We start from the raw sequence: 60,948 nt of genomic DNA, 5'->3' as shown, positions 1-60,948 counted from the left end.
ATGGATTAAATGGAGCTAAGGGTGGAAACACGAGGCTGTTGGAATAATGTATCAAAAAATAAGGAGAGCCTGGATGAATGAGGGAGGTGGCAGACAAAAGAAAATAGATTTGCGGGCTCTTCCGGAGTCGAGTCCACTTGGCTTGACTTGGTTTTGGATCGGATTAAGGGGATGAAGGAGGGTGAGGATGGCACCCAATGTTTCTGACTTGGGCAATTCGTCGGACAATGAAAGTCATTCACCGAGGAGACTTCGGAGAGGTCTGATTTTGGACACGGTGAACTTGTGGTGCAGAAACTCGGCCAGGACGAAGAGCAGCGCCCAACACTGAGGTCCTCCTGGCAGGGCGCGCGCAAGCCCGCGGGCGGGAGCTCGGCGCGGCACCGCGAGCCTCCGAAAGCCGCGAGCGCAGGCGCAGTGTGGCGGCGGGCGCCCCCTGGCGGGCGGCGGCGCGCAAGGACCGCCCCCAGCTTGGCCCCGCCACCGCCCGCCTCGGCACAACATGGCGATGCACAACAAGGCGGCGCCGCCGCAGATCCCGGACACCCGGCGGGAGCTGGCGGAGCTCGTGAAGCGGAAGCAGGAGCTGGCGGTGAGGGCTGGCACCGGGGGCGCCCGGGTTGGGGCCCCGTGCCTGCCTCCGCCTCCAGGATCCGTCCCCGCCGCGCCGCTCGTTACTCCGCCGGCGCAGCGCGGCGGCTGGGAGTCCGGCGGCCTGAGGACGGCTGCGCATTGCGCGGCCCGCCGGCGCCTCGGCCTCCCGGCCGTGCGCATCCGGAGCAGGGAGCCGGGGCCGGGGGCGGGGCGCGGAGCCGGGGAGGGGGAGGGGGACTAGGCAGGTGGGGGCGTGGAGGAAGGATGGCGCCAGCGGGTGGGGGCTTCCGTGCGGGAGCCCTGGAGAGGAGAGTGTCCCTGAGCTCTGCGGGGTGGGCGAGGGCGGGCGGGTCCACGATCTTTGAGGGATGGGGACCGGGCTTGTCGGCAGGCTGTAGGAGATTGGTTCGGGCTTGCCAGTGGGCTTTGGGGGGTGGGGTAGGAAACAGGTGTGGGAGGGGGACCCACACATCCGGGCAGGCCTTTGGAAGATGGAGGGGCGCATGTCCTTTTGGGGACTAGGAGTAGATTAGTTGGATGCGGTTTTTGATGGGCAGGGTTGTGATGTATTTGGGAACATCTTAGAAGGTGACAGGCGAGGGGAAGCGGACTCAGTCTAGGGAATTAGGAATTGTGACACGCACCCGGGACCCCTTGCACCCTGGTGGCTAAGCCCTCCCTCCCCTTGCGTTTTGGCTTGGGCATCGGGAGGCCCATCTCACCTGAAGCTGCCCTTCCAGGTTTCCATAGCAACCGCAGCCCAGTGCAGGCGGCGTTTCGGAGCCTGCAGGGAGGGGAGCGAGTTGGCTCTGGAAGGCTGATCACCCTTCCCTCTCCGGGTAGCAGTATCTTTTATGCGTGGGAGTAGAGACTGCTCATGTTCTTCCTCCGCCCAGGTTCTTGACAGCTGGGTTTCCACGAAGCCCCTGAGTACGTGCAAACTTTGGCATGGGTGTACATTTTAATGGGGACAGGCTCTTTCTATTCCATTTTATTCTTAAAGGGATCCAACAAGATGGGTCTAGACTGTCTTAGTCTGAAACAGCCTGCCCCTGCGCATGTCATCCTGCTTTCCGCAAGGCTGGCTCTGTATAGTTGAACTTGAGTTTATAAGTCTGATAGCAAGATTTCAGTTTGGTTAGGCTTAATGCTTGCATGTAGAAGGCATTAACCACTTCCTTGTTTTTCATCTCAGGAAACACTGGCAAACTTGGAGAGACAGATCTATGCTTTTGAAGGAAGCTACCTGGAAGACACTCAGATGTATGGCAACATTATTCGTGGCTGGGATCGGTATCTGACCAACCAAAAGTGAGTGTCAGAAGCCTGTAGTGTTTGTGTGGTGCCCTAGTAATATTTGTGTTTAGGGCTATGTATGTTGTTGGTGGTGACTTGGCAGGGAGACAGTAGTAAAGTGGGGTGGACAGAGGTCTGCACTTGAGCTTGAACTCTGGCTCAGCCACTGCCTCACTGGGTAACCCTGGACAAATCCTCCATCTGTATAGCAGAGGAAATCTGGCCAGTGGCACAGGGTTGTGTGAGGCTTAAATGAAATACAGCATATAATACCTTACACACCAGCACTGCTATCAGTGTTTTCTATATTTTAATCAGTCACGAGTCACACCCTCACAAGGTTTGCCATACCTGTGTGCCAACTGTACCACGGTTTATTTAGTAATATTATTCTTGAAAACTTTCTAAATTTTTTGAAAATTTTCAAATCTAGAGAAAAATTGAAAGAATAGTTCGTGATCTCTTGATACCCTTCACTAGCATTTACCAGTTGTTAACTTGTTACCACATTTGCTTTCCTCTCTTTTTTCCCTTTCTATAATATGTATTAATACACACACCTCTATCTACACTTAAAAATTTTTTTTAATTTGAAATAATTATAGATACATAGGGAGTTGCAAAAACAGTACAGTTTTCCCCAGTGGTTGGGTTTTATGTAACCATATAGTACAATAACAAAACCAGGAAATTGACATTGGTATAATGTGTATAGGTCGTTCTGTCATTTTTTCACGTGGGTAGATTCCTGTAACCACCACTGCAATCAAGATACAGAACTTTTCCATCATCACAAAGATCTCCCTCATGCTACCCCTTTGTAGTTATATCTCCCCTTTCTCCCATACTTATATGTATATATATTTTTTGCTAAACCATTTAAAAGTTGAAAGCAGATATCATGACATTTGCCCCACATTATGTCAGCAGGTACCTCCTAAGAATAAGAACATCTTTCTTACGTAACCAACAATTATCATGCCTGGAAAATGAGCACTACATTAATAGCATTATGTAATATACGGTCTTTATTCATATTTCCCTAAGTGTTCCTAAAATGCATTGCTACCTTGTTTTGAACCAGTGAGTGTTTGTGCATTGCATTTGGCTGTTGTGTCTCCTTTAGTCTCTTAATTTAGGAGCTTCCCACCCTTTTTGGTGGGAAGGTTGTTTATGACATTGTCTTGTAGAGTGTCCCAATTCCAGGTTTTTCTTATAGTGACTTCGTGAGAGATCCTTTAAATATTTTTGGCAAAAATGTTGCATTAGTGATTTGTGTACCTCTTGTTGTTTACCTCTGTTTTATCAGGAGGCACATAATGACAGATTACCCCATTACTGGTGCTGCTAAGTTTGATCATACGATTTCACCATTGTAAAAGTTATTTTCTTCTCTTTGTAATTAACAAGTGATTTCGGAGGTTATACATTTTATTTATTTTTATTTTTTAAGATTTATTTATTATTTATTTATTTATTTTATTTATCTTTGGCTGTGTCGGGTCTTAGTTGTGGCACGCGGGATCTTTCATTGCGGTGCTCGGGCTCTTCGTTGCGGCGTGTGGGCTTCTCTCTAGTTGCAGCGCTCCGGCTTCTCTGTAGTTGTGGTGTGCAGGTTTTTCTCTTTCTAGTTGTGGTGCACGTGGGCTCCAGGGTGCATAAGCGCTCTCTAGTTGAGGTGTGCAAGCTCAGTAGTTTTAGCACTCAGGCTTAGTTGCCCCACGGCATGTGGGATCTTAATTCCCTGACCAGGGATCGAGCCCACGTCCCCTGCGTTGTAAGGTGGATTCTTTACTACTGGACCACTAGGGAAGTCCCTGGAGGTTATACTTTTTAGGCAGTGTGATTATACTGCTCACCCCAATTTTTGTCATTGGTTTTAGTATCCATTGTTGATTATCTGAATTAGTTATTATAATGGAGGTTGCAAAATGATAATTCTAATTTTACTGTTCCTTTTACATTTATTACTGGCATTCTGAAAGAAGAGTCTTCTCTTTTTATCTTCTTTCCCTTTCATTCTCTCTCTCTCTTTAGAATCACTGTAGATGCACGGATTTAAAAAAAAACAGCATATTGGGATCTAGTACTGTCACTTTGTGAAGGTTTATTTTATTTTTTAGTATAAATTTATTGAAATCTATGCAAAGAAGTGCACAGATCATGTGTTTAGCTCACTGACTTTTCACAATGCTAACACACCCATCATTATCCTTTTTGATGCTTAGTTTGTCCCAAACATGGCCAGAGGGAGCCTCCTCAGGCTGATTCCTTTGTCCTTTTTTTTTTTTTAATCCTTTAGTAACTTTATTTTATTTTATTTATTTATTTTTGACTGTGTTGGGTCTTCGTTGCTGCGGACGGGCTTTTCTCTAGTCACTGCGAGCGGGGGCTACTCTTTGTTGTGGTGCGCGGGCTTCTCATTGCGGAGGCACCTCTCCTTGCAGAGCACGGGCTCTAGGTGCTTGGGCTTCGGTAGTTGTGGCGTATGGGCTCAGGAGTTGTGGCTCGTGGGCTCTAGAGAGCAGGCTTAGTAGTTGTGGCGCACGGGCTTAGTTGCCCTGCGGCATGTGGGATCTTCCCGGACCAGGGCTCGAACCCGTGTCCCCTGCATTGGCAGGTGGATTCTTAACAACTACACCACCAAGGAGGTCCCATCCTTGTCCTTTTCTTGTCTCAGACCTGGTATCAGTCATTTCACTAAGGAACTCTGGTTCTTTCTTTAAGTTTTTTATTTATTTAGTTAGTTATTTTTGGCTGTGTTGGGTCTTCGTTGCTGCACGCGGGCTTTCTCTAGTTGTGGTGAGCGGGGGCTACTCTTTGTTGCGGTGCACGGGCCTCTCATTGCAGTGGCTTCTCTTGTTGCAGAGCACGGGCTCTAGGCACGCAGCCTTCAGTAGTTGTGGCACGCGGGCTTCAGTAGTTGTGGCTCGCGGGCTCTAGAGCGCGGGCTCTAGAGCGCAGGCTCAGTAGTTGTGGCGGATGGGCTCAATTGCTCCGTGGCATGTGGGATCTTCCCGGACCAGGGATCGAACCTGTGTCCCCTGCATCGGCAGGCAGATTCTTATCCACTGTGCCACCAGGGAAGCCCTTTAAGTTTTTTAAACTAAGATTATTTAACAGAGTTACTTCATAGCACTAGTCTGTGCTAGATGTTTTTATTAATAGGCATTAAAATAAATACATATTAAATGAAAATGATTGTGAACCTAAAGCTAAAGTAATCTCGTGTGTCACAGTGGACCACATACCATCCATTGGAAAACATTGCTGTCTACATAGGCATTCAGCATGAAGGTCATTTTGGTCAATCCAAGTGGTGTGGAGGCATTTCTGTATGGAACTTGGTAATTTAAAAAACAAAGAGTTCCTTACATTTGTCCTGGTGTGTCCTCAGCTTGAGCCACAGACATAGCTTGGTGCTTATAATGAGTTTCTTGTGTGTGTTTTAGAAACTCCAATAGCAAAAACGATAGAAGGAACCGGAAGTTTAAGGAAGCAGAGCGGCTCTTCAGTAAATCCTCAGTTACTTCAGCAGCTGTAAGTGAGGCGGGGGGATCTTTCTGTGGCCCATTGTTAAGGAAGACCTCCGTTAAGTTTCTGTGAGTTTTCTCTTTCCTGTCCATCTGTGAGTTGGTTGTCTCTTTCCTTTCTGTCTGTGAGTGCTCTCCTGAGATCTGTGGTAATTTTTATAGTAACTGGTGTTTTTTTCTTTTAGGCAGTAAGTGCATTGGCAGGAGTTCAGGACCAGCTCATTGAAAAGAGTAAGTTTATCTTTTTACTTTTTCATCAGTTTATTTTTAAGCTACCATCGCCCCTATATTTAATTCCTATCCAACGGTGTATCTGAAGACTGCATCTCTTGTTCTTGCCTCTTCTTTCTAGAAGTTAGGAACCCTTTTGGGTATCCTTAATCATGTCTTTCTTTGGGGGAAGAAACTACCGTGTCCTTCCTGCCTTTTCAGTCACATGAAGGTTGACTTCACCTGTTCAAAGACACAGAGATATGTCTTCACGCCTGTTGAGTCTTAGGGAATTTTTTAAAGTTAAAAAAACCCTTTTATCATGGAAAATTTCAGACATATCTAATAAATCCTCATGTACCCAATTTAATAATTCTTAGGAAATTCTGATCCTATGAACAGAATGTACCTGTGTGTTCTTAAATTTAAAATGGAGAGCAGGTAGTATTTACTTCGTAGAGAAATTGTATCATTCTCTGTATGTAAGCCATACAGTCTAACTTCTAATTTCTAGTGATGGGACTTAGAACTGCAGGTTTATCTTGCTGTATCAGACTCTATGTAGCTGTATTGGATGCTCTCCCTGTGGGTCGGGTCACTCTGAAACACACCCTGCTTTTTGTATTGGGGCTGGGTATTTTCACATGGCAGATCTTGTCGTGGGATCAAGTTGTCTTGTTTGCATTACCAGGGCAGTGGTTTGAGGAGAAGGGATTTTGGTAGTATGGGAATTAGAACTACTCAGTGACTTCAATTATTATCTCCATGTACAGATTTCTGAATCTTTAGCCCTATCCCTAACTCCTTTCCTGAGCTTTAGTCATGCATTTCTAGAAAATTCTAGAAAATGTCTTCTAGACATTTCCACTCAGATGGTCAGACTCAAACATTTTGTCTAAAACTGAGCTGTTCTCTTTCCTTCAAAATGTGTCTGCCTAGTTGTTTTGTTTCACAGTACTTCTGTTCTCCGTCCTTCAACACTTTGTAGGCAGCTTTGACTCCTTTCTGCCAGCCTAATCAGTTGGACCAAGTCCTTTTGATTTTTTCTTTCATTATGACTGTCAGTTAAATCTTATTTCTTCTCCATTAATACCACTTCTAGAATGTAGAGCCATGTCATCTGCTTTGTGGAGTAACAAGACTGATTAAGAACATTCTGGACCTCACTCCTGTGAGCTGTGATGGAATGATGTCTGACTGCTCAGTTTTCACAAGAGCCTACTATCCTGCCCCAGGCTTAGCGGATAGTTTAGTATATGGCTCTGTATCTAATTACCCACACAGAAGGGGTGTGCCTGGATACTGGTCAGGAAGACTCAATAAGCCACTGCTTGACTTGAGACAAATACTGATGTATTGAAGATTTTCTGGAGCATGTGGAGGCCATCCATTCCCCTAAGATCTTCCCCCTGGATTGAGCCCCATTTCTGGAATATATCATACTGGTATTCCTTGGTCTTCCCTATAAAGTTGCGCTTTGTTGCACTTAGTTGCACTTAGTAACATTTTGGTCCTGTAAAATGTGTCACTCTGTTAGGACGTTGCAAACGTTTATGATCATTACTAATTATTATCTCCTTTAGGAATAGTTGTTTTCCCTGAACGACTAGTTGGTTTTTACTGAAAACCTGGTAATTGACTGTTTCCCTCTTTGTATGGGTGCTAAAATGCTTAAAGCCAAATTTGGGGTTCCTCTCTAGAAAGCAAACAGGAACTTACAGCATGTGTTTGGGGAATGAATCTTAGTACTACATCCGGCTTACTTTCTTCTTCTGTTCCTCTTTGCTTTACTTATCTCATTTTAAATTTATTTTATTGGATTTCATTCTTTTAATTTATGTAGCTTGGGTTTCATTGGACTTCATGAAACTATGGTTTGGTATTTTTTACCAGTTCTGGAAAATTCCCAGCTGTTACCTCTTCAGATACTGTGTTTGCTCCATGCTCTCTCTCTTCTCCTGGTACTCTGGTTAAATGTAAGTTAAACCTTCTCTCTCATTTCATCCTTTATGTCTTTTATTATCTTTTCTATATCTTCTTTTATGTCTCTGTGCTGCATTATGGGTAATTTTTTTTCTGGCCTACCCATTCACTAATTCTCTTTTCAGTTGAGTCTGATTTACTGTTAAACCTTCCCTTGATTTTTAAATCTTTTATTATACTTAAAAAAAATTTTTTTTGGCCATGCTGCATGGCATGTGGGATCTTAGTTCCCTAACTGGGGATCAGCCCACACCCGCTGCATTAGAAGTGTGGAGTCTTAACCACTGAACCAACAGAGAAGTCCTATTACTACATTTTTAATTTCCAGAAATTCTACTTAACTACTTAAAAAATCTGCTATGTGATTTTTATATATATATATATATATATATATATATATATATATATATTTAATTAATTAATTTATTTTTGGCTGCGTTGGGTCCTGGTTGCTGTGCGTGGGCTTTCTCCAGCTGTGGTGAGTGGGGGCCACGCTTCGTTGTGGAGCATGGGCTCTAGGCGCGAGGGCCCCAGCAGTTGTGGCACGTGGGCTTAGTAGTTGTCGCTTGCGGGCTCCAGAGCACAGGCCCAGCAGCCGTGGCTCATGGGCCTAGCTGCTCCACGGCATGTGGAATCTTCCTGGACCAGGGCTCGAACCCGTGTCCCCTGCATTGGCAGGTGGATTCCCAACCACTGCACCACCAGGGAAGCCCCTGCTATGTGGTTTTTTAGTACCTTTCTTTGCAGTTGTTTTCAAACTTGCCTTTTACTTTTTAAAATATAAATAAATTTTTTAATTTATTTTTGGCTGCATTGGGTCTTTGTCGTTGGGTCTTAGTTGCTGCGTGCGGGCTTTCTCTAGTTGCGGCGAGCGGGGGCTACTCTTAGTTGTGGTGCGCGGGCTTCTCATTGCAGTGGCTTCTCTTGTTGCACAGCTTGGGCTCTAGGTGCGTAGCTTCAGTATTTGGCACATGGGCTCAGTAGTTGGGGCTCTCAGGCTCTAGAGCACAGGCTCAGTAGTTATGGCGCATGGACTTAGTTGCCCTGCGGCATGTGGGATCTTCCCAGACCGGGGCTCAAACCCATGTCCCCAGCATTGGCAGGCAGATTCTCAACCACCGTGCCATCCGTGAAGTCCCTACTTCTTTAAGTATAGTAAGCATAGGTTTTCTGTAGTCTGTATTTAATTTCAGTTTCTGAAGTCTTTAAGAACCTCTTTCTGTTTGTTGTTTCTGCTGTTGTATCGCTCATGAAATTAATTTCCCTGTGTGCTTGTTGGTTATCTTTGACTGTGTACTTCTGTTCACTGTAGTTAAAAGTATTTGTAGAATAGTTTGACGGCTGGGATGCTGTCTTCCAGAGAAGACCTATGTTTGCTTCTGCTAGGACTGCTTGGACCAAGTTCAAGGCTTGAGGGTCCCCAAAAGATCCAAACTTTAATTCCAAGAGAGGAATGAGGAATGGTCTGCTTTGCCTTTCACTCTTTCTTCCTTTGTACAGAGTCTTTCCGTTGTCTCAGAACGTTTTGTATAACAGATCTTGTGGAATGACTCCTGTGTTTTTGATCTTTGGTGGCAATGAAGAAAACGACCCTTTCTCTTAGATTTTGTACTTGTATATTCTCAGATCTCAAGGATTCTGGAGTTTTGCACTTTTGGCATTTATTTTTGAACTGTTCTGAAATTTTCCTCAAAAAATGCACTACTTTTGCTTCCTTTGGCTTCTTAGGTACCTACACTAGAATAAGAATAGATTGGCATGGTCCCAAAGGGGAATTTTATGCTAATTAGTGAGGCATTGTATATTTTTCTAAAAAGGATAAAGTGAAAGAAAAACAGAGCAGGCAGATTTTCCCAGGCCAGGGCGCAAACCCATGGCTCCTGTAAAGGATCAACAGTCTCACCTGTTTGTTTTCCTGGGCTTCTCTGAAGCTTTCATCAAAGCAGACCCCTCCAGCATCTACGTCATCGCGCAGGTAGGTGAACAGCTGCATGAGCGTTGTCCTGGGTGTCTTCCTTTCTGCCTTTAAACGTTTCGTGCTGATCAGGAGTCACTGCTGCGGCACTATTCAGTAGCTGGTCCTTTAAGTAGAGCATCTCATTTGTAGATGTATTTAACTTAAAATTTGACGTGATTTGCGCTAAGAATGAGTTGCTCAGTTTTATGTCAGTGAGAGGCAAACTCGTGTGTCTTTTCATGGTGTCAGCAACAATCGATTGACTGACTTGCTGCTGTACCTTGATATGTTGTAACCTAGTCCTCTTGCTATCACTTCTCTTCTGCTTCCGTGAGCCGAGGAAGGAAATGATTATTACTTTGTGCTCTCGCTTTGTACATTAACAGTGTTTAATCTAGTCTCCCCAGCTCCGGTCCCTCTTATAAACCGCTTCTAGCCTAATCTTAAAGCACGTGTTTGCACAGAGAACTCAATACACGTTAGTTGTTTGGTGTTACTTCCCTGTTCCGAAACTCTGGATGCCTTCATCTTGTTATGTCCTGCTAGCAGCTGTTTTACTGCAAATAACCCTGACTGATTGCTTGGAATTTGACTTACGTGTTTGTAGATCTCAAAGATGTTGAGATTTGAACACTTACTGTGTTCCGGACACTAAGCAAACACTTTACATTATCTCATTTAATCCCTAAAGCTACTTCTTGAGGATAGGGAACGTGGCTGTAGCCCCAAGCATCTAGCCCAGTATCTCGTCCATAAGAGATACTCAAGACGTGAGAGAAAGAATTCCTATTTTACAGACGGGGAAACAGGCTCAGAAAGATTAAGCAAAAAGTCAGTTTTCTTAACATCCCCTCGTATTGTCCCCCATGTTAGATCCCCTAGCCGGACAGTTATGACTCCGCTCAACCTGTCATTCCATTTCACCTGTCATTTCTCAAGCTCTCTATTTAAAAGGTGTTGTTTGATTTATTTGTCCCAAATACCTTGTGTTTTCTCACCTCTGCACTGTTTTGCACGTGCTATTTTTTGTACTTATTTTGGCTCTCGTTTTTCAAGGTCCAGTTTAAATTCTGCCCCTTCAGTGAAGCTTTTCCTGAATAATCCGCTCTTTCTTCTCTGACTCCCATAATACTTAGTATCCATGTCAGCCCTTTGGGACGTCGGCTACTGCGTGGACTCTATTCATAGGCCTTTGATTTGACTTCCGCTGCTTTGTTTGTGTTTTGCATGTGTGCGTGTGTACACGTGTACCCACTTTATAGAATATGACCAATTCATCCATCCATTTACTCAGAACTCCCATAGCAGCTGGCCCCAAATGAGTAAATAGTTGGTTTTGCTCCTCAGTGTATGAGAATGGTCTGCTACTGCAACATAGAGAAAATTTGCCGTATCTAACTTGCCTTCCTTACTAGTTTCCCACCTTTTTAGTTAACCCTTCTCTCCCCTGTGCCCAGCCCCTCCTCAGTGAGTCCTGTGTCCCTTCTGCAGTCCTGTCTGTGATGCAAAGCTTTTGTGGCTACATGCCCTGTTGGCCTGCTCCTTCCCCGACCAGTGCCTCCACCATTAGCAGTTTCAGAGATGACATTTTTTATCTGAATAAATAGGATTAAGTACGGCAGAGGAAGGCTGTCCTGACCATACTTCTGTATCTTAGACTCATCTTTTTATATTTCGTTATATTTCTTTTGTAACTTTTTAACCCTTGTGAGGGTTGTATGTATTAATATATCTGAAGTGTGTACAGCGGTGCCTGGCTTAGGGTAAGGACTGTCTGTGTCAGCTGTTGTTAGCATCTTGCAGTCTTATTTATTTATTTTTTATAAATTTATTTATTTTATTTATTTTTATTTTTGGCTGCATTGGGTCTTTGTTGCTGCGCGTGGGCTTTCTCTAGTTGCGGCGAGCGGGGGCTACTCTTGGTTGTGGTGCGCGGGCTGCTCATTGCAGTGGCTTCTCTTGTTGAGGAGCACAGGCTCTAGGCACGCGGGCCTCAGTAGTTGTGGCACATGGGCTCAGTAGTTGTGGTGCACGGGCTTAGTTGCTCTGCAGCATGTGGGATCCTCCCGGACCAGGGCTCGAACCCGTGTCCCCCGCATTGGTAGGCGGATTCTTAACCACTGCGCCACCAGGGAAACCCTATTTCTTTCTTTCTTTATTTGGCTGCGTCGGGTCTTAGTTGCCACACGTGAGATCTTTATTGCGGCATGCAGAATCTTTTTTGTTGCGGCACGCAGACTCTTCATTGTGGCGCGCAGGCTTTCTCTAGTTTCGGTGAGCGGGGGCTACTCTTGGTCGCAGTGTGCAGGCTTCTCACTGCGGTGGCTTCTCTTGTTGCGGAGCACGGGCTCTAGGCATGCGGGCTCAGTAGTTGCGGCTTGCGAGCTCTAGGGCGCAGGCTCAGTAGTTGTGACTCACGGGCTTAGTTGCTTCGCGGCATGTGGGGTCTTCCCAGACCAGGGCTCGAACCCACGTCCCCTGCATTGGCAGGTAGATTCTTAACCACTGCGCCGCATGAAGTCCCGCATTCTTTTTAAAAGCCAGAAAATACCCCCTAGTCTGGTTGTTCCTCCTCTGTTGATGAATATTCCCATCATCTCCCTTTTCCCCCACTATGAACAGTGTCACAGTAAACATCCTTGTACCCATATGCTTTTTTGCACTGGAGTTTTAATTTCTGTATGACAGTATCCCAGAAGTGGCACTACTGTGTCAAAGAATGATTTTCATAAATACAGCCCAGTACTTTCTGTAGTATGAAGGGAAATGTATATTTGGTCTTTGTCCCGTTTCCTGGCACACAGCTCCTAAAACTCTTGGACTCTCCAGAATATTAAGAATGACTAGCATGGGGCTTCCCTGGTGGCACAGTGGTTAAGAATCCGCCTGCCAATGCAGAGGACACGGGTTCGAGGCCTGGTCCAGGAAGATCCCACATGCCGTGGAGCAACTAAGCCTATGCGCCACAGCTACTGAGCCCGCGCTGTAGAGCCTGCGAGCCACAACTACTGAGCCCACGTGCCACAACTACTGAAGCCTACTTGCCTAGAGCCTGTGCTCTGCAACAGGAGAAGCCACTGCAATGAGAAGCCCGCGCACCGCAATGAAGAGTAGACCCCACTCGCTGCAACTAGAGAAAGCCCGTGCACGGCAATGAAGACGCAACACAACCAAAAATAAATAAATAAATACATAAATAAATTTTAAAGAAAAAGAATGGCTAGCATGCAAAAGAGTAGTCTTTTGTATGCTAATGAGATGACTGGTGGCTATGTTCACTGCCCCTCCCTCGCCCACAGACAGCATCAGATGGGGGCTGCTCACCCAAAAGACCAGTCCTTGACTAGAAGTGTGGAACTTTCAGCCTTAACCCTGAAACCTCCAGGGAGAGGAAGGGGACTGGAGATTGAGCTCATCACCAATGGCTAGTGACTTAATTAGTCATGCCTGCATAATGAAACTTCCATAAAAACCCCTAAATGATGGAGTTTCTGTTGGTGAACATGGTGCAGTGCTGGGAAGGTTCCCAGCCCAGAGAAGGCAAGGCAGCTCCACGCTCCTCCCCATACCTTGCCCTGTGTGCCTCTTCCATGTGCCTGTTTCTGAGTTGTATCCTTTGTAATAAAGCATGTTCCTGATCCTAGCAGATTATTGACCCTGAGGAGGGGGTTGTGGTACCCCTGGTTTATGACTCGTCTGTTGGCTGTCTGGGAGGCCCAGGACTGGTGACTGGTGTCTGAAGTAGGGGGCACTCTTGTGGGACTGAGCCCTTAAATTGTGGGTTCTGCCCAGACTCCAGTAGTTAGTGTCAGAATTAAATTCAAGTGTTGGTGTCTGGGCAATCAGGGAATTGGTTGTTGGTGTTGGAAAACACCCTGGACTTTCCAAAAAGAGCCTTGCCATTCCTATTCTTAAAAGCATACCTTGGGAGGGCCTGTTACAGATACATTGGGGTAAAATAAGGGGGAAAAAGATTACGTTTAAACTCTTTCATTAGAGTGAATTTTTAATCTACGCAAATACAGACAAAACAATGAATCCCTGTGTACCCATCACACTGCCCCCAAACCATCACACTGTGGCCAGTCCTGTCCTATCCACACCCTACCTGCCCTCACCTCCACCCCCTGTATTATGTTGAAAAATCTCAGAAATCTACCCCCGTTTCTTGTATACATATTCTAGTATGTTGGGGTTTTTTAAAAAATTTTTTAAATTTATTTTTGGCTGCGTTGGGTCTTTGTTGCTGCACGCAGGCTTTCTCTAGTCGCGGCGAGCAGGGGCTACTCTTCGTTGTGGTGCGCGGGCTTCTCTTGTTGCAGAGCATGGGCTCTAGGCGCGCGGGCCTCAGTAGTTGCAGCACACGGGCTCAGTAGTTGCGGCTCGCGGGCTCTAGTGCACAGACTCAGTAGTTGTGGCGCGTGGGCTCAGTTGTTCCGCAGCATGTGGGATCTTCCCGGACCAGGGATCGAACCCATGTCCCCTGTATTGGCAGGCGGATTCTCAACCACTGTGCCACCAGGGAAGTCCCTTTCAGTATGTATTGCCAAATGATAGTTTTTAAATTGTGGCAAGAACACTAAACATAAGATCTACAGATTTTTTTTTCACTTTTTAATTTATTTTTGGCTGCGTTGGATCTTCGTTGCTGTGTGCAGGCTTCCTCTAGTTGCGGCGAGCGGGGGCTGCTCTTCATTGTGGTGCGTGGGCTTCTCATTGCGGTGGCTTCTCTTGTTGCGGAACATGGGCTCTAGGCACGCAGGCTTCAGTAGTTGCAGCGTGCGGGCTCAGTAGTTGTGGCACACGGGCTTGGTTGCTCCACGGCATGTGGGATCTTCCCAGACCAGGGCTCGAACCCGTGTCCCCTGCATTGGCAGGTGGATTCTTAACCACTGCGCCACCAGGGGAGTCCAGCGCTACAGATATTTAAGTGCACAGTACAATAGTCTTAACTGTACAGAGTTGCACTGCAGATCTCTAGGACTTAATTGTCTTGCATGACTGAAACTTTATACTCATCAAACAGCAACTCCCCCCTCCCCCGCCCAGCCACTGGCAACCACCATTCTACTTTCTGCTTCTGTGAGTTTGACTGTTTTAGATACCTCATAGAAGTGGAATCACGCAGTATTTGTTTTTCTGTGACTGGCTTATTTCACGTAGCATAACGTCCTCCAGGTTCATCCATTGTTGTGGCATATGACAGGGTTTCCTTCTTTTTAAGGCTGAATAATATATTCCATTGTTACGTATATACCACATTTTCTTTTTTTTAAATAAATTTATTTATTTATTTTATTTTTGGCTGTGTTGGGTCCTTGTTGCGCATGGGCTTTCTTTTAGTTGCGGCGAACAGGGGCTACTCTTTGTTGCGGTGCGTTGGCTTCTCATTGCAGTGGCTTCTCTTGTTGCGAGCACGGGCTCTAGGCACATGGGCCTCAGTAGTTGTGGCACTCGGGCTCAGCAGCTGTGGCACACGGGCTTAGTTGCTCCGTAGCATGTGGGATCTTCCCAGACCAGAGCTCGAACCCATGTCCCCTGCATTGGTAGGCAGATTCTTTTTTTTTTTTTTTTTTTTTTGGTAGGCAGATTCTTAACCACTGCGCCACCAGGGAAGCCCTACCACAGTTTCTTTATCCGTTCATCTATTGACAGACATTTAAGTCGTTTCCACATTTGGGCTATTGAATAATGCTGCAGTGAACATAGGAGTGCAGATATCTCTTCAAGATCCTGATTTCAGTTCTTTTGGATAAATACCCATAAGTAGGGTTACTGGATCATATGGTAGTTGTATAAATGATAGGCCCTTTACACTATGATCACATTTAAAAATGCTGAATAATACACGCATACTTTGTTTTATCGCACTTTGCAGATACTGCATTTTTGACAAATTGAATGTTTGTGGCAACCCTGTGCTGTCAGATGATGGTTAGCATTTTTTAGCAATAATATATTTTTAAATTAAGGTATGTACATGTTTTTAGACATAATGCTGTTGCACACTTAATAGACTCAGTATAGTGTAAACATAACTTTTATATGCACTGGGAAACCAAAAAATTTGTGTAACTCACATTATTTTGATACTCGCTTTATTGTGGTGGTCTAGAACCAAATCCACAATGTCTCCGAGCTGTGCCTATATTCCATTGCATGGTTATACCACATTTTATTTATGCATTCATCAGTTGATGGACATTTTGCTCCTGTGAATAATACTTCCGTGAACATTTACGACCAGTTTTGTGTGAACGTGTTATCATTTCTCTTGGATATATACTCAGGAGTGGAATTGCTGGTGATTTGTTAACTCAATGTTTAATCTTTTGTGGAACTGCCAAAGCGTCTTCCAAGTTAGCTGTACAATTTATATTCCCATCAGCAGTGTTTGAAGGTTCCAGTTTCTCCACAGCTTCACCAACACTTGTTACTGTTTGTCTTTCCATTATAGTTACCCCAGTGGGTAGGCAGTGCTGTCTCATTGTAGTTTTGATTTGCATTTCCCTAATGGCTAATGATGTTGTGCATCTTTTCCTGTGCTTATTGGCCATTTGTATATCTTCTTTTGAGAAATGTCTATTCAAATCCATTGCTGATCTTTTTAATTTTTTTTTGTCTTTTTATTATTGAGTTCTAAGAGTTCTTTATGTATTCTGGATACAAGTCTTTATCAGATATATGATGTGCAAATATTTTCTCCCATTCTGTGGGTTGTGATTCTTTTGTCTTTTCTAGTTAGCATTGGTTTATAACATATAAGTTTGATACGTACAACATTATACTTTGACTTCTGTACATACTACAGTGTTCTCACCACCGAAAGTTTAGTTTCCATCTGTCACCATATAGCTGACCCCCTTTGCCCATTTTGCCCTCACCTCACCCCTGTGGGTTGTTTTACTTTTTGGGTGATATTTGCAGTTCAAGAGTTTTACATACATGACATAGTTCACTTTACATATTTTTTCTTTTGTCATGCTTGCTCTTGTGGTCTTATCTAAGAAACCATTGCCTAATCCAATAGATTCTAAGAGTTTTATAGCTCCTACATTTAGGTCTCTGATCCATTTTGAGTTAATTTTTGTATATGGTATGAGATAGGGTTCCAATTTCATTCTTTTGCATGTGGATATCCAGTTATCCAGTTATCTTAGCCATAAAGAGAAACGAAACTGAGTTATCTGTAGTGAGGTGGATGGACCTAGAGTCTGTCATACAGAGTGAAGTGACTCAGAAAGAGAAAAACAAATACCATATGCTAACACATATATATGGAATCTAAAAAAAAAAAAATCGTTCTGAAGAACCTAGGGGCAGGACAGGATTAAAGATGCAGACGTACAGAATGGACTTGAGGACATGGGGAGGGGGAACGGTAAGCTGGGATGAAGTGAGAGAGTGGCATGGACCTATACACACTACCAAATGTAAAATAGATAGCTAGTGGGATATAGCTGCATAGCACATGGAGATCAGCTCGGTGCTTTGTGACCGCCTAGAGGGATGGGATAGGGAGGGTGGGAGGGAGACACAAGAGGGAGGAGATATGGGGATACATGTATATGTATAGCTGATTCACTTTGTTATAAAGCAGAAACTAACACACCATTGTAAAGCAATTATACTCCAATAAAGATGTTAAAAATAAATAAATAAATAAAATTGGGAATATCTGTCAGCTGAAGGGTATCATTACCACTTTTAAAATAATGTTCTTAAGGCTTCTCAGAGTAACTTAGGTAATGGGGCTCTTCTCCTCCTGGGCCCTTTTTCTTGATGGAAAGTCAGGGTTCCCATGTGGTCTGGGGAAGGAACCAAGGCCAGCTGTAGGATGTTTTCCCAAGGTCATCTCTCACCTCCCGAAGACCTATGTAATGTTTTTGATAATGCTTCTTGTGTAATTATTAATCCCATTAGCATATTCTTGTTTAAATAACCTTTATGTAGCGAGGTTATCTTGATTGTATGGTCTAATCTCCCAGCCGTCCTTAGGTCTGTTGCCTCTGGTTACATTGTTTCAGATTACAGGTTTCTCAGGAACTCTGGTAACTTTGTATGTATCTTCCTGTCAGTTAGAACATATGGTCCTTGAGGGTAGGAAACAAGTCTTTTTCTATGTGTTAGTGCTCAGAAAATCTTTCCTGACTGATGGACAAACTGCCTGAGGAGTACTGATGATGCTTTGGGGGACTTGTGTTTATTCCCTCCAGGGGAGCCAGGAAGTGGGACGGAAAGTGATACTTCTCCAGACTTCCACAATCAGGAAAATGAGCCCAACCAGGAGGATCCTGAGGATCTGGATGGATCTGTGCAGGGAGTGAAACCTCAGAAGGCTGCTTCTTCTACTTCCTCAGGGAGTCATCATAGCAGCCATAAAAAACGAAAGAATAAAAACCGGCACAGGTCAGTGGTAGGGACCACCTTTCCCCACCCCCTAGGCCCCCACCCTATCCCCACCCACTTAGAGCTTCCGTGACCATTGCTGTGAAGGGACTTTAATAGAATAAACATTCTTCAGGATTGGTGTGGTCTTTCTGTTGCTGATGGGAAGAAATTCATTTGGTCCAAGTGAAACAGGCTAATTTTTCTCTAAGGGAGGAATTAGTGGGCATTAGAGGAACTGTGAAGGAAGGCATCCTTCTCAGTGTTTCTAGTGTAGAAGAATTTGATTCCATAAAACTTCTGTTTAATACAGTGAATTTGAAATCCTTTCAGAAGAGAAAAAGGGAAATAGAAATGGAATCTGTGTACTAGTGTTTGGAAAATGCCACTAGCACGTGTTGGGAAGCTGAAAAGTGGGATATAAGTCTTCTGCTCCTAACCTTGATCCTGCCTGTTCTTATTCCCTGGAGGATGGACAGAACTGATCTGATAGTGCCTTTATGCTTTTTATTTTTTATTTTTATTTTTATTTTTCGGTACGCGGGCCTCTCACTGCTGCGGCCTCTCCCGCTGCGGAGCACAGGCTCCGGACGCGCAGGCTCAGCGGCCATGGCTCACGGGCCCAGCCGCTCCGTGGCATGTGGGATCTTCCCAGACCAGGGCACGAACCCGTGTCCCCTGCATCGGCAGACGGATTCCCAACCACTGCGCCACCAGGGAAGCCCCCTTTATGCTTTTTAAATACAAGTTTTTTGATTGCTTATGATTTCTCTATTTTTATATATCTTTGTAAAATGCTGATTTCAGTATCAGAGGAACAGTATAAGGGCTATAAGATACGAGAGCACCTTCCTAGATAATGTTTGTTCACTGTGTTTTTTTGCAGTGCCTAATGAGATAGGAATCACATCAGTGGGCAGAGAGGTCAGGTGCCACCCAGAGAGGATTTTAGCATTCACTCTGCTTGGGGTTTATATGATGATGCCGGGGCCTGTTAGCTCAGATAATTGGAAATTATACAGCTGAACTCAGAGAGGGTAATGCAGTAGTTTCTAGAGGAAGGGATGGCTTCAAACCTTCTTCTGGGAGGTTTGAAAACCAGATACCCACCAGGTTGGCTTTTGTCCTACTCCTCTTAGGAGCCTGCATGCTGAGGAGATGAAAGGGGCGTGCAAGGAATGGGTGGGCTTCCCTGTGCCAGTCAGTTTGCTTCTGGGCTGGGTTGTCCCACAGAACATTCCCTCAGGCACCCAGGATATTACAGTTGTTACCTTTGCCAGATGTGGCATACAGGGATAATACAGAGTGAACTCTAACGGGTTTAAGCCTCCTTGGCTTCAACTGATTCTTTAATTCTTTTAAGAGTTTTTCTTGTCAATGGTGGTGGTGGTTTTTAGACCCAGAAATAGTATATCCTCCAGATAGTGACTAAGGACTGCAGCCTAACATTTTTCTGCACACCAGAAATCACCACGCCAATCTCATAGGTGCAGTAAGAGAGAGCAAAAATTGCATCTCTCTCTCTCTTTTTTTTTTTTTTGGTAAGGCTACAGCTTATTTAATCGCTGTGACAGAACTGACGCTAGTTTATCATAAAGAGCAGAGATCCATACTCTTAAAAATATTTTTTTAAATTGTCAAGATAAAAGGGTCATGCTCTGTGTTGCTTTCATTAAGTTTACACCAGTGTCATTTTAAATGGGATAATTATTTTCCTGTTTCAGAGTAGAGGAGGGGTAAATTCCTTGAAAGTTTCTGGGACACTTTCTCCATTCCTGGTACACTAGACTCTATTGATAGCTATTGTTTATTTCAGGTAATACCTTATTTTCCTTAACGATTCGATCAGCTGATAAAAGGGAATTAGACATTGAACTTAATTTTCTTCTTGCAGATTACTGGTAGATTTCCATAGTAACAGCATTTCCTACCGTTTCCTCTCCTGGCCCTAGGAACTAACTCCTTCCAGAAAAATACTAGGATTTAAAAAGATATTTGATGTTAGTTATTTGCCTTCACAATGGGGCTTTCTGTTTGGAAAGCAGGATCCTTTTGTGTTCCCCAGGTTCAGTATCCTGCTGGGTTTCTCCCTTGGCCTTAGGGCCTCACCTGCCCTGAGGGAGGATACTGGAGCTGATTTGCCTTCTTTCTGGAGAAAATAGGTTTATTAGCACACCTTCTCAGATTCCTGCCATCTTTAGTCAGGAATTGTGTCTGGCCCAAACCCCTGGCCCCTGACTAATGTCTTAGTGGGTCTGACTGATTGGGGGATGGGGGCAGGGGAGCACTTTGTCTACACATGTTTGTAACTTTGCTCCCAGTACAGTGTCGTTTCTCCTTCAATGTACCACACCCCATATTGTCAGATAAAAGTCAACAGTAAATTATTTCAACAAAAGTCTGAATACCCACCATGTGTAAGACACTGTTTAGTGATGAGTAAAGCGAAGTGGAAATAAATAAGTACCCTAGCAAAAAGGGAAGAACTTTGAATTTGTTCTCTTTAGGAATATAAAAATCTATCAAATAATTTTTAGCATTCATAAATGATCACAAGATTCTAAAGTCTTATCTTTTACGTGATATCTGAACGATAAGTCCCAGTGTCTTTAAAGAAAAAAGTTGAACTCGGTATAACCTTATAGCTGCTCTTACAGGTTTTTGATACTGTACCGAGCTCTAGCATTCTAGGTAGTTTGTGACGTTTTCATGAAGTAGGTACAGTCTACTTCTTTACTTTCTGAACAAAGTTCAGTTAGGCTGAAAGTTAAATTTCTGACAGTTCCTGGTTTGTACACTTACTGTATAGTTTTCCCAAATGTCCGAAGTGAAACTGTTGCATAAAGGTTGTTGAAGTTAAGCTTTCTTCCAGCTTCACTCTTGCAAACACTGGCTAGGAGGAAATACAGCCGTTTTGCGTATTGTTTTACCTCCTGTCTACAGTCTGAAAGGCTCTGGAGCCAGCCAAGGAACTGGTGTCATGCCCCTGGTTAACATTTGCTTTGGAGGTCTGCCCAGCCCATGGTCTGTCAGCAGTGATGGCCCGAAACGGCCTTCTCCTCTAGGCTGTTCTCCCATCTGGACCCTTACGGCTTGGGTGCTTGTGGATGTCAACTTCCCTTTGTTTCAATAGATGCACTGCAGACTTCGGCGTTCCCTAATTGTAGCCCCGACGTAAACCATTAACTGCTCTCACCCGTTCAGGGGCAGAGTAATATGGCTGTGTGGGTTTTGGAATTAGACTCTGATTCAACCCCTGGCTTCTAGCATGAATGCAGAGAAAAGGAGTACCATGTTTGGACATGCTTAAATATAAAACCCGAGTTAGAAATTGCAAAATGTTTTTTATTTTCAAAACTGTATGATATTTTTATCTTTCATTTTAGTGAAAGTGTATTATGCTGAGTTGTTGGTACGGCCTTCAAAGCACTTTTCATTATGTGACTAAACCCTTTGTTCTCTATTTCTTCTAAATGCCCAGTTTATTTTTCATTATAATTAAATATTTTAAAAGTTCTAACTCTGAATCTGGTAGTTAATAGAAGGCCTGCGGGTGTCTAGTTTTCTAATGAAATAACTTTTCTTTTTATAGTCTGTTCTTCTGATATGAAATCCATTGAGGGAAGGGAATCTCCCAACCACAGAATCTTTGGTGCTTTGATGTCTGAAACTTTGTGGCTTAAGATTCTTAAAAGTGATTTTGTTTCTACAAATCTTGCTAGGGTGGCTAATCAACTAATTTATTCAATTAGGATATTAATTTCTATTGCTTTCTTCCTTTCAAATGCTGCCCCTCAGCCCGTCTGGCATGTTTGATTATGACTTTGAGTAAGTTTGATTTGAATTAGTATTTGTGCTGTGTTGTTTAGTGTGTAGAGACAAATATGCCTTTTTGAGACCTTTCTAACCCATAGTTTATCTGTTTAATTGTAGGTATGTATATTAGGTTAGGCTGGGAAGTTTTTTTTAAAAACAGAAAAACGTGATGGAGGTAACATTTTATTTAATAACTTAAGCAAAATTAAGTAAACTTCACTTTTATGCGTTTTAATTTCTTTAAAAATAGATAACCTTTACTTTGATTAATATTTAAATTGATATCCTGGCTTTGCTTCATAAGGAGATTGATAGTTTAAGACCTTTTGCTCTGGAAAGATTTAAAAATGGAAATTTGTTGAATTTCTTTTGTGTTTCATGTCCAGGAATACAAACTCCTAGTCTCTTTCCTGTTCTTAATCACTCAGTGTCTCAGTGATTATCAGCAGCATAGTTGCAGAGCTAACACATTAACGTAGAGCATGCCCTCTTAACCCAAGCTCTTTAACGTGTAATTTTGGAATAATTTTTAAAAATTGTACGACTTTTATAACTGCTGTAGTGTATTTCTTTTTGAGTCATCTAAGTTTACCTTGTGGCAAGAGTATCTGCTCATGTTTTTAATAAATACTTGCTTAATAATATCTGGGTAAACAACTAAATATGACATAGTCTAATGAAGAATGTGGATTTTACTTAACCAAATAGTCTTTGTTATAGCTTGTGCCCTATGCAGTAGCTGATTCTTGGACCCGTTTTCTGTAAATTAAAATGCAAATATCTTTTATCTTTCCTATCACAGGATTGATCTGAAGTTAAACAAAAAACCACGAGCTGTAAGTATCAGCCAGACCATTTCAGAGAGGCTGGTGATTTTTGTAGACGGTTAGAAAAACGTATTTGTCTTCAGAGCTTGAGTGTTCCTAATCTGGGGTCACAGTTCTTGTTTTACAGTCTGGGGTATCCATCTGGATGCACTTTGACTTTTAGGTTTGTGTACTCTCTTTATATTTTGGAGAGAGAAAGGCTCACACATTTTTTCCTGAAGAAAAATTCCCTTTGATTAAATAATGAACTGTTAATACTACCCCTCCTCACCACCCCCATGCCTCTAACTGGTGAGTTCTCAGGTCTAATAAGGCAGAATTGATGTTTCTGTCCCTCTGTGGACTCAGAAGACAAGCCATTTTCGATGTGAAATATTGTCTGTCATATTTGAAATAGAATCTTTGGCTACAGAGCAATAGCCTAGCAGGGTTGTTGGTGAGAATTTGTCAATGTTCTGCTGAGAATAAGTTGGGACTTCTGTTTTTCTCTCTTCAGGATTATTAGAAGACTCATTAGTGCAGAAGCATCCAGGCTATAGAGCCCTGCTTCCCTCCTCCGACCTCACAAAGATAAACACCCCTCACCTGGCTGCGTGGCCATCCATCTCTGCTTTCCCAGACCTGGTGCCTGTGACTCTGAGTAGTTTGTTCTGAAATGTGGTGACAAGCAAGTCATTTCTGTAAGACCATATTGGAGCATTTATTCTGTGTCATTTTCAGTAACAATTGCAGGACGACCCAAGACATTGTTTTAATCCCAGCAAGTTGCTAACTGTGCATTTCTCCGTTCTTGGAACCAATGTCTCCCCCGTCAAACTGGCTGGCACCAGCTTCATCTGTGATGCGCATGGAGAAATGTCCTCTAGGTTTGTTTTATGCTGAACGTAGAACAAGTCACATTTCAGAGGGAGGCTGTAAATATCTGGCGTTTTCTTATTTTGTTTGTGTTTTATCGTTTTTCTATGATTGTTTTTACCATCTTATTTGCTTTGGGGACTTTTTGTAATGCCATTATACAGCTCATACCTTCCTGCTGACATATCTGATCATCTCTTTCGTGCAGTTGCCAATATTCTTAACTGAAAGTAATTTGGTTTACCATAAATAAAATGGGGACTTGGCTTTTTGTTTCTTTGCAGAGGGAAGGTAAAGAGTGTTTATTTAATAATTACCTATCTTAAATCTTTTTGAGTTGGAAGCAGTTTCATGTTCAAGGAACAGGAAAAACTGAAACACATGAGTTTAAATGAGTCCTTTTAAAATAGGTATTTTTATTCTTTTGTATAAATAAAATTTCACAGGCTTTGACTTCTCATCCTTCACCTTTAAACTTGAGATTGTTTTTTCACTTACTTATTCGTATCATGCCTTACGGAAATTTCTTTCTCCATCTTTTCTCTCTCTTTGATGGTATTTGCCTGATTAAATATTGCTCTAAAAATGACTAAGGCACATGGAAAGGCTCTAAACTGTACCCAAAGCTGCTAACGCCTGGAGTCCTTGAGCAAAGTGAATGACAGGATCACCGAGAGGCCGCGATGCCCAGCAAACGCCCCTTCCTTTCAGGGTGGTTGGGCCGAGGAGTCTGTTGATGGTTGTTACCTGCCTCTGGAGCAGCGGCCCTCCACCTCGGCTGCACATTGGAATCACCTGGGTTGCTTAAAAAAATACCAGTGCCTGGGTCGCGCTCCCCAAGACCCTGACTCGGCTACAGCCTAGTATTGGGGATATTCGTTCCAAGAGTCCCTGGCATGCTGACAGGAAACCAAGTGGAGAACCACTGCATTAGGAGACTGGATTGTTCGATTTCAATCCCATGTCATGAATCAGTCTAAGGGATAAGCTGTGGGGCCTCACCTTTCCTTTGACTCTATTTAGTCATAAATACTTATCTCCATATCTTTGTTAGAAAAAATACGTTCCATTTGTGGCAATGTTGGTAGAGCTGAAATACGGATGGCGTCTATTATCAAAACACGTCGACCTTGTCAGATGTGCAAAAGCTTCCTCTTGTTCTCAAATAAACTTTTTTTTTTTTTTGACTCTGTGGCTATTCAGATGTCTTTGCCTATGTCTTCGGTAGCAGAACTTGAGGGGTTTTTTAAGGAATTCGTTTCTTATATAGATTGTTCCTTAAAAACAAAACAAAACTAAAGACAATGGAAACCAGAAGCTTTCTGTATCCTTTTTCGTCAGTCTCCTTTCCCGGGAGGGAAGGATGGGATCCCGGTGGTTTCCTTAACTCTGAGGACAGCACACAGCAAACCTGAAGATATTTCTGACTCTCACAGTTTGACTTTTGCTAGAGATAGAGTAGGACTACTCTTAAAAAGATATATTATTAAAAGCATATCTATGTGTACGAATACCTCTATGTATGTGTAATCATGGTTAGAGACATGGCTGGCTTTATACATACTTTCTCTGTAAAGTTTAATCATTGATTAGGAGACCTCACAACTTTCCTGTAAGTTGGCCAGACATACTGGAGATACAGGAGTCTTGAGAGATCACTTAGGTTCCCTGTGTTGGGCTGGTTTAGGAAATAATGCCGGGAGATCCCTGCCTACCATACTTGTGATATTTGCAACTTTGGCTATCAGCTAAGCTTAAGTTTGCTTGAGTTTAAAAGAGGATAAGGTATGACCTTGATCAAGTTATTGATTAGAGGAACAACCATCCTAGCGGAGGAACACGTGTATTTAGGTAGCAGTTGCCCTCGCAGTTCCTATCTGTGACACTTGGTGGAGGTGGTCTGCTGGGTGGCCTGTGTCCTCCCATCTTAGCTGCCCCCACCAGTGACCCCTGCCCTGGAACGGCTGCCAGGACCACTGAGAAGGTACCGCCTTCACCAGCTTGGTTGGGTTTGGAATAGTACTTGGCTTCCGGTCTTTAACCTTCTCATCTCTAAGATGGGAATAGGTTGTCCTTTGCTCCTTTTGGTAGTTACAAGATATTAAAAAAAAATCCAGGCACTGTATGTCTTGTCCTGGGAGGATGGTGCCTGTATAGAGCTTCCTAGGGAGTCTCAAGGACCCTCTTCCAGGAGATGAGGAAATAGCTCAAAGTACTCTAAACACCATCAGACCCTAAAAGTTGAACACAGAGAATGGGAACAACCCACAAAGCAGGAGGTGAGAAGCCATTTGGGGCCCAGGGGAGAGACGGAGGGAGGTGTTGTGAATTTGGACAGGGCTACTGAGGGTTGAGAGCATGGCCTGTCGAAGCTGCTGTTGGGGGCCTTCGGAGCGCTGTAGGAAATTGATCCATAATTAGGTTAAACGTTTACCCTACGATGGAGTTTATTCTCTTTGCTTAGAAGAAAATCCCTTGCTGTGAAAGAGGAGGGAGCAGGCGTTAGCGTTATTTCCGACTCCAAGATTGAGCCTTTGGGTGCTGGGGTCATGTAAGTACCCTGTAAGCATATATTCTAAAGAGAGTGTTCTTGGCTTCTTGACCTGTGTGCTAAGTAAGGGAACTGAAACAAGAATTAAATGGCCTAAGCTTGAGAGCAGTAAGTATGCTGTTTTGAAACACTGTGTGACTTAGTTTTTGCTTTTATTCTGACTCCTCTGCCCCTTAGCCTTACTCCAAATTACTGAGGCATCATTACACTTAAAAAACTCACATCGGGGGCTCCCCTGGTGGCGTAGTGGTTGGGAGTCCGCCTGCCGATGCAGGGGACGCAGGTTCGTGCCCTGGTCCGGGAAGATCCCACATGCCGCGGAGCGGCTGGGCCTGTGAGCCATGGCCGTTGAGCCTGTGCGTCCGGAGCCTGTGCTCTGCAACGGGAGAGGCCACAACAGTGAGAGGCCCGTGTACCGCAAAAAAAAAACCAACTCACATCGGAAGCCCGACTGGCGCTGCTGCACTGGGGGAGCAGGACTGTGCTCTGCACACATTTACTTCTCCCAGGCTGGGGTCGTACTGAGTCCCTGCGAGGGCGCTGTGCCTGGAAGGTGCAGAGATAAGAAGAAGGGGCTGAGGTTCTCATTCCTGTGTTAATCCACATTAACATTATCAGGCCTGAATTTTATAAGTGGTAAGCTTCATGATTTGAAACAGTTTTCCTCACTGAGATGGGCTGTGGCGGAGTTGATTCTCATCCCCACTTCAAAGGCTGCTGGTCTCCAAGGGGAGGGGTTGGGGGCTGGGAAGAACACGGCAGGCCTTCGGTTTATATTTACTTTCTGGCTCAGCCTTACTTAGTTCCTCACTTTGTGTTATATAATATGCAGAAATATTCATTCATTAGTACATGTAAGATAATTTGTAAATAAATATTAGGTTGAACCACAAGCAGTCAACCATTTTGATCTTCCAAAATGGCAGTTATCATGTTTTAACAACACACACATGTTGGGGGCAGGTGTGCACCAACTTTTCACCGTTCGTGTACAAGAATAAACATTAGCTGGGAATTCCCTGGCGGTCTCGTGCTTAGGACTCCGCACTTGCACTGCTGTGGGCCAGGGATTGATCCCTGGTTGGGGAACGAAGATGCCATAATCGGTGTGGTGCCAAAAAGAAAAAAAAGAATAAACATTAGAGACCCCTGGCCAAGACAGCCCTCCTCAGATCCCCATCTGCATCCCCATAACTTATTTCTCTACCCAAGGGTGCTTTAAAATATCTAATCTGGGGCTTCCCTGGTGGCGCAGTGGTTGAGAGTCCGCCTGCCGATGCAGGGGACGCGGGTTCGTGCCCCGGTCCGGGAAGATCCCACATGCCGCGGAGCGGCTGGGCCCGTGAGCCGTGGCCGCTGAGCCTGCGCATCTGGAGCCTGTGCTCTGCGACGGGAGAGGCCACAGCAGTGAGAGGCCCGCGTACCGCAAAAAAAAAAAAAAAAAATCTAATCTGAGTAAGTAATACATGCAAGTGGCATATATTCAAGTGGTACTGAAGTGCGGTCAATGAAAAGTCAGTCCACCTGCCCCTCTGCTCCCAGTTGTCCTTCCCGGGGACAGTTTCCTGTGTGTCCTTCCAGAAGAACCTTGTACATTCATGAGCAACATGCACACGTATGTGTGTCTATTACCGAAGTGGGAGCATACTTTTTTCAGCTAGTAATATAGCTTAGAAAATGTTCTATCAATGCAGTGGCCTCGTTTCTGTTGGCTACCTGATACTCCCATTACATTTGTTACCAAAATCTATCTAACCCAGTCCTCTACTGATAGTGTTAATGTTATTTCCCATCTTTTGCTGTTTCAGACAGTGTTGTGGTGCATTACACACATCATTTTGCAAACACAATGCTTAGCGGCGGGGTGGCTGAGCCAAAGGGTTGAAATACGTGGAACTCACTGTGACTTTATCTTACATATCACTTTAAAAATAGGAATACAGGGACTTCCCTGGTGGCGCAGTGGTTAAGAATCTGCCCGCCAATGCAGGAGACACAGGTTCAATCCCTGGTCTGGGAAGATCCCACATGCCGCGGAGCAACTGAGTCTGCGAGCCACAACTACTGAGCCTGCGCGCCCTAGAGGCCGAGCGCCGCAACTACTGAAGCCCGCGTACCTAGAGCCCATGTTCCACAGCAGGAGAGGCCACCGCAGTGAGAAGCCTGCGCACCGCCAAGAAGAGGAGCCCCCGCCCTCCGCAACTAGAGGAAGCCCGCGCTCAGCAACAAGGACCCAGTGCAGCCAAAAAAAAAAAAAAAAAGAATACAAGTATTTCTTTCTCCTTTTCCTTTCCTCCTTATTTGTCCAGTTCCTGAGAATTTTTCTTGGGTAACTTGTTACCCAGAACAGTTGGAATTTTCTGGAACTCTAAACTTTGTAGGGTGGACTGTGACCTCTGGTGTTGCTTTCCAGATGGAGCTGCAAAGACCCCTGAGAATTCCCTGTTTCTGGCTTAGCACTTACTTTCCATACTTTTCTCTTTAGATTTGTGTTTTCCGATCCTGCCGAGCATTCCAGTTTCTAGGCCCTGTGCTCAGGCCCGGGCTGGCAGCCCTGTGGGCTAAGCAGGCCCCCCTGCTCCCCTGGCAGTCCTTACCAGCAGGTGCCAGCAGGTGGCAGGCAGAGCACCACAGCGCCCCTGGCCTTTAGCGAGGCTCTTCTCTGGAGAGCAGCCAGAATCAGAGCCTTTGGACCCTTCCCAGGGACCTGCCTCCTAGCAACAAGCCTAACCCTGTGCGGTGGGTGGGTTGCCCAGTCCATTTCTCCCACCTAGTCCTGCAGCCATTTCTTAAATGGGTGAGCAGTTTAAGATCACCAGTAGCGGCCTTGAGTCGGGCTTTGAGGCCACACCCCAGAATGACAGCCTGGGGCCTCCTCCCCGTCCAGGAACTAGCCGGAAGGATTTACATACCATGGCCTGGGAAGGCTTCATTTTCCTTAATTGTAGGGCCCTACTTCCTGTCCCTTTCAGCCAAATCTCCCACACCTTTCCCATGACCTGGGAGGCCCCCAGAACAGGCTCTTACTCACCACCCTCTACTCACCCTGCTATATGGTCTAGGGGAAAAAAATGAGCCAGAGGTTTGAGGATCCCTGGGGCAAAAGTGCTAGGATCCCGGAACTGCCTTCTTTAGGGGCAGGAACCCCTGGAGACCAGCTGGGCCCAGGGCTTGGGCTGATGGCACTACCCCTCCCCCAACTCTAGATTTGTGTCCCCTTGAATCCCAGTTTCTCTGTGGCTCGCTCAGTCTGTTTCTCACAGAGACCTGCCCAGCGCCTCCTTCAGGGCAGGGGGCTTGCCCTTCTGTGTAGGGGAGACACAGTCTGGCTTTTCCAGGGGAACTGGGAGGAGGAGGGAGGGCACAGATCGTGGGAAGAGGGAGGAAGTGGCAGCTGGATGGTGACTGGTGGCCTCTCCCAGCCACTCCCCCATACCACCCTGCAGGAGACCAGTGCTGTTTGGGGTGTTAGCAGCACTGGGGTGGAGGTTGCCCAGGAGCTGCGCTCCTGGAGCCCCAAAGCTCTCCTGCTCCTAGTTTAGGCCCTCAGATCTTTAGGGACGGTAGGGCTTCGTCAGGCTGGCGTGGTGCGATGGGGACAGAGGGGGCGGGGACCTCCAGGCAGGGAATTGCATCCAGTTCCCTGCCAGGGAGGCCAAGGTTTCCGTAGTCATCCTGCGCCCCAGTGTGGTTAACCCGAGTGCAGGACAGAACTTGCAAGAAGACCCAGGGTCAGGCCCCTGCTGGTGAGAGCCCCAGGGTGGGGTGTAGGGGCCTAGGGGGGTTGGGGGAAGGGCTGGCAGGAGGCCATCCTCTGTGAGCGCCCCAGGGTCATTTCCCAATGCAGGGATTTGCAGACGCTCCCCATTGGCTTCTCATCCCCTGGAACCAGGAAAACAAAAGGAGGAAAGAGCTGGCAGGGCAGTGACTGGAGCTTGATCCCCTCCAGCACCTCAGTGGCTTGAGAGCCTGTCTCAGGGTCACGTTCTGGCCCTGCCACTCTCTCCTTGACCTTTTTTTTTCCCCCAAGTATTTCTATTTTCTTTTATTATTTAAAAATTTTTTTATTGGAGTATCATTGATTTACAATGTTGTGTTAGTTTCAGGTGTACAGCAAAGTGACTCAGTTATACATATATCCATTCTTTTTTAGATTCTTTTCCCCTATAGGTCATTACAGAGTACTGAGTAGAGTTCCCTGTGCTATACAGCAGGTTCTTATTAGTTATCTGTTTTATATACAGTAGTGTGTACACGTCCATCCCAATCTCCCAATTCATCCCTCCCCAACACCTCTTCCCCCTTGGTAACCATAAGTTTGTTTTCTACAGCTGTGACTCTATTTCTGTTCTGTAAATAAGTTCATTTGTACCATGTTTTTAGATTCCACAAATAAGCAATATCACGTGATACTTGTCTTTCTCTCACACTTTACAACCGTATTGTGAGGTAGGCCAGGAAGCCCAGGCCCCGAGAGGGCCACACAGCCAGTGAGCGGGACCCGAACCCAGGGCTGCTCCCTCCTGTGCTGCCACCAGCCACACTGAGGTGTCCTCTTGTCAAATCTAGGGAGAAGCAGGGACCATCATATTCCTTTCACAGGTGGGGACGCTGAGGCCTCGTGAATAAAGGTGCTTCAGTGGGTGGGGCAGGAGGTGGTGAGGAAAACTTCGCAGTTAAAACCCAAGTCCTGGGAAAGAAACATGCTGGGCATTGGGCCTGGCAGCCTCTGAGCTCTGCCCGGAAGCCAGATTGAGAAAGAGGCCTGGAGGCGAGGCTCCGAACCTTGGACGGCCAGCCCAGCTCAGCCAGGCTGAAGCTGCCGGGAAAGCAAAGACGACGGGGCACCGAACTGACTCAGTCCTCCACGAGCCCGGCCCCAGCTCGCACCTGCCGTGTGGGCTCTGCTGCCCTTGTCCGTGCCTGCCGGCGAGCCAGCAAGGCCAGGCGGTACCACAGCAAGCCCGGACCTGCTGCCCGCTGCCGCCTGTCCACTGCCCACCTGCCTGTGGAATCTGCCTCTTCCTCCCCTCCCCACAAAGCAGGAGCCGTGAATGACCAAGAGTTCAGCTCTGGGCAGGAACCAAGTGTGAGCCTTCACGTGTACGGAGAGCAGGCTGGTGGGATGGGCAGAGGGGTGAAGGCGCCCTGCTTCTCCTTCCAGGCCTCCCTTGGGGCCTCACGGCCTCACGACCCTCCCCACCCCATGGTGTGCAGAGTGGGGGCCGTGTGGGTGGGACTGCTGGCGCACCTGCCGTGAGCAGGGCCGTGGGGTGGTCAGGGCAGCCCTCCGGCTGGAGGGTCCCCATGCAGATGTAACTCCACGTGGCTGTGAGGGGCGGGGCTGAGGGCACCCCCTCCACCTCCATCCCCCTCAGGGGCCCGAGAGTCACTGCGATAGCGTCTGGGTCCCTCCCTTCCTCAGGTTTGTGGGGCCAGGGGACCCCAAGCAGAGGCCCTGCCTGAGTCTGTCCTCCGTGGGACCTCGGGCAAGTCACTCAGCTTCGTCAGCGGCTGATAATGAACTGGACAGTCCGGTATTTTAGCTTCCTGTCTATAAACACAAAGGCCCATAAGTAGCCTTTAATCTGGAATACAGTTCTCGACTGGAAAAACTATTTTATAAACGAGGCAGCGACATTTCCTGGTGCAGGTAAAGCGTCCCGAGGCGGCTGGACACGGCAGGCAAGGAGCGCCTGGTAGAGCGCGACATGGGGGCTTGGAAGTAATGTTTGCTGCAGCCACTATCACATCCCGCGTGCAGATTCCCGCCTCAAGTGCAGGCTTCTACAGAGCGTTCTGGGCCAAGAGCAACTGGTGGGGGGCGGGGGGGACCCTAGTGTGCAGGGAGATCACCGGGGTGGCCTTTCCTACAACATGCTGCACAGCCATTCTATGGGAAAGCAGTTTCTAGAAAAAAATAGATACAATAAAAGCTTCACAAATAAAAAGTACAAATTGGGTGAAATGTTCAAAGATGTAATTCTTTTTTCGTTTCTTTTTTTTTTAAAGGAACTCCTTTATTTATTTATTTGTTTATTTTTGGCTGTGTTGGGTCTTTGTTTCTGTGCGAGGGCTTTCTCTAGTTGCGGCGAGTGGGGGCCCCTCTTCATCGCGGTGCGCGGGCCTCACTATCTCGGCCTCTTTTGGTGCGGAGCACAGGCTCCAGACGCGCAGGCTCAGTAGTTGTGGCTCACGGGCCTAGCTGTTCCGCGGCATGTGGGATCTTCCCAGACCAGGGCTCGAACCCGTGTTTCCTGCATCGGCAGGCAGACTCTCAACCACTGTGCCACCAGGGAAGCCCAAAGGTGTAATTCTTAAAACTATTTTTTCCACTGCTGATGGTGTTTGGGGATCATCTGACTGTCCAGCTTTTCACTTAAAATACTTAACATTTATACCTCATTTTTATCTGAAAAAGAAAAAATTGTGTAGGACTTCCCTGGTGTCCCCACCAGGGACACCCCTTCCCAGGAGGTCCCCACCCCTGCCCACCTGCTTGGAGGTTACCCTGGCAGGGCCTCTCCAGGCTGATTCCACCCCAGTGCCCCCCTACTCCACTCCAGGCCTGAAGCAGGGTAAGACCTGGGAGGATGGGACAGAGCTGAGCCCTTAGGCCCACTCTACAAGCTCTCCTGGAACGCTCAGCTCTGCTCACGGGGCAGACGGAGGGGCCAGCCTGATCCATCCCCCTACTCTCCCGCAACAGCACCCCTTCCCCACGCTGCAGCCTCAGGACTCCAAGCTTCACGCTTCTGCTTCCTGACACTCTGCCCGTGTGTCCACAGCCGCCTCCTCTCAAGGCCTGACCCAAGGCCCCAGGAAGGACTCCTCTACCCCAAGGGACAGAGCACTCTCGGTAGAACTCAGAAAACCCTCCTTCCAGAGAAGGGTCAGGGAGCTGGTGTGGAGGAAGATCCGGGGTGCCCACCTGTGACCTTCCATCACCCAGGAGCCGGCTCCACCCGGAAGCAACAAAGACCATCACCTCTTAGAGGGGCTCAGATGATTGTACTTTATTGATGTGTGAAGAGAGGCGAGGGCTTTCCAGTTAAAATATTTAACATTTACACCTGTACACATACACATGTCCCCCCTTGGGGAAGGGCGAGATGGCTCTGAACACAGAGGAAGGGGGGAGGAGGAGAGGGTGGGGCAGAGTGCCCTTGACCCTGCAGGAGCGATGGGATAGGAGCACAGAGTGGGACGGAAGTGGAAGTGGGTTATTAAGAAGCATCTTGCTTACTAACATGAAGCCCCGTGCCCGCTAGAGCACGGACGAGGCCTCATTGGCTTAGAGGAGGGCCCACGGAGGGCGGGCACACGGTGCCCAACGAGCCGGCCAAGGCCGGCATCCCAGGGACGGGGCGGAGGTGGGGGGCCGTGCAGAGGGCCCCCAGCCCAGGCCTCTGCTCCCCGCTGCCTCCCTCCCCGCCCTCTGAGAGGAAGGAGGGTTTGGGCCTCAGCCACGGACTGACAGCCGTTACCGGCAGCGTCTCCTTGAACTACAGACACAATGTGCATCAACAGGGCGATCGCTCCTGACCCCTTGGCGGACGCCTAGAGGTGCCAGAACCAATCCTACAGTATCTTTGGTTTGTGGGTTCTCTTCCCTACTCGAATCCTCCCTCTGCGCAGCCTCCAGGCTGGGGCCGGGGCTGGGCTGCTCGAAGGCTCAAAGCCCAGCCCGGCAGCCCTCGGAGGCCGGAGGTGCTGCCCGGGCGGCTGGCCGGCTTACTCGCTGTGGTGCTGGGACTTGTAGGAGAGGATCTCGGCGGCCAGCTGCTGGGGGTCCAGGAGCTGCGGGAAGCGCCCCATCACAGCCTCCACCAGGTGCGGGGGGAAGACGCCGCACAGCTTGGTGTACACGCTGGCTCGCTCCTTGGCTAGGCTGCCCGCCCCGCCCCAGGGGCCCCTGTCAGCCCCTGGGCCCGGCACTCGGGGCTCCTGCAGGACTGGGGTGGTTGGGGGCAGCTGGTACGGCTCAGACCAGTACTCTCGAGGTGGAAAGGCAGCTGGCGGGGGTGCGTAGTCAGCAGGGACGCTGAAGTGGCCAGCACCCACGGCCCGGCCGAAGGCAGAGAAGGCCGGAGTGGTGGGGAGCTCGGCCCCATAGGGGCGGTAGCCGGCATAAGGGCCCCGAGGTGGGCCCGGCTCAGCAGGGCCGCCTCCTCGAATCCCCCAGAGTTCTGACATCTGGCTCTCCAGGGAGCCAATGCCCGAGTCCAGGCAATCCTGGGAGGTATACGGGAGAGAGTCCAGGGTCTGCGGGAACCAGTCCGAGGGCCCAAAGCTGCTGCCACTGCCCCCACTAGGTGGGAGGCTCCTGCCTGCTGGGTTGAAGGTCTGTGTCAGGCCTTCCCGGGGGGTTCCCGGGGATGCCTGGGCCCCCAGCTTCTTCGCATCCGGGCTGCACTGCTCGTGCTCTGTTGGCAGAGAGCCGGGCTGAGAGGAAGGTGAAGGCCGCCGGCCACTTTTCTCCTTGCTCGGCGGCCTGGGGGGCGAGAGGAGGGCGTTGGCACGGAGCTCGTCAGCCACAGAGCGCTGGGGCCGGCTTGGCCGCTCGGGGTGGAAGAATCGGCACTTGATCCCATAGGTGCATTTCCTCCCTGGGAGAGAATTAAGGAGGGCTCTCAGCCGGGGGGGCTCTAGAACCAGGGGGTGGGAGACGGAAGTGGGTAGCACAGGAAACATGGGGTTGGGGGTCCCCGAGAGAAAGAACGTGGGACGCAGCCCGACTCGGGCAAGAGAGGAAGGGGATGGCGTGAGCAGGGCCCTGGAGGGTGGAGCTGGGGGTCTTACCATAGGGACACGGCTGCTTCCTGTGCTCGGCCATGAGTGGCTTCTTACGCAGGAAGTTGTCCAGGCTCGGCCCGTGACGGCCCAAGGGGTCATCAGGGGGCATGAACCTGTGGAGGAGGTGCGAGACATGAAGGGGGACTTCCCAGTGCCGACGAGGGGGCAGGACAGGAAGCCTCGATAGCACGGAGAGGAGGGCAGCTCCTAAAACTGGTGTCTGCCCAGCAGGACATCCCTGGGCTCTCGGGGGTACTGTCCCAAGGGAGTGGAGGAGGTCCCAGGCCAGAAGGCCGCAGCCATGGGCGCCTTTAGGGCGACTCTCCTCCTGGGAGCTCGCAGAGGCCGAACATCTGAATCTAAGGCTGCATCCGCTGGCCTCTGGTCAGAGCTTCGGTGCTGGCGAGTGGAGAGGCTCTCTTGGAAGCACTGGCCACCCTGTGCCACATGCTCCTTCTCCATCCCCCAGATTAGAAAGCCCCAGTCTGGCCCCAGCCTGACCCTTCCTAGTGGGGCCTGCTGCCTGGGCCCGAGGCCACGGCCCTGCAGCAGAGTTGCCCCAGCTCCACCCCTCCCACAGGCACCTCCCGGCGTTGTCGGGAACGTACTTGTCGTTGACGAAGGAGTACATGAGCAGCCGCTCCTCGATGAAGCGCTTCCACTCCTGCCGCTCGCCCTGGAGGTCCCGGTAAGTGTCATTAGAGACCACGATGCCATCGGACTCGAAGGCCAGCTTCACGATGAAGCGGTCGTCATAGCAGACCACGCGCTTGCCGCCCACACGCCTCGACGGCGTGAACACCAGGATCTTCTTCTTCTCCAGGTCCCGCAGGATATGCTGGTCTGGGAGGCAGCAGGGGCGCAGGTCAGGGCCCAGCCTGGACCCAGAGCCAGCTCGCAGGGCTCCCTGAACCCCCGGTTGCCGGACACAGGGCTCTCAACTCCAGGGTCGCGGGAACAGGAAGAGGCTCTGCAGAGGCCACTGCTGAGGCCCAGCCCCTCGCTGGGCCTGGCGCCTAGTTTGCTGCCCAAAGACCAAGGACCCCGGAGAACAGGCTGGCAGGTCCTGCTCAGGGAAGGCTCCTCAGTAGAGCTGGGCTGCCTCTTTCCCGCTCCTGGACACCAGGCCTGGTCGCGCCCAGCCTGTTCTCGAGGGATCTAGGAATGAGCCGCGGCTTGAGCTGGGGTCAGAGGAGTGTCTCAACCAGGACAGAAGGACCCACCCAGAAGGGGCTGCTTCTCTTGGAACGGGCGGCCCCAGCCAGCCTGCCCCCACATCTCAAGACTTCCAGGGAAATAAACTCAGGCTCTCCTCCCGAAGGCTGGGGCTCATGTAAGAGCAATGGTGGCAGCTGGCGCTTGCTGTGTGTGTGCCAGGTGCTCTTCTGAGCACCTACGTGCATTAACCCGTGTGATCCTCACAACCAACCCTGCGAGTGTATCAGATCCTCACCCCATCCCGCGTCTCAGATGAGGGGCAAGTGGCTCAGAGCCAGAAGGGACTGAGCCAGGATTCCAGAGCCCAGGGGCTTAGCCGCCACACCACGCCGCCCCTGTGCCGTTGGGGACATGGCAAGAGCACGCCACCATTAGGTGAGGGAGGTGCCCAGGACCCGGAGGCAGAGGTTGCCCAAGGTGATCTCCAAGGGCCGCTGTTCAGAGCAGGGATGCTGAGGACAGCAAAAGCCAGGAAAAGAATGCCGGTCCCTGCTTGGGATCTAGAAGCTGTTGCTCACGCCCAAAGGGTCTCTATTGAGAACAGGGGCTCCTGGGGCAGGGAGACCATGCCCCTTCAGAGGTGCCACTCACCTGTGATGGGCACATCGGGCCGAGGCTGCTCCTTCCTCCAAGATGGTACAAACACTGTGATGTCTGTGTGGCCTCGCTCCAGAAACCAGTTCACTGCCAGGAGGATACCCCGACAAGAGAAGACCTCCTTGTTCCCGTGGCTGGGGAGGAGAAGAGGACGGGGTCGGCCTGCTGCTCCCAGATCCGCACAGGAGGGAGGTGGGTTGCACTCCAGCCCCTGCCCTGGTCGGCGGAGCTGCTGGGCTCAGCCCCCTGCCTTCTGGCCGGGGGCCTAGGGCCTGTATTCCCTGCTGGTTCCCACACTGCCAGGGATGGCCAGACCCGGGGCTTTCCCTGAGGTTCCGTCTCCTGACAGTGAGGAAACGCCCAGGAATCTGGCAGCACTCGCTTCCCACATGGGGAAGGGTCAGGCCGTTTACAACACACCTGGGGGTGGGGGAAAGGCACTGGGACCATGGGGACACAGATACACACAGGCTGACTGAGTCACCACCCCTCCCTCGCCGGCTCGGCAGGGCTGGGGGTGGGTGCTGGGAAGGAGAAACCAGATTGCTCCGGATTAAAGTTGGATTACAGTTCAGTCCTGCTCAAACCGCAGGGGCTGGGACTGAGGAGGGCGAGGGACACAGGGCAGGAGGCAGCTGTGAGGCCTTCCGTTCTGAAAGGGAAAGGAATTGCTTTTCCTCTGACTGCCAATTCCCCAAAACGCCTGGACTCCCTGTTCTCTTCTTGCCCTTTTGGAGAAGGCATGACCCGAGGCAAAAAGATCGTCTGGAAGACTCTGGGGACTCTGCCAGCAGGAGAGCTGGGAAATGGGACATCCCAGGGCCGTGGACCAGACCTCACCCCATCCAAATGCGGCTGGGCCCAGACGCAAGCCCTGAGGTTGCTCTGGCTCAGCCTCTCTGTCTGAAAAATGGGCCGGGTGGTCTGCAGCCTCCTTAAGAAGGGCCCATGTCAGTGTGACAACGTTCCTGTTTTCTTGAGGCCAAAGACAGTCCAACAAAGTGGAGGTTCCAGCTGGCTTCCTGGGAATGGAAGGGGGCTCCCAGGTAATACTGGGTGTCATGGCAGGGCTCCAGGACCAGGCTAGGGGCCTGGAAGGGGTCAGCTGGGGCTCTCACCCCGACAGTCCCTGCCCCTCAGCGAACAACTGAGACTCTCATTATTTGGCACATAAAACAGAATAAGCGTTATGCAAAAGAGGCAACTCCATGGCCAACCACATCCTGTGGCTGGCTTGGGGGCGGTAATAGCTGGAGCCCCAAGAGAAGTAGAAAGGGAGGTAGGGTAGCTGGCGGGCACAGAGGCTGTCTGGGAGTGAGGCGGGGGGCTCCCAGGGCTGAAGGTCTCCGTAAACTGTAGGTGAGGCAAAGTCCAGCCGGAAGGTAGGGCTCATTCCCACCAGGTGGGGCCTCCCTGCCATCTGCCGGCCTGCTTATAATAAAAGTTAACATTTACTGAGAGCTGTGAGGCAGGCCCTGATCTCCATGCTCAATACTGAATCACCAGCAAGTCTCTGAGGAGGGTACTATCATTAAAGGCCCACCCCACTTTTTTTTTTGCTGTGCTGCGTGTCATGTGGGATCTTAGTTGACCGACCAGGGATTGAACCCGAGCCCCCTGCATTGGAGGTGCACAGTCTTGACCCCTGGACCACCAGGGAAGTCCCACTTGCCCTTTTATTCAGGTGTGGAAACTGGTCCACAGAGGGCAACCAGTTGCCAGCATCACACAGTAGCAGCGGTCCCACCGAAATGCAGACCCAGAGGCTGTGCTCATAGCCACCACGGGTGTTGATGCTACGACAGTACAGAGACAAGTGCCAACCCTGACAGCAGGCCCAGAGCGGGGATGGGTGGGTACCAAGCACCTGCTGGAGGCCAGGTACGTGGCACACCTCCTTGCTTCATCCTTACAAGGCTCTGAGACTCGTCGAAGGTCCCCTGGCTACTGGTAAGAGGCAGAACTTGAACCCACATCTGGGGGTACTGGATTGCCCCTAACAGAAGAGCTGAGGTTTATTTAGGAAAGAAAAAAGCTCCCGAAGTTGAGTGTGAACAAACTGTTCAGAGGGTGGGGCAGGCTGGGAACAGGGAAAACCATGCACCTGGCAAACTCCTCTCCTCTGTCAGGACCCAGGTGAGGTGTCACTGCCTCTGAGAGGCCTTCCCTGACCTGGCAGGATGGGTCAGGTCCCAGGTCTGTCTTCGCAATGCCCAGTGCTTCCCCCTGCCCTAGGCCTTCTGTCTCCCCAGAAATGTGGGGATGGGATCATCTCTGCCTTGGATCCCCGTCTCAGGTACGCAGTCTGCACATGCATTTACCTGCCTCCTTCTACACACACGTGTGTACCAGCATATGCCCCATCCCAGGCCAGCACCTGCAAGCCCTGGGACTTCATGGGACACCGGGGCTTCCAGGACAGTGTACTGCTTCTGGGCAGCAGAAACCCTGGCTGGGGACAAGTCTGCTCTCAGCCGCCCTAGCCCCCAGAATATCCCTTAAGCAGGTGGTCAGAGCCTTAGTCTTGGGAGAAGTAGAACACATGTTCCAGTCCCTTGAGTCAAGCCCAGATCCTGCCCTCCCAAGCCAGGAGTGCCTCTCTACAGCTAACTTTAGACCCCCTTCGCTGCTGTGGAGGAAGCTGTGCTGGCACGGGAAAACCAGACATCCTCCCATCCCACACCACAGTCCTGTCGGCCCAGAAGGTCAGGGCCCCTCAGCCTGTCTAACGAGACTCCGGTAAGATGTGCGATTCCGTAGGAGACTCCAGCTCAGCAGCTCCCGCCCTAGGGCACAGGGCAGGGCCAAAAGGCAGGCTACCCAGGTGAAAAGATCTGCCTGGGCCGGGCCCAGCTAGTGGAGAAAAATTCCCTTAGAAGGAAACAGAGGTGAATTTCCCCACGATTTGCATATGGCAGGGGCTGGCCCGCCAGCCCTGGGCGGGAGGGGGCAGGAGGGCAGGAACCCTGCAGCAGCTGAGACAGGAAGTTTGAGGCTGGAATTCCCCTCCTGCTACTGCCCCAGCTCAGAAAGCCCCTGCGGCTCGGCCTCTGGCCACCCACTGCATCACCTGCCCCTCCTCCCGCCCAGGCCCCTCCTCCTTCTGCCGGGACACAAACACACACAGCACATGGCTGCCCCCGGGGCTCGGCGCTACTGGCCCAGCCCCTGGAGGAGGGAGCCACTGACTGATCCCAGCCAAACACTGCTGAAAGGGATCCCCTAACTCTCAAAGCACACACCGGGACCAGCGGCCGCTGGCCTGTGGATGCCAGCTTTCCTCAATTTCCACCTAGGCTCCGTCCATTTCAGAGATGGGAAGACTGACTGACCCAAAAGTGGCTGGAAGAGGGCCACCTGCACACCTGCTGAGCTGGGCCAGGACCAGTCAGACAGCTGAGCTGGGCCAGGTGGGCCAGGTGTGGGAGGGGCAGAGGGGGCAAAGGCCTAGAGGCCTTAGGCAGCCCACCTGAGAGACCTCAGGGAAGCCAGGGGAGGAGCCCTTCCCACTCCACACCTGTGTATGGGATCTCCCCATCCACACCCACAGGAACCTTTCCTTGTGAACCATCCACCCAACCCTGACTCACCAGCCTGCCTTGAAAGGACTGGGAGAAAGCAGGGCCAGAGGGCAGGGCCTGGATGGAAGGGAAGTCTGGGCTCCCTGGGGTCCGCGGCAGCCCTCCCGCCACCCCTCCCCTCCCCCCCCAACCCCCCCGAGCCTGCGTAGGGGAGAGGTGGGATGGTTATGGGGCTGAGTCCTGGCTCTGGCCCCTGGGGAGCCCTCAGAGCCCAGGCCAGCACAGGTGGCTCCAGCAGAAGTGACCCAAGTCACTGCTCCCCTGGAGCCAAAGGATCAAGCTACCCACCCACACCCCTGACGTAGAGCCAGATCCTCAAGGTTACTCTTGGTCACAGCTGCAAAGGCCTCAGTAGCTGGGCTCGCTTGCATGGGAGCCCAGGTCTGGGACAAGGCCTCAGCAGTCCCAGACTCTGAATAATAGTAACAATAACAACAACTACTACTGATTAATGAGCCCTTACTTCTCTCCAGGTTCTGTGCATTCACTCCTCACAACCACCACTTGAGGGGGTGGGTTATCCCCATCTCATGGAGGAGGAAAGAAGGCTCCTATGTAGTAAGCTGGAGCCCAGTCTGGTCCCTCTTGAAGAGCATAAGGTAGCTCTGGAGACAGAAGGACCTGAGTTCGAATCTTTGCTCCGGCACTTACCAGTCGTGTGACCCTGAGCAACACTTTGAGCTCCCTCAAACATCCCTAAAACCCACTTCCAAGAAGCCATGAGGATTAAGGGAGCCTCCTGGCACACAGTAGGGCCTCCACAAAGGGCTTTCCCTTCCTCTAGACCAGTCTGGAGAAGAGGTCACACTCCTTTCTGAAATCCTCTCTACCAGAGGTGCAGAGACACACGGCCACAGTCTTGGCCACAGAAGTGACATGTACCTCATGGCCACGTTGCTCCCATCGATGACCACAGGCCTCAGGTCACTGCCCTCCTTGTCCTCCTCGGGGGGAGAGGGCTCCAGGATGGGGGCCTTGGGGTTGCCCCCGCCCCGGGGGACCAGAGGCAGCTGAGGGCAAGGGTCCGGCGATGCCTGGCGCTCCCGCTCGGCCGCTGACCCATGTTTCACCAGCTCGCCCAGCACAGTGTTGGTGTCTGCCTGGACCCCCAGCTTCTGCAGGACACTGTGGATCTCAGCAGATGAGTAGCCCAGCTTCCGGAAGAAGTCAACCTTCATCTGCAGCTCTGCAGTCCTTGCCTCCTCAGCCGTGGACTCCTGGGCCGGCCTGGGGGTCCCTCGGCAGCTGTGGCCGTCTTCAAGCTCCCACAGACTCATGGTGGGGTGGCTTCCTGGGTGGGCCTCTCTCTCCACCGGCCACTCACAGCTCAGACTGGTGGAAGGCACTTGTCACAGCTCCTGTATGACAACCATGAGGGTTAGGGGTGCGGAATGGCTCTCTCTCTCTCACCCCTCTCCTGACCCCGCCCCATCCAACAGGATGAGACCACACGGACTGGTGGCAGTATGCAAAATGCAAAGCCATCTTCCGTGTTGCCTCTGTTATCCTCTCAAAAGCCTTCCCAGCTAGGGAGCATCATTCCCATAATACAAAGTTGGAAACTGAGCCACAGACGTTACGAACTTGCTCTAGGTCATCCAGCTGTTAGCTGATGGCGCAAGGACTTGAACTTAGGCAGTCTGACCCCTCCTCCCACCCCAACCCCAGCCCCCCGCCAACCCAGGGGACCCAGAAGTCTTGGGAGGCCTCCGAGGACCTCGACGCGCCCCGACAGCTGCGGGGCGGGGCTCTCAGATGGAAACCCACTGGGTTGGAACTGCGTTGTGGGGGGGCTTCCCCCTTGAAGCCATCGCCTCCTCCCGCCCGCCTGCCCAGTGCTCGGAGCCCAGGCCAGGAGGCGCGGGGCCCGTGGCCGGACTCCCGGACCGGGGGAGGGGAAGTTTCCGGGGTGACCCACCAGAGAGAAAAGTTGCTGGGAAACTCTGGTTGGCCTCCGGGCTCGGTGACGCTTAGGGTGTCCCGGCCCAGAGCCTCGCGAGCGCTGTCTTCCTCCTCCGGACCTCGGTCTCCCTACCCCCAAGATCCTCCGACTTGGACTAAGTTGGGAGGATCCTGGGGGTAGGGGAGGCCGGAGCCGACTGGCCCCACGTCCCTCCCGCTCAGGTCAGTCCCAGCCAAAGCCCTTCCCATCCGCTCCTCCGCCCTCCCCCTAAGCCCGCACTCGCGCCCCATCCCCGTCGCGCGCGCCTCACCCTGCCGTGCGCCAGCCGCAGCCGGCGGCATCTCCATGGGGCCGAGTCCCGGGGGCAAGGCCGGCGGCGCTTTTATACGGGGCGGGTGGGCGGCACTCGGGACCATGACGCGGAAGCCGGGCGGGCGGGGGAGAGCCGGCCCGGGCGGCAGGGGGCGGAGCGGCCATCGCCCCTTCCTGCTCCTCCCCCTCCCCGCCCCCTCCCCGCCCCATCCCTCCCCACACAGCCCAGGCCTCAGGCCCCGCCCCCGCGGCCCGAGAGCGCCAGGCCTGGCCAGGAATCCGGGCTGGAGCCGCGGAGAGCTGCCTCTTCCGTGAGCCTCTAGCCTCCCGCGGCGAGGAGATCTGCAGGGCAGGAGTGCACGGCCCGCAGGCGTAAGGTAAGCCCAGGCTGAACCAAGTATGCGCACCGAGTTAGGCTCGGGCAGACCTAGTGTACGGCGATACAGGCACAGGTACAGCCGCGTACTTTCAGACCTAACTAAGTACGCGGAAGGTACAGTACGGGACACAGGCGTTGGTCCACACACACGGTTGGAGGCAGAGCCATAGTTATCAAGACAGTACACCCAGGCAGGCACTTTTCGCATTGAGACAGGAATACTCAACAGGTACACCGTGATTGGAGCAGGTACACAGAGCTGGGGCCCCATCCAGGGACAGGTACAATTTTTTCTGAAATAAGGACCTTGACAGGATAGAAGGGCAGGTACAACCTGCCTTGTCCCAGCTGGAAAGACTTGCAACCAGGACCAGGAGCTCCCATTCCAGGGCCCCAGGTGCCACCTTTGTCACTTTTGAAACCACCAATGATCCCACCTAGCCAAGCCCCTGCTTTGTTGTCTGGTCATCTTTAAAGACCCCCAAATACCTCTTCTTCTGCGTCTTCCAGGCACAGGACCCCCAGGGGCTGGCCTCCAGGAGAGGGGGAAAACGAGGCTCCTTCCGTGTGCCAGCACACGTGCTCACCACTACTCCTGCCCAGTGCTGTGTGTACTGTAGACATAATCTTCAGAACAGACCCTTTTATAGTTGGGAAAAATTCAGTGAAAAGTGCAGTATATTTAGACATTCATTCATTGTATTAACTACCTTTACGGTAGTAAAAATATTAAGTAATGAGTCCAGGTTAATAAACATAATGATGATAAGTCAACCACAGTGATAATACCTCGCATTTATGGAGTACTCGCTGGGCAGCAGGCACTGTGTCAGCGCCTTGCAGACACTTCCGTGCCTTTGCATCTCCTATCTCAGCCCCGGGAGTGCCCTCCCCTTCTTCCCTCCCTACTGCTGCCTGGCCAATTCTATTCCTCTTTTTTTTTTTTTTTGCGGTACGCGGGCCTCTCACTTGTGGCCTCTCCCGTTGCGGAGCACAGGCTCCGGGCGCAGGCTCAGCGGCCATGGCTCACGGGCCCAGCGGCTCCGCAGCATGTGGGATCTTCCCGGACTGGGGCACGAACCCGTGTCCCCTGCATCGGCAGGCGGACTCTCAACCACTGCGCCACCAGGGAAGCCCCCTATTCCTCTTTTTGATGTTGTCACCTCCTCTGTGAGGCCTGCCCAGACTCCTTTGGTGCTGAGTTGCTTCCTCCTCGGTGCTCCCACAGCCCCCTGTCTATGTCCCTATGTGCCGGATTGTGATTGCCAGCCTGGACCGCCTCCTGGGCCAGGACGGGCTGGGACTCCGCCCGTACTCCCAGGCCCTGTGCTGCCCAGCACTGTGCCAGAGGGAGCCAGCAGGACTGGGCAATGAGTCATGCAGCTCCGTGTCCTCCCAGAGTGAGCCGCAGTCTCGCTCTCTTCCGGCTCATGAAGGCGGCTTTTTCCCGAGAAGCTGACTCTTTTCTGCAGAACCCAGGACTGCTCCGGGGAAACCCTGCTCCACTTCTAGCTGGATTTTGCAAACTTTGGCCCGAATCCGCAGGAGCCCTCTGGATCTAATGTGCTCAGCCCACCCGCTCCACCCCCCCCCCCCCCCCCCCCCCCCCGCTTCCCTTGAACGCCCGTGTCAGTGGCTGGGCTTGCCAACTTCCTTCCTGGAGCCTTCCTGCTCTCCTGCCACCTGCTTGCACCTGGCTAGCCTGAGTGGGGTCTGCAGAGCTCCGGGACTGGTTGCCCCCTGGGCGGGGCGGGGGGGGGGGCGGCGAGGAGAGGCTGGAGAGAGAAAGGTCCCAGGAATTACCTAGGATTTCGGTAGCTCCACCAGGCAGCTCAAACTGGGAAGGACACAGGAGCTAGGTCACCACTGTAGGAAGCGTGGGCAGGCTGCCCCCAAGCCTTAGCAGTGTGGCCGCAGAGGTTCAGTTCCACAAGCCCTCCTGGAAATGGAGAAAGGGCCAGATCCCCCCCATGTTTTGAGGCTCCTAATATATTTTAAAAAGACTTGTCGGACTTCCCTGGCAGTCTAGAGGTTAAGACTCTGTGCTTCCACTGCAGGGGGCGTGGTTTCAATCCCTGGTCAGGGAACTAAGGTCCCACATGTCACATGGCATGACCAAAAAAAAAAAAAAAGACTTGTCACACTAGAAGCTATAAAAATTGAAGTATGTTTTAAAATTCAGTTGAACAAATGAACTGTTTCATCATGTATTCAAATGCAGTGCAGTACATTTGGACTATTGACAAGATAATTGGAGGGTTTGTTTTAAAAATATATTACTTCCTCGGAGAAACGGCTGATTCTAGGGCTGGGACAGGGAAAAATGTGAGCTTGGAGTGTCTCGTGGTGCCAGAGTTAGGAAGTGCCCCAAACTCAAAAGGGTAGGAGTGTGTCAAAGCGACTCGGGAGCCAAAAGCTCCCAGTGGCCAAAGCGGCAACAATTAGAGCAATAAAATGGATAATGGAGTATTAGATAGTAGCCCAAAGTATAAAATCCATATCCCTGAGTTGGTGCCGGTAGAGATAAACTGTTGAATAAATAACTAGCTGGGTGGGGCCGGGGTAGAGACAAATCTTACAAATAACACATGTAGGTTCTCCCTTCTCCAGGCTAATTATCCTCTCCTCTTCCTTTGAATGTGCCCCGGGCTTAGTGACTTGCTTCTAAATAACAGAGTAGGGAAAGAGAACAATAGGAAGTGTATGGTGGAGACACCTGGCAGACACCACCTTGACCGAGTGATCAAGGTTACCACCACCCCATGACAAGTCAAGTGGCATCATGTGCGCCAATCACAAGGGAGAAAAGCAAGGAGTCCCAAGAGTTTCTGGAAGCCACCTTGTGACACTTCAGAGGAGGCAGAGCCAAGAGACTAGAAGGACATTGGTCCTCGGTAACAGCTGCTGGATCGAGCCTTGCCTGAAGCTATTCCTAGTTCTAGACTCTGCCTATGTAAGCCCATAAATTCTGTCACTCACAACCAAAAGTATCCTTTATAATGATAACAATAATTACTTAATATTTCTTAATTATACAATAATTACCTAAATACAGCTTAGGGGATAAAATCTTACAAAATGTGAGGTCTGTGGGGTGGTTTGGAAATAATAAAATAGACTCTTAGTGGTGAAAAGGTCAGCAAACTGCTGATCTAATTCAAGCTTTGCCATTTGGCACACGGTAAAATGAAGGCCCGGGGAGGTCATGAGATTTGCTTGAGGTTTTATAGCTGCTCAGAGCCTCCTGACAAATTCTTGATGTTTAATGATAATAATAGGAATGCTTGAATTTCTATGCATTCCCTGTGAAATCACAGCTTTGTGTTTTTCTGTCTTCTTTTGTGTGTTTTTCCAAGAGACAGAGAAAGAATGGCAATAATCCTCTTCATTTTGCAAACAGCGAGGCAGAAGCCCAGAAAGGCTTACAGGTTTGCCAAGATCACACCGAAAGGCAGTGGTAGAGCTGGTCCCGGAGGCCAAATATCCTGAACGTCATTTCAGGTTCAGCTGCCTCCACCTCTCCTCTTGCGCTAGCCACCTCTGCCTCCTTTCGGGTAGGAATAAAATGAAGGGTATGGTGGGGTCCCTTCTTCTGGCCTTGCTTCTCAGCTGCTAAGTGATTAAAGAGGACTTTGAGTTGTACAGGCCAAGGAGATGATTGTAGGCCCTGGCAGATGGTCCTCCCGCCACCAACCTTAGGAAAACCAAGGCTGTAAGGCTCAGAGAAAACTCAGGATATTTCTGTTGCCAGTGCCCCCACAAGGGAGGTCAACCTGGAGAGATGGGAGGCTATATGCATGAGATTCTGGCCTCCCAATCTATGTGACCCCACCTCTGACACCTACCCTCTCCTCCCCAGAAGCCTTCCACGACCCCCAACATTTTCAGTAGGCAAGGGATTGATATGCCCGGTTGCACAGGCAGTGCACTGCACAATTTGGATTATGATCTCAATGGCGCCCCCTGGAGTTGTAGAGTTCACAGCTTGCACAAACATACAGGATGAGCCCAGGTTGTATTTCTCAACATGTTTGAACACTCCAATTGTTTTCACAGCGATCAATGACCTCACAAACCCTTTTTCGAATAAATAAGATAATTTCTTTTTTTTGCAAGGTAAGAAGATATTTTGAGAAAATTTATTTTATTTTAGATCAGTCTGATTCCAAAGGTTGTATTAGAAAGTGTATATTTTGTAAGATTTGTTATTTTAAAGGCTACTTTTGACCCTTTCCTATTTAATAAGTGATGCCAACTGTTTAACAGAATTTAAATTAATTTTATGAGGAAAATTAAGATTTATAGACAAATGAATTGAAAATATCTTGTTAGGCTTGATTTGGAGACTGAACGTATGCTGAAATTGTTGTTATAGATTGAAATTTTCCTACATGCTATGAATTAAAAAATAGATTTGCTTTCAATACATGGGAGTTTAGAATTTTGGCATCTTGTGCTTCATTTTTGTGATGTATTTGGTTATTTTCAAAACACATTTTGTGCTTTGTTTCTAAACGAAGAGGTAAGAGAGAAGGTATCTCCTCAAATAACCCATTTCAGGTATGAATAGCTGTTATTTCCAAAAGATGAAAAGCTATAATGGCTATATTTTCTTTCTCCAGTTGGTTTTTGAAGTACTAGAGGCATCTTGATGTTATACACAGATTTTTTTTTTTTTGAACAGGTGTTACATAAACAATGTAAAAGGTTCAAAAGGTACAGGTGTATTTTGAGTAGAACCAAAATCTCCTTTCCATGGTCCTTAAAGTGTTTCTGTTCTCCAGGAACAACTGAAGTTAGCAATTTCTTGTGTATCTTTCCAGATAGAATCTATGCAGCTACAAGCAAATATTTGCTTACATACATTCTGCTTTGTTTCTCTTTATTTTTATACAAACGAGGCGCTCTCTACAACCAGCTACACCTTGCTTTTCTCACTTCCTAATAGACCTTTGAGATAATTCCATTATTTAGGCAGTTTGTGACTGACAAGACATTTAGGTTGTTTCTGACCTTTAGCTATTACAAACAACACTGCAAGTAGACCCCCATCTGCTTACCACTTTGCAACTGCACAAATACATAGTAGGATGACTTCATCTTGCTGGGTCAAAGAGTGTCTTAGTTTGCTAGGGCTGCTGTAACAACGTACTACAGACTGAATGGTTGAGCAACAGAAATTTATTATGTCACGGTTCTGGAGGCTGGAAGTCTGAGATCAGGTGGGGCCGGGTTGGCTCCTTCTGAGAGCTGTCGGGGAGGATCTGTTCCAGGTCTCTTCCGTGGCTCCTGGTGCTTTGCTGGCACTTTTGGTGTCCCTTGGCTTTTAGCTGCATCACCTCATCTCAGCCTTGATGTTCACATGGCGTTCTCCTTGTGTGTGTGTGTCTATGATGTTCACATGGCGTTCTCCTTGTGTGTATGTGTGTCTGTGTCCACATTTCTCCTTTTTATAGGGATAACAGTCATGTTGGATGAGGACCCCTCTCCACTCCAGTGTGACCTCATCTTAACTAATTCCATCCGTAATGTCCTGATTTCCAAATAGGGTCACATTCCGAGGTACTGGGGATTAGGACTTCAACATGTGAATTTGGTGGGGGGACACAATTCGACCCATAACAAAGGGTATGTGAGTGCTGACCTTTAGAAGAATATGCTAAATTGCTCTTCGTAGAAATCGTACCATTACCTTCCCACCAGTAATGATGAAAACGGCCCATGTCACCATATCCTTGCCCCACCATGGTCACCAGACGTTTTGATCTTTGTCAACCTAGTGGATGCAAAATGGTATCTCATTGTATTTCACTTACTGCAAGTGAGGATGAAGTTTCTTTCTTCTTACATTTGAGACCAATTTCCATTTTGGGGGCTGACTAGTTGTTTACGTCCTTTGCCTATTTTTCTATTGAATTATTGGTCTTTTTTTTTTTTTTTTTTTTTTTTGCGGTACGCAGGCCTCTCACTGTTGTGGCTTCTCCCGTTGAGGAGCACAGGTTCCGGTCACGCAGCCTCAGCGGCCATGGCTCACGGACCCAGTCTCTCCGCGGCATGTGGGATCTTCCCGGACCGGGGCACGAACCCGTTTCCCCTGTATTGGCAGGCGGACTCTCAACCACTGTGCCACCAGGGAAGCCCCGAATTATTGGCCTTTTATCCTTACTGATTCATAGGAGCTTTTTAAAGATAAGGGAAATTAGCTCTTTGTGATAGATTTCAAATATTTTCCTTTCCTATTCAGCTGTCATTTGACTTTGTATGTGTGTTTCTTTTTTCTTAACTCAGGAAAAATTTTCAATTTTATGTAGAGAAACAGGTCATTTTCTTATATGGTTTGGGGTTTTTCTGTGATATGTAAGAAGGCCTCCATTCTTAAGATTATGACACAAATATGCCCATTTTTTTTCTGACACATTTATGGTTTCTTTTTTTTTTTTTTTTCGGTACGCGGGCCTCTTACTGTTGTGGCCTCTCCCGTTGTGGAGCACAGGCTCCGGACGCACAGGCTCAGCGGCCATGGCTCACAGGCCCAGCCGCTCCGCAGCATGTCGGATCTTCCTGGACCGGGTCACGAACCCGTGTCCCCTGCGTCGGCAGGCGGACTCTCAACCACTGTGCCACCAGGGAAGCCCGATGGTTTCTTTTTTTTTTTTATGTATAGTTTAAAAAAAAAAATCTGTTGGAAGGAGTTCCCTGGTGGCCTAGTGGTTAGGATTCCAGCTTTCACTGCCATGGCCTGGGTTTAGTCCCTCGGTCGGGGAAGTGAGATCCTGTAAGCTGAGTGGCACAGCCAAAAAAAAACAAATAAAATAAAATAGGTTGGAATTAATTTTGGCACAGGTATAAGGTAGGGACCCAATTTAGTTATCCTGGTGGATTCTTGGCGGTCCAACAGTATTTATCAAATAACGTGTGAAAATTATGATCAGATGTAAGCAGTGTGTAGATAGGAGGAATTTACAGAAATATGTTCATTAACTTTTTTCCCAATTAACTTGTATTTCAGCATCAAATTTTGTTTTTAAGGATTTTTGTCTTTAACCAGTGATCTATGATGGGTATAGACTAAAAATTTGTTATTATACTAAAAATAATTTTAAATTGTTTCATAGGCAAAGCTACGCCAGGGGCTGGCAGTGTTCAGCTAAGTGATAAAAGGGCTGAGTAACTGCGTTTGACAAGCACTCAGTCAATCAAGCAATGCCCTTTAAACAATTAATACAATGTATTTTTTTTTTGGGCAGCACTGCATTGCATGTGGGATCTTAGTACCTGGACCAGGGATCCAGCCTGTGCCCCCGGCAGTGGAAGTTCAGAGTCCTAACCACTGGACTGCCAGAGGAATCCCAATACAAAGTATTTCTTAACTGATTAAAATACAGAAATTGAAGCATAACCCAGTGCTGCATTTAAAGACATGAATCCCCTGGGAAAACTCCTCAAGCCCTTGTTGGTTCATCTGAGGGGGTTAAGAGTTTGAATCCCAACTTCACCACCTCCTGGCCCTGGCACCTTGGGTAACTTGCTTGACATCTCTGTGCCGCATTTTTCTTCATCTATAAAATGGGGAAAGCAATAAGAGAAGGTTCTGTAGGGCCTGAAGTTTCTGCAGTTTGTTGGGGGGGGGATCTTAAAAATGACAAATGTGAAGTGAAGCACTATCCCTGTAGGATCTGGGGAGAGCCTCTCACTTGCAAGATTAAACCTCATTAGCTTTCCCACAGACGAAGCTCTGAAAATAGTGTCTTTTTCAAGGGCTGTTGGGAATACGGAGTGAGGCCATGTGGCTGAATCATCTGGCTCTGGTGTGTGGTGGGCCTGACTCCCAGACTACTAATCAGGTGTGTAAGAAACATCACTTTCTTTATGTATAGAAACCTACCTGAAGTTCTGACGCCAAACCCCCAATTCCACAGAGCTGGCAAACACCTTCACTTCAGTCATTCCTGAAGTTTTTAATCCACTTTGCTCTGAAGGCATGGCGGGGGGCAGAGGTCCGCTTTTCTGTGATCATCATCTGTCTTTGGTCATCTGTACCCACACAGACACCTATACAGACACACAGACACACACACGTCATAATTGAAGCATCTGGTATTCCTTTCTGAATTCCCCTTCAACTTGCAGCTCTGTACTGTTTGTGACCCATGCGTGGCACTTGGGGATCTTTGAGGGGTGCCCCAGGAGTGCTGTTTAGCAACTTGTAAGAAGACTGCTGTTGGGGGCCCAACGGCTCTATTCCAGATCATATCTGAGGGAGGCAATGAGCCGCTGTGGCAAAAGCATCGGATTGGGTGCCACACAGAACTGGATTCTAATCCTGCAAAGCCTTGTTTTCCTCATCTGCAGAATGGGGAGGATAATGCCTCTCTCATAGAACTGGTGTGACTGACATCGAGGTATTTGCAAAGGGCTTGGTGTAGTGTCTGACACGTAGTACACAAGCTCTAGTACTAGAGTTCATCTCTTCACCTTTCATTATTAGACGGGGAAACTCAGTCCTAGATACACTGGCTGGCTGGGTGAGGTTACCACACAACATTATGTAAATACCTGGGGTAAAGGTGCAGGAAGCATGCTTATTCAATTTGCAGATGACCTAAAACTAGGTATAGCGGCTGGTATTTTAAATGCAAACCAGGGTTCGAAAGCACCTAAAGCAGACGAAATGATAGACTAAACCCCCTGGAGTAAAATGGAATGGGGATGGATGTAAAATGAAAAGATTTTTCGTGAAAAAGGTTTTGGCTGAAGGTTCAATATAATCCCATGTTAAGATGGCTGCCCCCAAACGAATGTGATCTCAGGCTGCATCTTTGGCGGTATAGATTGAGGATGAGGGAGGTGATAGCTGGAAGGTTGGGTTCAATTCTGGTTGCCATACCTTTGAGCGGACAGGGAGAGACCAGAGGCCAATTTGTGGAGGGCAAAGGATAGTGAGGAATCGGGGATCCTGACTTCAGAGAAGAGAGACTCAGGGGGCAGAGATGGGAGCACCAGTAACCCTGCCTGCTCCAAGGGCAGAACGCGGAGATGACAAGGCACTGAGAACCGACTCTGACAGAACTGTCCCACAATGAAAAGGATTGTGTTCATAGCTAGTGAGCATCCCATCACTGGTTGTATGCAAGAAGAATTAGGAAAGGATTCCTGCTTTGAGCTCTCAGTTTCAGCAAAAATACTAGACCTTACTGATAAAACATCCTTGTTGGCTATATATACACATATTTAGTCAACAAATCTGTAGTCCATATTTCCTCTATTTTAAGATGTACTTTTAAGAAATGAATATTACTGGGATTGTCTTACAATCAGTGTGTACACTTAGTGAATAATGCATCCTTCTTTCTGAAAAGTTGTTATTCAAGCATTTTTGAATCAGCAAAATGAAGTGTACAATTTGGGAAGTTGTTCTGACAATCTGTATTTCATCTTACATTTGCCCTATTAGAATGTATGTCTTGAACTAAAAGAAATCTATCTAAATAAATGATGTATATTAAAAAAAAAATCCAGCCTTCTCTTCTTAGTGAAGCCATACTCAATCTATTGAATCCAGCGGCTGGTGACATTCCACCTTGTCACTGCCATCCTGGCATCAGAAATGGAACAGAGACGGGCTATTAAAGCGGTTTTAACAAATTCAGAGCAGAAGGTTGTTGGCTGGGGGAAAAAAATTCCACTTATCAAGAGATGTTATTCCTTCAAAGGATGAGAACCTGTTTCTTCATAAAGAGAGTTTGGAGGGAGCTTTTTGTTCTGCGAGGCCAACATCTGGATTTGACTATGTCCATCCTCAAAAGGAGATTTCTCATAATGGACCGGACTCCAAACAGAGCACAAGGACCGGTGCGTTCTCAAAAGGAGACACTTCCTGAGACTCATGAGGGCCCTCGTGTCTCCGCAGCGCCAGCTCTGGAGGTTGGGGGAGGGCTCCGCGCCCTTGACGTCTAACTTTCACGCTGAAAGACTTTCCGTCACCTTCCGCCTCCCCGCCGTACTCCAGGAATCTGGGACCTGAATTCATTTAAAAACACTTGTGGTTTCAGGAGGCTCTTTTTTATTATAAGGCTGCCAAGGAGATCTTACCATGAAAGACCATTTGAGAGACGAGAAAGAAGGAAGCCAGGCCAAGGCCGGCGCGGGCTGTGCGGTGGGTTTGGAAAGGATGCTACGCGGAGCCCGGCCACCTGCGGACCGTGCAGGCGGGTACATGCCCGCTGAGGCGGGTTCGAATTCCGGCCCTGCGGGTCCTTTCCGACGCGACCTTGGGGGAAGTTGTGTAACCTCTGCGCCCCGCGACGCTCTTTCCTGGAGCCCGGAACTGGAACGAAGCCTCTGGAAGCCCTGACATCAGAGGTGACGCGAGTCTTCGCAGGCGATGACTAGGCAAAACCCGTTGCCACTCCCTTTCCCGAGTCCCGGCCGCGTGGCGCGGGCGTATCACCTCCGGCCAGGTGGTTCGGGCTCCTTCAGCAGCTTCTCTACGGCCCCGCACGCCAGAGCCCCCGGGGCCCGCCAGACCCTCCCTGGCTCCTCGGCGACAGCGCCGGGCCTCTGATAACACAGCCCGTGGGCAGGGCTGTGGCGCCCCCTCGTGGTGACCGCAGGGAGGCGGGGCACGAGAACGTCATTGCCGCATCTCAACCAAAGGAAGTCCTTTATGGGGTCCAGCCTCGACCTCTCCTGGGGCCGTTTGAAGCCTGAAAGTCAGGTCATATGGAGTCCAACCGTTCCTTTTCGAGGCTGGGCCGGGCCACCTTGAGACCCAAATGGAAGGGACCACCTGGAGTGGGACCCTGCCAGCATTTCCCTGCCGAAAGGGCCCTTTGAGGAGTCAGGCTAAGGACTGTTGTGCTGGGGGTGCATGAGTGGGGATCTCACCTAGGTGTGGGAAGGACAGAGGGGCCCCCAAAGGAAGGATCGTAGCTTAGGGTTTCTGAGAAAAAAATAAGGACTGGGGGCGGAGCCTGTGCCTGAGGGAGGGTTTTGGTGTATCCCCCAACTCACTGACCTGGTCAGCTTCCCCCGACCTTCTCCTGGGACAGATTTTATCAGTGTTTCAGCAGTATCGGGGAAGGGCCTCAGCGAGCCATTTTTCTTAATAAAGAAAGCAAGAGGGACTCAAGTTAAAGCACCAGGCAGAATGTCTCAATGATGAGAGATGTTGAACCTCAGAAAAGAAAGCAGAGGGGGGACTTTCCCATTGAGACGAGCCCCCAGGTGAATGGGGTGTGGACAAAAGTGAGGCGGCCCCGGAAGCTCCCTGTCTATCCCGAAGGGCCTGTGCCTAGGGTGAGTCCTTGGGGTCCCAGGATGGAAAGACCTCTTGTGAGGTTCTTGGTGGCTCTGGCCCTTGGGGAGGGGGTGAACCTGGGCAGGTGAGGATGGGCAGGGGGAGAAATCGAGGTCCAGAGTCATTGCTGCCCCCATCCCGGCCCACTTGGCAAAGTCATCTTCTTTCACCGCTCAGCTTGCCTCTTCTCTGGACAGTTCCTGATGCCCCTGAGAGGTCCCGCTGCCCCCCTGTCCCCCAGGTGCTCCCATCACTCCTGTCCTATGATGGTGGGCTCCAAGCCATCCTGCCCCCTGGGCTGTCGTGCTCCATCCCGGCTCTCTCCTCCAGCACCCAGCATGCTGTCCAGCACATCACCAGTGCTCAGTGAATATGTGATGACTTCAGTTGATTTGGGAAGGGCTCCAGGTCCACCTTGGCTTTAGAATAGATTTGGACAGGGGGAGAGGGAGGCTTGAGTGGTGGTGACCTGGGTTGTCCCTCCTCTCTCTGAACTGCCCTGTTTCAGACTCTGAGTCCCCAGGGAGGGTTACTGCCCCCTCCATTTAGACCCCCTCCTCCCACTGCCTTAGGATCCCAGCCTGTCCCCCTCCTCATCCAGCTTGGCCTCTGATTTCCCACGCTGGGCCCATGCCCCCCACGTGGCTGCCCTACTCACCCCGAGCTGCCCCCATGTGTGGCTGCCCCCTTAACCCCTTTGTGTTCTGACACTCCAGGCCAGGCTGTCCCTTTGGGATAGACACTCTCCCCACCCTGCTGGGGCTCTGACACCCTGTGCGAGGCTGCCTCCCCCAACGTGGACCCCTCCTCACCCTGCTGTGACACCTCCCTCCTGTCTGCCGTGGTTCCCCTACCCCCATGAAGATGTCTCCCTTGCTCTGCTGCCCCTGATGGTTTTAGGACTGAATGGTTCCGGAAGGAAGGAAGAGAAGAGGAGGAGCAGAAAGAGTATTTTAACGGTGGAAATTTCTGTGCAAGCAAAACCTTGGAAAGAATATATAAAATAGAGCTACTCTGGTTAAAGAGAGCGAGAAGGGGGGAAGGGGGGAGGAGGGGAAGGGGAGGGGGCAAGAGTGAGCCTGGAGCCCCACCCACTGGGTCCCACTCTCTCAGAACCGTCATTAAATCCTGCCGGGGGTGGCAAGTGGGAGTAGGGAGGTGCTCCTTGGTGCCACTTTGCAGCCACTAAGATGTCCTCTCTGAGCTTTTCTGAGAAGGCAGCTCCTGCAGTCAGAGGGATGGAGGTTGCTGGCAGCCATTGCTGCTGCCTGGAGGATGGGTCTCTGAGGGGCCAGGGGGCCCTGAGCAGGTGCTGGGGGCCTGTGGGTAGTAGGTCAGGCTCTGCAGGACACAGTGCTGTGAGTTACAGGACTTCTGCGTGCCAAGGCACTGGGCCAGATCGCCCCTTCCCCATTTGTGCCCCTTTGTGACCCTCTCTGTCCCAATCTCTGGTCACCTCCAGGAAGAGAACCTGGAAATTCTGCTTCGGTGGCTGAAGTAGATGTCACTGACCTCCCGATGGTCAAAAGTGAGCAACACTTTACAGTTTATAAAGCAGTTTCACATCCATTCCCTGGTTTGATTTGATCTTTGCAACTGTTGGTAAGGATAGCGCTGTGGCTAATCCCTCCACCCCCAACTGCCTGGAGAGAAGAGGAAGTCCAGCATCAGGAGTTGCGTAAATTGCCCTCAGCGGCGAGAGGAGGCCGGAGTCCCAGACTCCATTTCCAGTGCCTTCCGGGCACCCTTGGCCTTTCCCCAGCCTCTCCCCACCCGGACTCTTCATCTCGCTGATTGAGGTAATGAGCTCCTTTAGCCCGAGCCAAGTGTGAGGTTAGGCCTCCAGGATAGGACTCTGTAGTCAGGCAGAAAACAGGTCAAGGGTCAGGACTTTTTCCCCAGAACCCCGGGGGGCAAGCTCTGAGCCCCGCTCACTGGTGTGGGGGATTTGGAGTAGGATGACCATATAATTAGTCATCCAGATTAGAACACTTTAGGGAATGAAAGGGAGCACTATTAGTAATGACTCCATGGCTACGGCCGTGAACAGGGAGGTGAGGTCACTATTATGATATCACCTGCCAGCCCTTCTCCACCTCCACAGCCTCGGACCCCCAGACCTGATGCAGAACATCGGCCATTTACTGGGCATTTAGCAGTGCTGGACACTCCGTAGAGCTTGTTGTATTAGATTTCCATGACAACGTGTGGCTGATCCACTTATTGTTCCCATTTTATTAACACAGGGACTGAGGCCCAGAAGACTCTTGCCCAAGAACACACAGCTGGTAAGTGGTGGAGCTGGGCTTTGAACCCAGGGAGCCTGGCTTCCCTTGATAGGATTATAATAACATTTTTTTTTTGCAGTACGCGGGCCTCTCACTGTTGTGGCCTCTCCCACTCTCCCATTGCGGAGCACAGGCTCCGGACGCGCAGGCTCAGCAGCCATGGCTCACGGGCCCAGCCGCTCGGCAGCATGTGGGATCTTCCCGGACCGGGGCACGAACCCGCGTCCCCTGCATCAGCAGGCGGGCTGTCAACCACTGCGCCACCAGGGAAGCCCTATAATAACATTTTAATGAATTTGTTTGGCCTGCAAGAATTGCCATGGGGGCTTCCCTAGAGGCGCAGTGGTTAAGAATCTGCCTGCCAATATAGGGGACACGGGTTTGAGTCCTGGTCTGAGAAGATCCCACATGCTGTGGAGCAACTAAGCCCACATGCCACAACTACTGAGCTTGCGCTCTAGAGCCCGCGAGCCACAACTACTGAGCCTGTGTACCACAACTACTGAAGCCTGTGCACCTAGAGCCTGTGCTCTGCAACAAGAAAAGCCACTGCAATGAGAAGCCCGTGCACCGCAACGAAGAGCAGCCCCCGCTTGCCGCAACTAGAGAAAGCCTGCATCCAACAATGAAGACCCAACGCAGGCAAAATTAAATAAATTGAAAAAAAAATAAAAAAAGAATTGCCATGGAATGGGGTTTCCCAATCTTTCATCAGATCTCTTCACCCACCCCCGCCGCTCCTCCCACCCCCCAGTCTCTCTTAGCTGTCTTTAGCTCAGGGACATCATTAAAAGGACCTTTGAGTGGTGAGGGGATGTGTAGATGAGGAAGGGAGCAGGGAGTGGAAGAGTAGCGGCAGGATGAGAGTAGTAAAAGCTACCATTAATTAAACACTTACTGCATACCAGTCTCTGTTTTAAGTGTTTTCAGTGTATTAACCTGTTTAATCCTCACAACACCCCTATGAACCCCAAGTAACATTATGATTCCCATTTTACAGATGAGAAAACTGAGGCCACTTGCCCTCCATTATGCAGCTGGTAAGTGGTAGAGCCAGGGCCACCCAGTTGGCTTCACCATCGTGCAGTTTGTCCTTGAGGAAGAGGATGCTGCTGGCCCAGTGGTGGAGTCCCTCTAGCCTGCTTCCTCTAGGACATAGAACCTGGAAATTCTGCTTTGGTGGCTGAAGCAGATGTCACTGACTTCCTAATGGTACTCCTGAGCCAAGTGAGCAGCACTTTGCAACTTTCAAGGACGAGGGAGTCCACGGTCTGGCCTCTTGGGGGCGCCAGCCAAGGGTGTCCGACTCCCTCTTTCGCTCCGCCATCTCCCTGCAGGGGCGCAGGCGGGCAAAAGTGGAGCCTGATTCCCGCCGCCCTCCGCGGCAGCTCATTTTTCATTCATTTTCTTTAAATGCTTCTTGCTCTGTTTTTAAATCTAATTTTTCAGCTTCTTTTTTTATCTTCACTCAAGTTGCTTTAATGAAACGAAAACGTGTCTGTTTCCCTCTGCTGGAGCTGCCTGGGGAATTTCAACATAAAACAAACAAGTTGGCTTTTAAAATTAAAATTTTATGGGTGGCATTTCCTCATTTAATGGGAGGCACAAAAGGCTGGAGCAAAACCAGTTAACACGGGGTTGGGACTCGGTGTTCAGCAAAATGAAGCAGCAGGAGCACAATGTGCTGGGAGCCGCTAGCTCCGGGGGGCTGGGCGAGATGCGCAGACAGGCGACGTGGAGGGCGGCGGCCGCCCAGCACCACTGTGCACCCCGGACGGCCCCGCACACGTTTACACGCAGCCCTCACCACCCCATCCCCTGCCCCCAGGACCCCATGCCCAGGTGCCTGTGTGCACACCTGCTCTGTACCTTCAGATGGCAGGCGATTGTGTGGATGAGCAAACAGGGGTAGGGAATGGCTTTGGAGTCCTGGGGTGCTGGACACCGAGTCTGGAGAGGTATCCGTGAAAGAAGCTAAGGTCTCTGCAAAAGCCAGGATTCACTCAGGAATTAACGCCCCCGGTACAGTATGAGTCCCATCCTGTCTTGATCACGGCTGTGCCCCAGGCCTCAGACAGAACCAGGAGTGTGGTAGGCGCTCCACAAACACACGATGACCCAACGAATGACTTCGTTCGGGGGAACTCAGCAGTGGATCACTCAGAGTCCTTATCACCAGCCATAGGACCCTGTTTTTTTTTTTTTTTTTTGGTAGAAATGGTGAAAATGCTACAGGATCCAAGGAGGGAGGGGCAGTCGTGGTGGGATCACCATCAGAGAAGGGCTTTGTGAACCCAGCAAAGGCAGAGTGAAAAGGCAGCCAGCCCAGGGGTCTGGCAGGAGTAAAGGCCTGGAGGTGAGAGGTGGACGTGGCTGAATCTGGCCAGAAAGTACGGTGTGTGCAAGCAGAGGACTCTGGAGAGGTCAGAGGCAGCCAGGTTGTAAAGTGTGGGATGAGGAGCTTCGTTGGACTTTATCTCATGGGCAGTGGAGACCCACGGCAAGTTCCAAAGCAGATTGATATGCTCAGAGGTGGTTTCTGGGAGACTGGTTCTGGAGGCTGGTAGGAGGGAAAGGAAGAGTCCAGCCTGGTTGGGGTGGCATTGGTCCAGGCTGAGCTGAGGGCCTCAGGCTGGGTGGTCAAGGGGATGTGGGACCCTCCTGTGAGCCAGGGAGCCCTGGAGGAGGAGCAAGTTGGGGAAGTGGAGGTATTCAGTGTGTCAACGCCAGCTCACCCGCAGGTGTGGACCAGCCTGTGCTGACGACACAGGAAGTGGATTTCACACTGACATTTACAACCTGATCCTGTAAGTACTGGGCCTGGTGCCACAGCCCTGGGAAAACAGGCCTCATAGCTTCAGAGAAAGGGCCTGGGAGACCTCTTCTGCTTCCTTCATCTCCATCCCGCCCCCACCCCCTAAGTGACTCTTTCTATCCTACAATGGGGCAGATTTCTCCCCATCCCTTCTGCCCTCTGACTCCTGATTCTGCAGAGAGGACCACTCTGGTTACTAGGATCACCAGAGCGGCAATAATACGGGAAAAACCGAGTGTCCCACCTACTCTGAGTTAGGAAATCTAGCTGGTCACCATGACCACCACCAGCAGCCTTAGAGTCTTCCCCAGTCAGGGCTTCAGACCCACAGATGCACTCCTGGACAGAGTCCTGCAGGCCCCAGACAGACCTCCGGCTGGGATGTGGGCAGTGGGAGCTGGGTCCTGGCTCTCTTGGGAGGGTGTCTTTGAGGGAACATCTGAGGTTGGAGGAAGAGGCTTCCTGATACAGGTCTGTGCTCTGATCTGTGCCCATCGAAGGGTCGCATCTGAGGCGGGTCTGAGGATCCAGGTGAGAGTCTCTTTGAGACCAACTTGAGAAGCCTGAGGTTTATTTGCAAGTATCTTTGAGGCCTGTTTGAAGGTCTAAGGACTGGGTTGGCCTGAGGGCCAGTAGCATGAAACCAATAAAAATGTCCCAAGGCTAAGGCTGATATGACCCTTCTCCTTCCATATAACAAAGAGAGTAAATCTGGCCAAGTTTGCAGCGGGTTCTTATGGCCAGGGGGCAGGGGGAGAGGCTGTCTTTCCTTTGGTGATGGATGATGTTTACCCCCAACCACAAAACAGTTGGCCAGAGACCCCGTTCTATCCCAACAACCAGCTGGCTGACCTCGACACATCTGGCAAAGGCAATACACTTCTTGAGGACCACACCACCTGCCCATCTTCCAGGGGAGAGAGACACCATGTGCCCTATCTGAAATGGGTTTTTAAGTATGAATAGTGGTTCACCTGGTGAGCAAGGTGAGAAGGACCATATCGACTGAGTGACACAGGTGAAGACACGGAAATGTGAAACAGTTTTCTGTGGGCCAAGAGAACTACATCGGTTTTCCTGGAGTCGAGAACTTGCAAGAGCTAGCGTACGAGTATCACACAAAATAAACTGAGAGAGAGCTCCTTGCAAACTGTTGAGTGCTACACAACATGAGGCCTTGCTCTTACCACCCATCTCTCTTGTTTATCACGGGAACCGAATGAGTCAGTGTGTGAAGTTGCATTGTAAACTGGAAAGCATGAAAATGTTAATTAATATATTTAGAGAGCAGAGAAATTAAGTGTGAGAATGTGGAGATGGAGTAGACAATTAAAATATCTGCTAATTTCTCTCTTGAATTCACATTTGAGGCAATGTTTGTAAACTGAGAATTATAATTACTTTTCTCCGTCACACCTCTTTTCAGATGAATACGCTGTGAGAGGATTATAGTAGCTATTAAAAACACTGTCAAGTTCCTGGTAGATCAGTTGGGACTCTTTATATAGCAAGTACCAGAAGACCCAGCACACACTGGCTTACCCAGTAAAAGGAAGGTGTAGTTTTTATGTGATGTGAAAGTGCAAAGGTAGCATGAACTTCAAGATGGGTTTGATCCAGCATTTGTTAATCCTGATGCTCAGGCTTGTTTCTCCATGTTGGGTACCAACAGTTCCTAGGCTTCTTCCTCCAAATGCTGGGAGAGAGAGAGGGGCGTCCCTTCAGCCAACCATCCAACAGAGTTCCTGAG

The 60,948-nt window shown here is 49.6% G+C and overlaps 2 protein-coding genes and 1 long non-coding RNA gene across 7 annotated transcripts; 2 read left to right on the top strand and 1 right to left on the bottom strand.

Moving 5' to 3' along the window:
* The first annotated feature begins 459 nt into the window (after window positions 1-459).
* MEAF6 (MYST/Esa1 associated factor 6) lies at window positions 460-28,129 on the top strand. Of its 4 annotated transcripts, XM_060019520.1 has the most exons (8): window positions 460-592; window positions 1,790-1,905; window positions 5,343-5,430; window positions 5,609-5,654; window positions 17,790-17,982; window positions 21,760-21,789; window positions 22,580-22,613; window positions 23,101-24,646. In XM_060019520.1, exons 1-8 carry the CDS (start codon window positions 503-505, stop codon window positions 23,107-23,109), a joined length of 606 nt encoding a protein of 201 aa, XP_059875503.1. In that variant the 5' UTR covers window positions 460-502; the 3' UTR covers window positions 23,110-24,646. The 4 variants fall into 4 exon arrangements, with proteins under 4 accessions (XP_059875503.1, XP_059875512.1, XP_059875494.1 ...); XM_060019529.1 differs by lacking the exon at window positions 21,760-21,789; XM_060019511.1 differs by lacking the exons at window positions 21,760-21,789; window positions 22,580-22,613; window positions 23,101-24,646 and adding an exon at window positions 27,946-28,129.
* Window positions 28,130-33,011: 4,882 nt separating this feature from the next.
* On the bottom strand, window positions 33,012-42,457 carry ZC3H12A (zinc finger CCCH-type containing 12A). The gene is made up of 6 exons (XM_060003871.1): window positions 42,416-42,457; window positions 41,085-41,560; window positions 36,616-36,755; window positions 35,415-35,649; window positions 34,813-34,919; window positions 33,012-34,619 (listed from the first exon to the last, which is right to left on the bottom strand). Exons 2-6 carry the CDS (start codon window positions 41,477-41,479, stop codon window positions 33,745-33,747), a joined length of 1,752 nt encoding a protein of 583 aa, XP_059859854.1. The 5' UTR covers window positions 41,480-41,560; window positions 42,416-42,457; the 3' UTR covers window positions 33,012-33,744.
* Window positions 42,458-42,668: 211 nt separating this feature from the next.
* On the top strand, window positions 42,669-57,903 carry LOC132430168 (uncharacterized). Of its 2 annotated transcripts, none has more exons than XR_009520446.1 (3): window positions 42,669-42,794; window positions 56,342-56,383; window positions 57,384-57,903. It is a non-coding gene; the product is annotated as an uncharacterized lncRNA (long non-coding RNA). The 2 variants fall into 2 exon arrangements; XR_009520447.1 differs by lacking the exon at window positions 42,669-42,794 and adding an exon at window positions 49,926-50,640.
* Window positions 57,904-60,948: the final 3,045 nt, after the last annotated feature.

The sequence above is a fragment of the Delphinus delphis genome, chromosome 1, assembly GCF_949987515.2.
Source record: "Delphinus delphis chromosome 1, mDelDel1.2, whole genome shotgun sequence".
NCBI lineage: Eukaryota > Metazoa > Chordata > Mammalia > Artiodactyla > Delphinidae > Delphinus > Delphinus delphis.
Note: the sequence above shows the minus strand (reverse complement) of the source record. Positions and strands in the feature narration are given on the sequence as shown.

Excerpts from the sequence above, each read along its gene's own strand:
- MEAF6 (XM_060019511.1), top strand. The coding sequence starts at position 503 with ATGGCGATGCACAACAAGGCGGCGCCGCCGCAGATCCCGGACACCCGG. Across the intron at positions 593-1,789 it reads AGCGGAAGCAGGAGCTGGCG|GAAACACTGGCAAACTTGGA; the intron begins GTGAGGGCTGGC and ends TTTTCATCTCAG. Across the intron at positions 5,431-5,608 it reads CCTCAGTTACTTCAGCAGCT|GCAGTAAGTGCATTGGCAGG; the intron begins GTAAGTGAGGCG and ends TTTTTCTTTTAG.
- ZC3H12A (XM_060003871.1), bottom strand. The coding sequence starts at position 41,479 with ATGAGTCTGTGGGAGCTTGAAGACGGCCACAGCTGCCGAGGGACCCCC. Across the intron at positions 36,756-41,084 it reads GGGAGCAACGTGGCCATGAG|CCACGGGAACAAGGAGGTCT; the intron begins GTACATGTCACT and ends TCTCCTCCCCAG. Across the intron at positions 34,620-34,812 it reads GAAGCAGCCGTGTCCCTATG|GGAGGAAATGCACCTATGGG; the intron begins GTAAGACCCCCA and ends ATTCTCTCCCAG.